General features: G+C 37.0%; 6 protein-coding genes across 7 annotated transcripts; 2 read left to right on the top strand and 4 right to left on the bottom strand.

The window, feature by feature from the left end:
* Positions 1–20,304: 20,304 nt before the first annotated feature.
* Positions 20,305–43,320, top strand: LOC132046989 (auxin transport protein BIG). 2 transcript variants are annotated; one of them, XM_059437851.1, is made up of 15 exons: positions 20,305–20,746; positions 22,312–22,418; positions 22,501–22,666; positions 22,763–28,827; positions 30,558–31,175; positions 31,279–31,459; positions 31,821–32,055; positions 32,154–32,286; positions 32,590–36,701; positions 36,795–37,017; positions 37,719–38,123; positions 38,308–38,451; positions 38,719–39,744; positions 40,603–41,109; positions 42,169–43,320. In XM_059437851.1, exons 1-15 carry the CDS (start codon positions 20,500–20,502, stop codon positions 42,988–42,990), a joined length of 14,991 nt encoding a protein of 4,996 aa, XP_059293834.1. In that variant the 5' UTR covers positions 20,305–20,499; the 3' UTR covers positions 42,991–43,320. The 2 variants fall into 2 exon arrangements, with proteins under 2 accessions (XP_059293834.1, XP_059293833.1); XM_059437850.1 differs by having other exon boundaries at positions 32,154–36,701.
* An 885-nt stretch (positions 43,321–44,205) lies between these two features.
* On the bottom strand, positions 44,206–46,274 carry LOC132046990 (uncharacterized). Its single transcript, XM_059437853.1, has 4 exons — positions 46,037–46,274; positions 45,838–45,945; positions 45,122–45,196; positions 44,206–44,740 (listed from the first exon to the last, which is right to left on the bottom strand). The coding sequence occupies exons 1-4, from the start codon at positions 46,168–46,170 to the stop codon at positions 44,509–44,511; spliced, it is 549 nt and encodes a 182-aa protein (XP_059293836.1). The 5' UTR covers positions 46,171–46,274; the 3' UTR covers positions 44,206–44,508.
* Positions 46,275–47,350: 1,076 nt separating this feature from the next.
* Positions 47,351–52,137, bottom strand: LOC132046988 (calcium/calmodulin-regulated receptor-like kinase 2). Its single transcript, XM_059437849.1, has 8 exons — positions 51,955–52,137; positions 50,601–50,988; positions 50,121–50,274; positions 49,106–49,232; positions 48,316–48,398; positions 48,162–48,233; positions 47,828–48,031; positions 47,351–47,727 (listed from the first exon to the last, which is right to left on the bottom strand). Exons 2-8 carry the CDS (start codon positions 50,924–50,926, stop codon positions 47,434–47,436), a joined length of 1,260 nt encoding a protein of 419 aa, XP_059293832.1. The 5' UTR covers positions 50,927–50,988; positions 51,955–52,137; the 3' UTR covers positions 47,351–47,433.
* Positions 52,138–53,936: 1,799 nt separating this feature from the next.
* Positions 53,937–56,437, bottom strand: LOC132047885 (uncharacterized). The gene is made up of 4 exons (XM_059438862.1): positions 55,378–56,437; positions 55,249–55,301; positions 55,018–55,152; positions 53,937–54,203 (listed from the first exon to the last, which is right to left on the bottom strand). The coding sequence occupies exons 1-4, from the start codon at positions 55,457–55,459 to the stop codon at positions 53,937–53,939; spliced, it is 537 nt and encodes a 178-aa protein (XP_059294845.1). The 5' UTR covers positions 55,460–56,437.
* Positions 56,438–60,266: 3,829 nt separating this feature from the next.
* On the top strand, positions 60,267–61,370 carry LOC132047884 (uncharacterized). The gene has a single exon (XM_059438860.1). The coding sequence runs from the start codon at positions 60,267–60,269 to the stop codon at positions 61,368–61,370; it is 1,104 nt and encodes a 367-aa protein (XP_059294843.1).
* A 5,846-nt stretch (positions 61,371–67,216) lies between these two features.
* LOC132046986 (F-box/kelch-repeat protein At5g15710) lies at positions 67,217–69,497 on the bottom strand. Its single transcript, XM_059437848.1, has one exon. The coding sequence runs from the start codon at positions 69,002–69,004 to the stop codon at positions 67,706–67,708; it is 1,299 nt and encodes a 432-aa protein (XP_059293831.1). The 5' UTR covers positions 69,005–69,497; the 3' UTR covers positions 67,217–67,705.
* Positions 69,498–71,532: the final 2,035 nt, after the last annotated feature.

Below are 71,532 nucleotides of genomic sequence, written 5' to 3'. Positions count from 1 at the left end.
GGTTTCACAGTTTACTTGGAGTAATGGTCAGTTGAGGAGAAAAGGAAGATTGGTGGTAGGTAAGGTGCATCAGTTAAGGCAAGACATCATAACTTTCTGGCATGCTTCTGCCAATGGGGGGCACTCAGGTGTTGAGGCTACTTTGAGAAGATTATTGACATTCTTCTATTGGAAAGGACTGAGGGACGACGTAAAAAAATTTGTGCAGTGTTGTGACATTTGTCAGAGGAATAAGTCTGACTTAGCTGCTTATCCAGGGCTACTTCAACCTCTCCCCATTCCTGATGTAGTCTGGTCCCAGATAAGCATGGATTTCATTGATGGCCTTCCAAAATCCAATGGTTATGAGGTTATACTTGTGGTGGTAGATAGATTGAGCAAATATGCTCATTTCATTCCTTTGAAGCATCCCTATACTGCTCAGTCAGTAGCTAAGGCAATGTTAAATGAGGTGGTTAAACTACATGGTCTGCCTGACAACATCACAAGTGACAGAGATGCAGTTTTTCTGAGTTCTTTTTGGCAGGAATTGTTTTCAATACAAGGAGTTCAGCTCAACACTTCCTCAGCTTACCACCCTCAATCTGATGGGCAAACTGAGGTTGTAAATAGGTGCTTGGAGACTTACTTAAGGTGCTTTTGCGCAGATGATGCCACAAATTGGGTTGAGTGTTTAGCACTGGCTGAATATTGGTATAATACTTCTTATCACAGTTCTATCAAGACTACTCCTTATGAGGCATTATATGGGAGGCCACCACCATTGCATCTCCCATATCTCCCCGGTGAATCTGCTTCAGTTGAGGTGGACAGTACCTTGGTGAGTAGAGAATTGAAGCTACAACTACTCAAACACCATCTAGCAAGAGCTCAACTTCGAATGAAGCAACAGGCTGATTCTCATAGGTCTGAGAGGAGTTTTGAAGTTGGAGATTGGGTGTACTTTAAGACTCAACCTTATAGACAAGTCACAGTTGCCAATCAACCATTTCACAAGCTAGCTGCTAAGTATTATGGTGTCACGCCCTCACCTGACGTAACACGGCACCCGGTGCCTGACTGTACGTGACCGGAGCGAACCAACTACATTCGAATCAACATGTGATATCCAAAACATAACTGAATGTGGAACCACTAAACACATGCTGATATACTAAAAGTCTGACTGAAATCATAATGCGGAAATACTTAGACAATCTGAAATATCTGAACGTAGCCAACATGGCTTAAACAAAACAAATATCTGACTGTCTGAACTGTGTCTATGAAGCCTCTAAGAATACTGAATAATAGAGCTGTCTATGAACTGAAATAACTAGATAGCTGACAACGCCCCGAAGGAATTTGGGGCTCACTATACGTGCACTCCTAAATAACCTCGTCAACCTGTATATCGTTGCCTGCATCGCGAGATGCAGGCCCCCAAGCAATAAAAGGGACATCAGCACATTTGAATTGTACTGGTATGTAAAGCAACTGAAGCAATAAAATACTAAAACTGAAACTGAAACTGAAACTGATAACTGTAACTGTAACTGTAATGGCAAGGAAGTAGAGCTATGAATACTCCCTGCTCTGTATCTGAATCATCTGTATTATCTGTGTTTGTATATGTGGGGCCTCGGCCCAATAATAAATACAAGGCCTCGGCCTAGTAGTGCGTCAGTCAATGGCCTCGGCCATGTATACGTATACACAAGACTGTACTGTGCCCTCGGGCAAAATCACATATGTATAATTATGGTTAATTAATAGGGACTGAGACCATAATAACAATGAACAATGCTGAACTGAAATAGACATGCTGGACTGAATTAAAACACTGACTGTTTCTGAGCATACTGAATTTCTAGACTGAGACTCATGTGGTAACAATACATAAGTCTATAAAGATTACGTGCTGAGTTCATGATATTCAAATTGACAACCATGAACGAATTCTGTAACTGCAACCCTAGAAGATAACAGTTCTACAACATATCATGAAACTAGGGCTAAACTGTATATTGAGTCAAATTACTGACAAGTATGAAGAATGAGGCGTAGGGAGAATCATGAACATTCCCTAACGTAGATAGTTAGCTCACATACCTTAGTCGCTCCAAAACTTGAATTAAAGACTTGGGCTTTGAAGAGGATTTTCAAAATCTTGAATTCTTTGAACCTTGATATGGGTTTTTCTTGAAAACCCTATGTTAAGAATGAGAGTTCTTGCTTAATGATCATGAATGTATGTTGGAATTGACTTGGAATGCATGGAATAGGCTTACCTTAAAGTATCTTGAAGGTTGGGAGAGAAGAGCTTCGTCCTTAGGGCTTGAGAGACTTCTTTAGGTTCTTTACCTCGGGAAAATTGGTTTAAAACGGGCGGGAATGAATAAATGAAATTTGGCTCTTAAAACGTCGTGGTCGGTGCGCGGTCGCTTAGCCGGAGGGTACTTCGCGGTGATCGCGCGCGGCGTAACATCGCTCGGTGCGCGATCGCGCAAAAAATGTACTTCGCGAAAGACTTCGCGCAGAGTAAAACGGTAATTAGCACGTGTACGTTTGAGCTCCATAATATATGGTTGGAAAGGTATTTCAAAGGCCTACAACTTTCATGTTTTGAGTTTATCTCAAATTCCTAACGTCACTACCCGAAAACTCGGCCATAAGTACAACCGTCTCGTACTTAGACGAATTTAGGCCTCGAGAACTTCACTTTTTGGTTTGACTTCAAAACGATCGTTTATCACCCGAATGGATTCATAGCTAAAATATGATCTTTATACTAGTTTCATACATTTACATCTAACTCGGATTTACGGGATATTACCGATATGGTTTAGTATGAAAGTACGAGGTGTTACAATATCTCCCCCTCGGGATCATTCGTCCTCGAATGACGGGTCGTGGTTAAGATTGACCGGGACGTACTTGAATACACGAACATGAAGGAACATATGAAACGTGAGACATGGAATGACGTGGTTACATGGAAATATGAATACCGAAACATGAGACATGAGCATGAAACATGAGTCATGCCATACGATACGGGCTATGGAAAGTTACCTTGGGAGTTCTCTTCAGCTTCTTCAAACAAAAATGGGTTCTTGGATTTCATGTCCTCCTAGTATTCCCATGTAGCTTCCTCAACTTTCGACTTCTCCATAACACTTTTACCGAGGCTACTTCCTTGGTTCTCAACTTGCGAACTTGACGATCAAGAATAGCCACCGGGATCTCTTTATAAGACAGGCTATCTTTAACCCCTATGACTTCGTAGACCAACTAGAGACGGTCTCCCATGAACTTCTTCAAGATAGAGATACATGAAATCCTGGTGTACAAAGAATTTTGTGGCAATTCTAACTCATAAGCCACTTGCCCGATCCTTTGCGGATTCTATATATCCAATATAGCGGGGGCTAAGCTTCCCCTTCTTTCCAAATCTCATAACGCCTTTCATCAGCGAAAATTTCAGAAACATCCAATCATCAACTTGGAACTCTAAGTCTCTACGCCACATGTCCGAATAAGACTATTGGCGACTCTGAGCCGTCTTCAAATGCTCTTGAATTAACTTGATTTTCTCATAGCCTCGATAGACCAAATCGTCCTAACAACTCGTTCCCAACTTTAAACTAATCAATCGGTGATCTACACCTTCGCTCAAAAAGGGTTTGTTCGGTGATTCCAATTACCTTGAAATCAAGTACACAAGCTTATTGAATTGAATGGACAAAAGATTACTAAACTGCTGAGATACTAAACTGAATGTCTATTGAACAAGGAAGGCCGACCGAATACCGAGTTAACCGAATACCGAATTAATAATAACATTAATCGAATACCGTTATTTGGATTAATCAATACGGTGGGCATGAATACATGGAAGGATTGATATAACCAGAGAATAAATATGATATTGAGCTAACATGAATATTATAAATACGAGATCCGAATGACGTATTCGTCCGAAGGCATTTGTATGAAAAGTCGTGCTAAGTTCGATGAATAAAGGATTTATAAAAGTCCGCTAGGGAAATCGAGCACCACGGTCAAATGATGGATTGGGTCCCATGAGAATAACAACTTGGCATATTCTCGGATAAATCTATCATCTTAATAGTATAAGTCTATAATCACCCATTTTGGTCGTGCCTTCTAACCGAATGAGGTAGAACCGTTATAAAGTCCATATTTATCATTTCTCATTCTCAAAGCAAGAATATTTATATTCCGAGACAAGTCGCAGACCTCTAGTGTTCGGCTTTCACTTGCAAAAAAATTTGGGCCACTTAGCCACAAACCCTAAAGGCCTTTTTCATATCATTTCACGAATAAATCTCCTTAAGATCATGATACATCTTCGTGGAATACGGCGAAATACAAATTGTGATCCTCGACATAATCATAAGAGCCATCTACATCCGGAACGCATAATCCGCCTAAGTATCTCAAGTTACCATTATCTCCCCTTTTTCAAAAAAAAAGGAGAGTTCGTGAATCCTCTTTCATCAGAAGTAGGAATCACCAAACCGCTTCTCTTCTAATCACATAACTACAGAGGAATAAGCCATGTTCTGGGCAACAACTCCACCCACTTCGGAGTCCGAAAGTCGAATTCCTAGCGATAAGTGGTGAACTTCTTTCACCATAGTTCTCTTGTTCCAAAATAGAAGGGTTTCCCATACTTGATTTCCTTTTTTTAGAGATACTTCCTAGAATACTCATAAGATCGTTGGCGCTAAGTCTTTCACTAGCACCCTAAATATGTCTCGTGCAATGGCACTACCTTGTAACACATAACCGGGCATGATCTTATAAGCTTTTACGTGATCGCCTAATCGATAATAATTGAACTTGACACGATTCGTTCGACAATCATTCTACTCATTTCGGGTTTCTCTAAGTTGAGGCATATTCCTTTATGGAGACTATCTCATTATGCCAATTTAACCGAACCGAGGTTCTTCATATGTCGTACTAACCTTCGGTCTTCAATTATCTCACCGGACTTAGCGATTTACGCATATACCAAGCGCTAACGTTTATACTTACAAATTCTTCTCTTACGGGATCCAATTAACATTCCTTATCTTCTGATAATTTTATACTCTACAACACCGACGACTCTTTTTTTTTCGACTCAATCCGAGCAATTTCTCACGGGGGAAAACTAAATTTACTTAAAAAAGTTACTACCGTATTCATAACTAGCATACTCCATCTTAACAACTTAACTCGCTACACCGTAAATCTTAGGACAACCTCTTTTGACAACTCTGTGAGGCTATTCTTTCCGTAGTTTGGTCAAAGAGCCGATTTCTTTTTCCACTAATTACTCTACCGAACTTAACTTAAGCCTTTGGTTTCTAACACAGAGATCGGATGTATCCGAACCGTCACCAAGATGTTCATCCGAATAAGGAAATCAAATCATATCTCTAATAGTTCTACTGAAATTGCTAATGCATTATATCTACTCAAAACTTACTTACTATTTTTCTGTTAATCACCCGCTAGCTTTACATTTTCTTATTCCATCGCTTCTGAATAACCTAAGTTATTTCTAACTCTCCCTCATCATCTGACGCTATTCCATGGTCGTATACTATCTTTGCTGAACTATGGATCATACTTAAGAAACTTTCATCTATCTTATATGAAAGATTGGAACAACTAAACCCAAACTTTCTATACACTTCAAAATCGTATCAGACTATACACATCGGGGATAAACACTTACTCGCATAGCGAGAGATCGTCACATCTCCTTATCTCATAATAATAATTACTTACATAGCAACTTACAACCATCGTACTTAACTCGATTATAAGACTAAACTTAACAAACTAAAACCATTCCCGAAAATTTAATATCGTCTGCCATTGTTCTTATTTCATACCCATCTCTTTATTAACAGCATAGTTCGTACGAAAATTTCATTTTGATGATAATGGGGGATGCCTCTTTATCCCGACGACTGAATCCAAGCATTTCACGAGAACCGAAATCCCAAAGCTTAAGTATTACCAACATTCGAGGACGAGAGGCTACGAAACACATATCAAGGCCCAAACGATACACCTCTTAGTGTCTCCTATAACACTTGTTGCACATAAGATTCTGAAAACTTCTGTGGCTCACATTGGTATGTCACTGAGAGGCGTGTCATAAAATCTGTTTCTAGTTGAACTGACCCTTTTGATCACATTTAGACCTCAAGACTAGTGCACTAGCTTGCACGGAGCGGGTCCCGATTTATGTAGAAAATCGTCCGCCACCTTCCCCGAGACCCTCCATGATTTACGTTTCCTGCAGACTTAGCTCCTTTTCTAGTTTCTCTGATATCCTCTTCCTGTTGTCTCTCATTCTCCTTTCTCAAGAATATCATTATCATTCAACTTACCATTCATTCTACTACACCCTTCCGCAACTTACATTGTATTCCACTTTCAACAATAGCTGGCTCCCACCACGTTACATGAGAAGTATGCACAATTGATCCCCCGGGTAAACATCCTTACTGGACCTTGAATTATCCGTGTCGCCTACGTATTTGAAACGTACGTATATATATATATATATATATATATATATATATCATGGCACATCTGATGAAAGAAACGAGACAAATCTCGAATGTCTTCAATTGTTTATATGTACGGGGCCCTCACACATATAAAAGAGACCCCATTGGACACGCTTCATAGAGAAAAAGAGAACCTAGTGCTCGATACCAAGCTTTGTCACGCCCCGAACTCGGGCTCCAAACGTAACACCTGTCGATCGAAACCGAGCGAACCAATATGGGTCGAATCAACATGTGATATCAAAACATAACCGAATGTGGAACCACTAAACATATGTCGATATACTAAAAAGTCTGATCGAAATCATAATGCGGAAATACTTAGACATCCATATTCGAACGTAGCCAAGTTTAAACAAAACAAATATCCCAAGTTGAAGCCTTAAGAATAAAAGGTAAAATTTAATCTCCTAACTTTACAACGTTAAGGAATTTGGGGCTCACCATTTTCGATACGTGCACTCCTAAATAATCGAGTCGTCAACCTCGATATCGTTGCATGCATCGCGTATTTGCCCCCTGCTAATAAAAGGGACATCAAGACATTTTAATTGTACTGCATGTAAAGAGAAAGCAATAAAATACTAAACCAAACAAACCGATTTAAATGTAATCGTAATGGCGCGTTGTTGTCGAGCTATGAATACTCCCCATGTTGCATAATCATCCGTATTATCCGTGTTTGTATATGTGGGGCCCGCTCCATAACAATACGCTATGGCCTCGGCCCATATAAGGTCACCAATGGCCCCCGCCCATGATACGTATGCACACAGATTCTATACCGTGCCCTCGGGCAAAATCACATATGTATAATTATGGTTAATTAATAAGACCGAGACCATAATAACAATGAACAATGCTAAACCGAAATAGACATGATCGAATTAAAACACCGAGACGTTTCGAGCATACCGACATTCTATTTGGTAACAATACATAAGTCTATAAAGATTACGTGCCGAGTTCATGATATTCAAATTGTCAACCATGAACGAATTCTCAGAATCGCAACCCTGAAGATAACGTTCTACAACATATCATGAAACTAGGGCTAAACTATATATTGAGTCAAATTACTAAATGAAGAATGATTAGGAGAATCGGCCGTAGGAGAATCATGAACATTCCCTAACGTAGATAGTTAGCCTCACATACCTTAGTCGCTCCAAAACTTCGAATTAAAGACTTGGGCTTTCAAGAGGATTTCCAAAATCTTGAATTCTTTGAATTTGATACGGGTTTTCTTGAAAACCCTATGTTAAGAATGATGAGTTTTTGCTTAACGATCATGAACGTATGTTGGAATCGACTTGGAATATATAAAGTATTCGAAGGTTGGGAGAGAAGAGCTTCGTCCTTAGGGCTTCGAGAGACTTCTTGTCTTTACCTCGGAAAAAATCGGGTTTAAAACGAGGAATGAATAAAATGAAATTTGGCTCTTAAAACGTCGTGGTCGGCGCGCGGTCGCGTACCGAGGGTACTTCGCGTGTGATCGCGCGTCGAAGGTAGTAACACCACCGAGTGCGCGATCGCGTAGGGTACGAATGTACACGCGTTAACCGCGCGAGTAAAACGGGTATAACTGGCACGAGCCCGTTTGATATATATATATGGTTGAAAGGTATTTCAAAGGCCTACAACTTTCATGTTTCTTTATCTCAAATTCCTAACGTCACTACCCGAAAACCGGCCATAAGACACGTTATATAGACAATTTAGAAGGCCTTGAGAACTTCACTTTTTGGTTTGACTTCAAAACGAGTTTATCACCCGAATGGATTCATAGCTAAAATATGATCTTTATACTAGTTTATACGTTCACATCTAACTCGGATTTACTGGATATTACCGATATGGTTTAGTATGAAAGTACGAGGTGTTACATATGGTCCTTTCCAAATTGCAAAAAAAAGTAGACGATTCTGCTTACACTCTTCTCATGCTTCATTCCAAGATACATTCTACCATGTTTCCTTACTCAAAAGGTGTTATCGATTCCCGATCCTTTCCTACCCTCGGATCGATATCGCTAGCCTCATCGCCCTAATCCTGAATGTGTGTTGCAAAGGCGGATGGTAAAGAAAGGAAATAAAGCTGTAGCTCAACTCTTGATTAAATGGGACACTTTCCTCGCGGATTGTGCCGCCGGGAGTTTGCAAATACTTTGAAGTTCGTTCCCAACTTTTGATCCTTAGGTTAGAGATCTTTTCAGCGTACAATAATTAGATTAGTGGAATATTGGCATTAATTGTAATATCCACATCAGCTGATGAGTTGGCTAGTAGTTAAGGAGTTAGTTACCAAGTTAGTTACACTTAGCTGTCAAGAATTCTGTTAGGATACCACAGTTGATTAGGCTAAGCAGTTACCTTTCTCATTACATATAACCATGTACTTGTATTGATTGGATGCATTCATTGATTACTGAATATACAACTTACTTCTTCTTCTACATTTCTCATCTCTTCCATAATTACATCTGACTGTTTCACTCGAAAGTATTAATCTTTCCTGTCCAGTCTAAGAAATTCTCGAATTCATTTGTGATTCCTGGATTTCATCTATCACTATCTTTAAGATATTTCATCTAGTGTAGGTGTATATCAGGATTCAACAAACTCTTTCAGTATAAAAGTATAGAAGCAACCCAAGAAATATATTACAAGGGAGGAAGAATTTATCTGGATCTACCATTCCAAAAGAACTGGACTTGAATATATGTAGGTAACAAAACCATCTCATAAAATGGCATAAAGATATCCCGCGTTTATAGAGCATCAATGATCATATTAAAGAGGCTAATGAAGAGCAAATTAACGGCCATACAAAGAAGTAAATGTCAAGGCTAAATGTGGTCTGGTTGCTGTGGTAATTAAAGGAATTAATGGGTTAATAAAATAGGATAATAATGGTAATGACAATAGAGAATCAGTTTCAACGCCAAAGGTTTAACGGCTTGAAACTTATCAATATTATTTCAGAATTAGCCATCAAGGCTATTCAAGGTTAACATCAAAGATGATATATTTTTGATATATTAATATTAATTTTTCGACAGATACGCATCTGACTACCATTATTGGCCATTATCACTATTGATTATCATATTATTTTTAAAAACTATTAGATTGTTATTTTTAAAAACTTTTATATTGATATCGTATTAGATTAATTAGTATTTTATTTGAATTTTATATTTATTAATTTTTAAGTAAAAACAAATTTTATATATTAAAATGTTGAAAAAATAAATAATCGTAATTATTTATTACTTAAATTTTAATACATATTTTAATATTCAGTTTTCACATAAATCAAATATCTTAATTTAAATTCCGGTAATAAAAACAAATGAAGTCCGTTTAAACCAAAGAAAATCAATTCTAATGTTGAATTATTAGATAACAAATAGCACTTTCACACCTTGGCAGCACGCTTTCCAAAAGGTGACAAAAAAGTTCCAAAGAATGACTTGGAGACTACTCTAGACTCATTTTTTCTAATACAAAAAAGTTGTCATCGCTCATCTTTTGATCTCTTGTTTTAAACCGCCTTTGACAAGTAATTTCCCTTTTTCACGACTTCACCAGGAATTTTACACGTATAAAACTTTCTTCGTAGGTGCTTGGCAACCAAATATTTTTCACTTTGTTTGAAATTTTTAAATTCAGAATTGTGTTTGATTATAGTTTTTACAGAAAATATTTGGTTGTTTGAATGTATTGAAAATGAAAATGTGAAAGAAAAAATGAAAGTAGAGTTTAGGTATTTTTCAAATTCCAAATAAAACTTTAAATTATAAAGTTCCTTCGGGTACAAAGCTCAATACATGACCTGGCGGGCGGTCTTTGGAGAAGAAAACTTTAAAAGTTTGTTTTTCCCGAAAGTGTTACCGTTTTATATCAATATGCCATTTTCAATCTGTTGTATTTTGGATGCTTGAAGGCCCTTCTAAGGTTCCTCTTTATCACTGGTTATTGGCCATGGTATCCATAGCCTTGGTTTTTTTTTTCCCGAATAAATCCTAATTTTGTTTTGCTTCCTCCGATCGTCGAGCTTGATCGACTTGATAACTCTATTTGGTAGACCATATAAATGTCCCAACACATTTAAACCAAGCTTATAACTCGAGAGTATAGATCGGGAAAGGATTAGAAGTTTCTCATATATTTTCGTGCATGTAAGAATAGGATATTGCACTGAACACTTCCAGAATAAAACCTCAGGCAACATATGAAATGACCATCATTTTATAACATCTAAGCAGGGAAAAAAACCATAAAATAAACAAACCTGAATTTTGCCCCTCGCGTTCTCTTCTGTATACTATCGACATATTCAAATGTTTTTAACAAAAATTTTGAAACCTTAATATAGTTGTAAGGATACGGCGTAAAATAAAAACACAGGTATCCAACTTCATTACAATGCATCCTTTTCTCTTATGATATATATCGAACGATTATTATTATATACGTCTATCACATTACAAAATACATTGTTGACTAATTAAGTGAAAAGCCACATGATTAGAACTCTATATTGCGGTGATTCAATCCGCATCTCGCATCTTTTTAAGAAATTGAAAGAACATAAGATTCCGATATCATCGTCCATATTGGAGGATTTAACCCGTATTCGATTTTTTTTTTTTTAACAGTCTTAGCAACATAAAATCTGATATCATCATCCATATTGCAAAAGTCATTGAAACCCAAATAAAGTATTTCTATAATAAGTAATACTTTAATGGATAAGATATAAGTTGAAATAATCGATCAGTCCTTTTGCAGCATGCTCTAAAGCTTAGAATCTATTTATGGCTTCATGACTCAATGCTAACAAACATGACTGGCATCTTTGGTTTTATGTCAATATTGCGACGTTGTGGGAACAGCTGATGTAATTTCGAAATTTTGCATTGCAATCACCCTCTAACGCGTATGTTCTTCGAGGTCTTGGATCTCTTCTCATTTTTCTTTATATCTATATAAATCTATAACTGAAAGAATTTGAGCAACATAATGTCATAAACAATAAATCGGTACCCAAAAGAATAATCAATGTTATAACTGAAGCTCTATTTAAATGCTAATTACTCCATTATAATCAGTATTGCAGCACCTGGATTATTACTTGTAGAAAGGAGACTCGATTAATGATTTTTTAACATGAAAAAAATTAGAAGAAAAGTCAAAAAAATAAGATAAAAGATAAATAAATGGTTTATTTTAGTTCACCTCGCCTTACATATTTATAATATATATATATATATATATATATATATACATACATATATATATATATATATATATACATATATATATATATATATACATACATATATATATATATATATATATATATATATATACATATATATATATATATATATATATATATATATAGAGAGAGAGAGAGAGAGAGAGAGAGAGAGAGAGAGAGATTAATGAAGTTTGGATATGAATTTGTATTTGACCGTATTTTTTGCGAAGGAGAGAGTAAATTATTTTGATTGGAATTTTTGAAGATGGAATTGGAAAATAGGTTTGAATACTTTTTCAAATTTGAAGTTCAACTTCAAATTGAATTTGAAAATTTTATAACCAAACATTGATTTAAAAATAAAAAAATTAATCCGCAAAAAACTCAACTTTAAGTGTGCGTGAATTTCCTATTTTAAAACAACTTAAGGGTGATGGTCTAACTAGATCTAAATTATTAAGATTTATAACAAAATCTTAATATCCACCGCTAACCACCTCCAATGACATCAACTATGATTATCAATTACCATTACCCACAACTACCACTATCATCAAACACCATCACTAGCCACCATTTACAAACATCAACACCGACCATCATTAGCACACAGTCATTAATCACTACCGAAGATCACCACACCACCATCGGCCACGATTATATATCGCCAATCACCGTATCAGTTACTAGAATGATTAGCTACCACTTTTGTCCACTACAATTTTTAGTTGACATCACCAACTACCGCCGCCAGTTAATATGTTACTAGTCACTATCATTACATTTACCCACAACCATCACCGTCAACCAACATTAACACTAATCAATCGTAGATTTTAAACTCTATGGGTTCAATCTCAAGATTCTTAAGACCGGACTTATTATATTTTAAAAGTTATGGGTTCATATCTACTATTTATCACAATTTTAATAATTTTTTTCACATAAATCTGCGTCAAAAGTTAAGGGTTCAATTAGAGTGCTAGATACGCCTCTGACTATCACTGTCAGCCATCATCACTATTGACTATCATATTTATTTAAAAAATATTATGTTGATATTGAACTAGATTAATTAGTATTTTGTTTGAGTTTTATATTTATCAATTTTAAATAAAAATAATTTTATATATTCAAATGTTGAAAAATTGAATAATCGTAATATTTAGTACTCAAATTTTAATACACATCTAATATTTAAATATTCACATAAATCAAATATCTTTATTTTAATTCAGCCGTCTTAATTTATTTATAATAATAAAAACAAATTAAATTCATCCTCTCTATTTTTTCAGTTTGAGATAACTTCGTTCGAGTGGTTTAAACCAAAGAATTGTTGAATTAAAAGTTCCAAGGAATGACTTGGAGCCTACTCTAGAGTCCCACTTTTTCTAGTACTCCCTCCGTCCAAAAAGATTATCATCTTTTAATTTGACACAAAAAAAAAAAATTTAAAAAAACTTTTAAAATATGTAATTCAAAATAAATTTAGATATTTATGTAGTTATAAATTATTTTATAAAGTTAAATTATTTTTAAATATAGAAAAATGATAATTTTTTAGAACAAAGTAAAAAAAAAAAGACAATTTTTTTGAAACAGTGGGAGTACAAAAAAGTCGGTCATCACTCATCTTTAATCTTTTGATTCCTGGCTTTAAACCGCCTTTGACAAGTAATTTCCTTTTTTCATGATTTCACTAGCAATTTTACACGTATAAAACTTTCTTTTTCATAAGCGATTGACAACCAAATATTTTCGCTTTATTTGAAATATTTAAAATCAAAATTGTATTTGGTTATAATTTTTACAATTTAATTATTTAAATATACTGATAGTGAAAAAGTGAAAGAAAAAAATTAAGAAAAATAGGATTTTAGATATTTTGAAATCCTAAAGCGAAAAAAGTGAAAGAAAAAAAAAATTTAAGTATTTTTTAAATTTCAAATATAACTTTACATTATATTCATAGCCAGAGCTGATTCTTTAAATAATAAAGCGAAAAAGTTATTCCTACGGCCAAACAGGTCCTTCATTTTACCCCCCAAGAAATTGCCTGACAAGTTCTAAACCTTCACATTTCAATCTAACTAAATACCGATATGTGTTAATTATTTTATTTTTATTTTTATGCAATAAGAAGACTCCTTCAACATATTTTATGATGTTTTTGGAAAGTTACATGTGGAAAAATAAAAGTTTTAGGAGCAAGAGTTCAATAATTTGTGTTATAGTATATTTTCTTTGTTTCAAGTTATGTGAGCTTATTTTTTATTTTGATGTTTTATAATTAGAAACTTAATACATTGGAAAATGCCTACTTATATTAGTTTATTTTCGGAATATTAAACATTGCAATAAGAACAGAGTAATTTATTTCGTAAACATATTTAATTAGTTTTATTACAATATTACAGTTAGTCCTGTTACCTAATTATACTTGTTTCTTCAAATATTATTCCTTATTCATCACAACTTTTAACCAGTTGTAACTTTTAAAAATTAAGTCTGTTAATAAAATATTTATTTCAAACTAAAAATTAATTTTATAAAATAATTCTAACTGGTGTTTTTCTACCTATTTTACATATTAACTATAGGTAGGATATATACTCACTGAAAAAGCTATGGAGAAAGAAAGAAGTAAAAGATGCAAATCCAGATTGTCACTTAAATGTTTAAATGGTGCAGAGGAGTCATTTGAGAAGTGTGCAAATAAAGCGCGTGGCTTCGAAATCCAAGGCGGACCCACACTTTCACTAAAGTCACCTAGTAGGCACTTAATTGTCCAAGATAGAAAAAGTACATACATAAAACAATTGGGTACAATATCTCTAAAATAAAAAAACAAAATACGATATATCAAAACTGCCCCTCTGTGCAAGTAGGCATGTCAACGATCCACTTCTGAAACTCATGTTTCTAGTTATAATAAAATCTCATGTTATGCATAGGCCCAAACACATGTAAAAATATTGATAAATCAATGATTAAATTTTTAACGAATTTTGAATTGATAATATAAGATAATTCTTATTTAGTAAAAGAAGTATAAATTTCGAGTGTGTGGTTTTTGAATATTTTTAGAACTTGCAATTGTAAATATGTCACTATATTTGTATGCGTATAAAACTTTTTATCCTTCTTTTTATCGAATTTCTCACTCAGTTAAATAAATACTAGTAATAATAAATTGAACAAAAAGCTTATTAAGCAAAACCATGACATATTGATACTTAAATAGACCTCCTACTTTAAAAATTAACAAAAAGCTATGGAGAGAGGGGAGGGGGGGGGGGGAGCAGAACTTTTCTCACTCAGTTAAATAAATACTATTAATAATAAATTGAATAAAAAGCTTTTTAAGCAAAACCATGACATATTGATATTTAAATAAATTTAGCTGGCCCACATTTTTACAAAAGTAAACTGGTTAGTTCAAAAAGCTTGCATAGGAAATTGAGGTCGGACCTACACCCAATGTTGTAGCAGGGACGGACGACGATCCTTGCTCCAACCGACTCTTCTATTAAAGTAGTAATAGTAAAATCTCTCACTGCAAGTGCACATTTCAATCTCAAAATACTTTTCTTCTATCCCACTACTTCAAACCCTACTATTTTGATTGGAGAGAATAAATTATTTTGATTGGAATTTGTGAAGATGGAATTGGAAAATAGGTTTGAATACTTTTCAAATTTGATGTTCAACTTCAAATTGAATTTGAAAATTTTATAACCAAACACTGATTTAAAAATAAAGTGAAAATTAATCCAGAAAAAACTGAATAATTCAACTTTAAGTGTGCTTGAATTTCCTATTTTAAAACAACTTAAGGGTGATGGTCTAACTAGATCTAAATTATTAAGATTTATAACAAAATCTTAATATCCACCGCTAACCGCCTCCAATGACATCAACTATGATTATCAATTACCATTACCCACAACTATCACTATTATCAAACACCATCACTAGCCACCATTTACAAACATCAACACCGACTATCATTGCCACACATTCATTAATCACTACCAAAGATCACCACCATCAGCCACCATTATATATCGCCAATCACCGTTATCAGTTACCAGAATGATTAGCTACCACTTTTGTCCACTAAAATTTTTAGTTGACATCACCAACTACCGCCGCCAGGTTAATCCTTTATGTTACTAGTCACTATCATTACAAGCTACTACCCACAACCATCACCATCAACCAACATTAACACTAATCACCATCAGAGACGAATTCAAGATTTAAACTCTATGGGTTCAATCTCAAGATTCTTAGCACTGGACTTACTATATTTTTAAAGTTATAAGTTCATATCTACCCACAACCATCACCATCAACCAACATTAACACTAATCACCATCAGAGACGAATTCAAGATTTAAACTCTATGGGTTCGATCTCAAGATTCTTAGCACTGGACTTACTATATTTTTAAAGTTATAAGTTTATATCTACTATTTATCACAATTTTAGTAATTTTTTCACATAAATCTGCTTCAAAAGTTAAGGGTTCAATTAGAGTGCTAGATACGCCTCTGACTATCACTGTCAGCCATCATCACTATCGACTATCATATTTATTTAAAAAATATTATGTTGATATCGAACTAGATTAATTAGTACTCCCTCTGTCTCAAAAAAATTGTCCTCATTTCCTTTTTAGTCTATCCCAAAAAGATTGTCCCCTTTCTATATTTAGAAACAATTTAATTTTATGAGATGATTTACAGCCACACAAATATCTCAAAAACATTTGTTTTGACCACACATTTCAAAAGTCTTCCTTTATTTCTTAAACTTTGCGTCAAGTCAAATAGAACAATCTTTTTGGAACGGAGGGAGTATTTTGTTTGAGTTTTATATTTATCAATTTTAAATAAAAATAATTTTATATATTCAAATGTTGAAAAATTGAATAATCGTAATATTTAGTACTCAAATTTTAATACACATCTAATATTTAAATATTCACATAAATCAAATATCTTTATTTTAATTCAAATTTCTTAATTTTTCTATTATATATAAGTGGGATGGAGGTACGAACACTGCATACAAAATTGTACAATTTGCTATCTTAACTCTTAAGCATACTTTCCAATTCATCATTGCCTTTTTGGTACACGTGTCCCCTTGTGGAGGGCCTATTTGCTTCACTTCATTTTTCCTTTGCTTTGTTATTAGGTTTTCTTTTCTTCTATTATACTCTCTCTGTTTCAATTTATGTGAACCCATTTGACTAAATACGAAGTTTAAAAAAGAAAAGAAAACTTTTAAATTTGTGGTCCTAAATGAGTCACATATATTTTGTGTGGCCATAAATCATTGCATAAAATAAAGTGCTTCCAAATATAGAAAGAGATGATTATTTTTGACACGGATTAATAAGAAAATAGGTTCACATAAATTGAAACAGAGGGAGTATATAACTGTCCAAGAAGGACTAACACAAAGAATGAATACTTATACCAAAAGTTATATAAATTGTACACTTTAATCAATTATTTTATTATCTCACGTGACATATGTCATATTACCGAATATTTATTCCTTCTCATGTATACACATATGCACTTCAATTTTAATTCTCCGACATATTTATTTCCTTCGTGCACTTTTATTTGTTCACCTTTACTTTTCAAGTTCTTTAAGAATATATAAATGAAGTACTCCATCCGTCCCATATTACTTTGGCCACATTACTAAAATATTTTTTTATTTCACGTGGACATATGTCACAAAGATTGAATATTTATTCTCTTCTCATGTATACACGTATGCACTTCAATTTTAATTCTCCGACATATTTATTTCCTCCGTGTATTTTTACTTGTTCACTTTTAAATTTTGACTTTTCACATTCTTTAAGAATTAATAAATGAAGTACTCCCTCCGTCCCATATTACTTGGCCACATTACTAAAAATATATGTCCAAATTACTTGTTCATTTACAAAATCAAGATAAAATTAATTAAATATTTCCTATCTTACCCTCTCCGTCCCATATTACTTGGCCACATTACTAAAAATATATGTCCAAATTATTTGTTCATTTACAAAACCAAGATAACATTAATTAAATCTTTTCCATTTTACCCTTAGTAATAAGTGTTCTTGAAAATAGTCAATTTTGATTAGAATGTATTTATTAGAGAGAGATAAGCGTAAAATAGCAAAATGCATCTTTTATTTATGATTCCTTAAGAGGCGTCCAAAAGGGAAAGGGGCAAGTAATATGGGACGGAGAGAGTATATATTTTACCATAATATTCATATTTTATTGGTATAAGTCTCAATAGCCTTGGAAAATGATTTGAAAATGAGTAATTAATGTGAAGGGTAAAATTAATAATAAAAACAAAGATTTCTTTCTCTCGATATATTAACATGGACAACTAAAAGTGAACGGAAGGAGTGACTTTTATTCCCTTTTTTCTTCTTTATCAATACTTTAAACACGAGGAGAGGACGAACAATACCAATGGAAATTGTACTAACAGTTATATACATTGTACACTTTAACCACCTACTTTTTAATCCCACTTGGACATATGTCATAGTACAGAGTATTTATTCTCTTCTCATGTATACACATATGCACTTCAATTTTAATTCTCCTACATATATGTATTCCCTCCGTGCACTTTTACTTGTCCACTTTTGACTTTTCACATTCTGTAAGAATTAATAAATAAAGTATATATTTTATCATAATATCCATATTCATTGATGTATAGTCTCAATATCCTTAGAAAATGATTTGAAAATGAGTAATCAATGTGAAGGGTAAAATAATAAGAAGAAAAAATTCTTTCTCCTGATATGTCAATGTGGACAAGTAAAAGTAAAGGTAGGGAGTGACTTTTATCCCCGTTTTTCTTTTTTGTCAATACTTTACTTATTTTACTCTCCTTTGCAATCTCTCATTATTGTTTCTTTACATTTATAAAATGTATTACTTTATATTTTTATTTCGGAATTAAAATTTAGTGATTTACGATATAACATATATCTTTCTAATTTTGATTTCTTTGTAACAATTCTTTTTATCTATAATTGTTAATATAAAAAATTATAATATATTTTTTAATTAATTTAATAAAAATATTTTATTCTTTGCTTTTAAAAAATTCAATATATACAACAATGATTTTTATGTTTAGATCTGAACAATTAGTTAATTGAGCTGGATATCAATCTGTCGGTATACATATAATATATTAAAGAATTTAAAAGAAAAAATCTAGAATCAAAATATTAATTTTCCCTCATATTCTTACTAATTTTATTTTTCACATCGATGAACAACTTTCATTGTCATGACAATGAGAAAAAATCTGACTCTTTTCATCTCAAAGACTTAATTTCATCATATGTTTTTAATTTTTAAACTCCATTTTCTAATTATAATTAAAGTGAATGTACATAAAATACATTTTATATATGTTGCTATATATAATAACAATTAGAATGTTTTTAAATGTTATTTTTCAAAATACAAACTTTAAAGACTGGCTAATTAAAGTGAATAAACATATATGGCTCGTGCATCGCACATACATATATTCCTAGTATTTATAATAATAAAAACAAATTAAATTCGTCCTCTCTATTTTTTCAGTTTGAGATAACTTCGTTCGAGTGGTTTAAACCAAAGAATTGTTGAATTATTAGACAACAAATGGCACTTTCACACCTTGGCAGCACACTTTCCAAAAGGTGACAAAAAAGTTCCAAGGAATGACTTGGAACCTACTCTTGAGTCCCATTTTTTCTAATACTCCCTCCGTCCAAAAAAAATTATCATCCTTTAATTTGACACAAAATTTTAAAAATAAAAAATAACTTTTAAACTATATGATCCAAAATAAATTTTAAATATTTATATCGCTGTAAATTATCTCATGAAATTAAATTATTTTTAAATATAGAAAAATAATAAATTTTTTGGAACAAATTAAAAAGAAAAGGAGACAATTTTTTTAAAATAGAGGGAGTACAAAAAAGTCGGTCTATCACTCATCTTTTGATTCCTGGCTTTAAACCGCCTTTGACAAGTAATTTCCTATTTTCATGATTTCACCCGTAATTTTACACGTATAAAACTTGTGATTGACAACCAAATATTTTCGCTTTATTTGAAATATTTAAAATCAAAATTATATTTGGTTATAATTTTTACAATTTAATTATTTAAATATACTGATAGTGAAAAAATGAAAGAAAAAAATTAAGAAAAATAGGATTTTAGATATTTTGAAATTCTAAAGCAAAAAAAGTGAAAGAAAAAAATAAAATTTTAAGTATTTTTAAATTTCAAATACAACTTTAAATTATATTCAAAGCCAGGGCTGATTTCTTTAAATAAAGCGAGAAAGTTATTCCTATGGCCAAACAGGTCCTTCATTTTACCCCCCAAGAAATTGCCTGATAAGTTCTAAACCTTCACATTTCAATCTAAAATCTTTCACTCCAATCTAAAGTCTCTCACTGCAAGTGCACATTTCAATCTCAAAATACTTTTCTTCTTTCCCACTACTTCAAACCCTACTATTTCTTCTTCTTCGAGAGCTCTGTTGCTCTCCAATCGATCATTACTGTAATGCACTGTTAGAATTTGTCGGCATGGATGATGAGATCGCCAAGCTCGTTGATGTTCTCTCATCAGGCGGCGATGATCTTTCTAGAAGACTTCGCTCTGATTCATCACTCAATTTAGGGTTCCACAAATTCTCTTCAATTCTCAAACAAGCCGTACAACCCGTCCCTAATGATGACAACAAGTTAGGGCTTCAACTTTGGGATCAATCGCAGATTCAAGCAGTAGCTTCACTTGCGCTTGCGGTTGTCAACTCCACTCGATCTTTATCAGGTACTCTTACCACTAGTTTCTGGTAATTTAATTCATGTTTTGTATGTTTATTGTAATTTAGTTGTTACAAGTTTTATGCGCGCGACTTATTTAATATTATCACAGTTGAACCTGTAATTGTGGTGGCTATTCAGCTTTCTGTAGAGTTTGCCTTGTGTTATCTGGAAAAATGGATTTGCAACAGTGATGTTATTTTCCGGCACTTTATTCATATTTTGTATGTTTAGTAATTTAGTTGCTAGAAGTTTTATGCGCGCGACTTATTTAATATTGTCACAGTTGAACGAGTTGAACCTGCCTCTATTAGGTGCTGTTAGCACTATGTTCTGTTATTTTCCGGTAATTTATTCATATTTTGTATGTTTATTAGTTTAGTTGCTAGAAGTTTTATGCGCGTGCCACTTATTTAATATTGTCACAGTTGAGCAAGTTGAACCTGTAACTATGTTTTGTTATTTTCCGGCACTTTATTTATGTTTTGTATGTTTATTAGTTTAGTAGCTAGAAGTTTTATGAGTCCGACTTAATAATGTTACAACAGTTGAGCGAGTTGAACCTGTAATTGTGGCGGCTATTCAGCTTTCTGTAGAGTTTGCCTTGTGTTGACTGGAAAAATGGATCTGCAACACTGTTAGCACTATGTTCTGTTATTTTCCGGCACTTTATTTGTATTTCATATGTTTATTAATATAGTTGCTTGAAGTTTTATGCGTGCGACTTATTCAATATTATCACAGTTGAGCGAGTTAACCTGTAATTATGTTCTGTTATTTTTCTGGCACTTTATTCATATTTTGTATGTTTGTTAATTTAATTGCTAGAAGTTTTATGCTTATTTAATATTATGACAGTTGAGCGAGTTGAACCTGTAACTATGTTCTGTTATTTTTCCGGCACTTTATTCATATTGTGTATGTTTGTTAATTTAATTGCTAGAAGTTTTATGCTTATTTAATATTATGGCAGTTGAGCGAGTTGAACCTGTAACTATGGTCTGTTATTTTCCGGGAGTTTATTCATATTTTGTTAGCAACTATTAATTTAGTTGCTAGAAGTTTTATGCGCGCGACTTATTTGATATTATCACAGTTGAGCGAGTTAACCTGTAACTATGTTCTGTTATATTACGGCACTTCATTCATATTTTGTATGTTTATTTAATTTAATTGCTAGAGGTTTTATTCGCACGACTTGTTTAATATTATGACAGTTGAGTGAGTTAATCCTGTAACTATGTTCTGTTATTTTGCGGCAGTTTATTCATATTTTGTATGTTTATTGTAATTTAATTGCTCTAAGTTTTATGCGCGCGACTTATTTAATATTATCACAATTCAGCTAGTTGAACCTGTAACTATGTCCTGTTATTTTCCGGCACTTTATTCGTGTTTTGTATGTTTATTAATTTAATTGCTTAGAAGTATTATGCGCGCGACTTATTTAATATTATCACAGTTGAGCGAGTTGAACCTGTAACTATTTTCTGACACTTTATTCATATTTTGAATGTTCATTTATTAATTGCCAGAAGTTTTACGCGCCCCACTTATTTAATATTATTGCAGTTGAGCGAGTTGAACCTGTAATTGTGGCGGCTATTCAGCTTTGTGTAGAGTTTGCCTTGTGTTATCTGGAAAAATGGATTTGCAACAGTGATGATTCAGTGCTTCAGGTATTTTGAATTTAGTATACCGTTTGTTGTTTATGCACCATATTTGTGATATATTTAATGTAACTATTCTCTGTACTTTCAGAGTTATATTCTGCAGCTACTGGAAATAGCACTAGTTGATGAAACGGATAAAGAGTTTGATCTGTCACAGTCTTGCTCGCCTAATGTTAGCATGGATTTGTTGCCAATAGCTGTAATTGAAGATGGTGTTAGCAAATGGCAGGATGATACAAGATGCATGCTTCAAGGTACTCGTGGATCCATTTGAAGTTGCCTCATATGTTGAAATCGCATGGTATAGTGTGTATTTAACTTTTTGTTTATTTGTTTATTTGCTTCTGCAGGGGGGAGGTGTTCAAAGGAAGAGAAAACAGCTGATAGCCTTCTAATGACATTAGCTTCTGAGTGGATGCACCCTGACAATGTGAATTCTGCCACTATTGGGCAGTCTGTTCCATATGATCGTAATAAATTGATCAATCTGTCACAGCACTGGGCAGTTGTACATTTGGAGTGTGTTCATCGTCTTGTGACTATTTGCAAAGACCTTCTAAGACTTCCAGTTCCACTTGATGAGAAATTTCCTTTTCCAAATTTGAGGAAGAGATTTTCATTTTGTGTGAAAGTATTCAAGTTACTGGGCAGTCTTACTAAAAATAGCTCATACACTCACTTTGACCCCAAGTTACTCCAATCTGTTGCTTCATTCACTGAGGTATTGCCCACCCTGTTCAGGCTGGGTGTTGATTTTTTAAGTGGAAATCCTGCAGAGAGTGGCTTAGAAAGTCAAGTAATGCTGTTGCTCGAAGAGTTTATTCAGCTTGTCCCGGCAATTTTCTGCAATACCTATGTGTTTCAAAACATCCAAACATGCATTGCAGCTGCAATTTTGGATCATTTGGATCCTAACCTGTGGAAGTACAGCAAAGGTGCTGCTAACCCGAAGCCTCCTTTGGCCTACTGCCCCCGTGTGGTTGTTTATGTTCTCAAGCTAATTTTAGATGTCAGGAATAGAACATATCAGCTATTTGAGTACAAGGGCCTTGATGGTGAAGGTGCGAGTATCAGCCAACTGGTGGAGCCTCCTTCATGTCAGGTTCACTCAGCTAAGGTCAACCTGCTGAAGAAGTACTCAACGGAGGAACTCTTGAGAATTATATTCTCACCATCAGTTCAATGGGTGGATAATCTGATGCATCTGCTATTGTTCCTTCACTCTGAGGGTGTCAAAATGAAGCCTAAATTGGAGAGGTCATGTTCCAGTGTCACCAAAACATCTGTTACTTCTGAGTCTGAAAGCACCGCTTGTCATGAAGATGAAGCCCTCTTTGGCGACCTTTTTTCTGAGGGTGGTCGTTCAGCAGGATCTGTGGATGGATATGATCAACCCGCTGTTGCACCTAGTTCAAGTATAAGCAACATGCCCATTCAAGCTGCAACGGAATTGCTCAGCTTTTTGAATGATTGCATTTTTTCACATGAATGGTGTAGTCCTGTATTTGAAGATGGGTGCAGAAAATTTACGAGCTACCACATTGATATTGTGCTTTCTATACTCAGCTCCGAAGGATGTGATGCTGAAGAAAGAGGCCACGATGAAGGGATAGCTCTAAATGAAATGAAAGTTAGTCATAGACAGCTCAGTGAAATTTGCCTTGATCTGTTCCATAACCTCCTGTCGCGTCATGCTTTGTCTGATTTAGTTGGAGAATCACTTGTTGAGAAAATCCTGGTTATCGAAAATGGTGCTTTTGTTTACAACAATCTAACTCTTGGTTTACTTGCACATGCTGTTGTCTCTCTGGTAGATTCTGCTGGCAGCAGCTTGAGGACCAAAATTTACAATATATTTACTGATTTTGTGCTTGAAAAGGCAGAGATTATATGTTCAACGTGTCCTAATCTGAAGGAGTTTCTGGAGATTCTTCCCTCGGTGTTTCATATTGAGATACTGCTAATGGCGTTTCACCTGTCTTCAGAAGATGAAAAGGCTGTTCAGGTTAATGTGGTATTCTCTACTCTTAAAGCCGTTGCTGTTCCCTCCGGTGGTTTTGATAGTACGCAATTGTCATGTTGGGCACTAGTAATTTCACGACTGATAGTAATGCTTCGTCACATGATATTTTATCCCCGTGTTTGTCCGTCATCCCTGCTTTTGGAGTTCAGGACCAAGCTGAGGGAAGCTGCCTCTTTAAGATTGGGGCCTCGTGTCAGTGGCAATCATGCTTCATCTTGGGTCTCTATTTTGTTTGAAGGTGTGCTAGGTGGCTTTATTAAAGAAACACCTTTTTACTGTGCATTGCTAAGTCATCTGGTTGATATCACACCCCTTCCCCCATCTGCATGTAGAGATGATCCATCAATAGCTTGCCTAGGCTTATCCTGGAATGACATCCATGCCACTTTTTCCAGGATACTGATGTTCTGGGAAGGTAAAAAATCTGAAAAGGTGGAGGACTTGATACTTGAAAGATATATTTTTGTGCTCTGTTGTGATCTACCTGTATTGAAATCCACATCGGAACATCTGCATCTTTGGCTAACTAGTGCTGAAGTTCCTGAACTCTCAAATGCTGAGCATTTTGTTTACTTTAGCCAATCACTTGCGGGTGAAATGGGGCAAATAAACTACAGACCTTTTTCTGTTGTGTTGTTGAATTTGATTTATCGGTTGCATGATTTACACATATCAGAGGATGTGAGAGAACTTGGATGGGATTTTCTAAGGGCTGGATCTTGGCTATCTCTGTCACTGTCGTTGCTTACTGCTGGTACCACTGGACACTGCATGAAGAAACCACTAGCTTCTGCTGTTCCAATGTCACCAGAGCAGACATCAAGAGATGGTAAATTTTGTGCCTTCACTGAAGGTGTTATTTCTACTTTAGTTGGTGCCAATCAAGTTGAACAGCTGATTCGAATACTGTCATCTTTGCTGAAGAGATACCTAGAAGTTTATCAGAAAGCTTTAATTGTGACGATTGACAGTGATCAGCTTTTGGCCAACCGACTTTCACCTGCAATGTCATTTGTGCATACTGGTTTTGACAAATGCAAGCAGGATGAACTCCTTGAGAAGATGGGTTCTGATCCGTGCCAATATAAGCCTCTCTATGGAACTTTGTCAAGGCTGGATACAACTCTTGACAAGTTATCTTTAGGAGGTCATTCTAAAGTTCTATGGGAATCTCTGTTGCATGGATTCCCCTGTCTTCCTCAACCTCCAAGTGGAATTCTGCTTTCATCTATCCTTAATGTTGCAGCTGTTGTGAATTGTATAGATGGGCTATTGAAGGTCATTGATGGTGGAGGAGTTATTTGCTTGGAGACGCAGGTCATCTCGCAGATTCTTGAATTGGTCTGCAGGATTAAGTGTGACAGAATATTTGAAGATCTTCATGGAAAGTGTAATGCTATTTACCACCGGTTGACTGAAGGCTCTGGAGGAGTTGACTACAGTAGCTTATTCATGTTAAAACACATGGAGGAGTTTTTAAGGTGTGTCAACGAGAGAGATGGTGGCGATGCTAGCGATATTTATGAAGTTCTTGTTGTCAAGGTAATTGATATTGTTGATAGCTTAAAAAGAGAGCCTTCCGGGATGGGGGTTTTGAAATATTTCCTCTCTCTTGAGGACGTTTCTGAACAGATTAAGGATCTTTATGGTTCACAACGTGGTGATTTGTTGGTTCTGGTTGATGCTCTAGACAGATGCAACTCTGAGCAGGTCAATACAAGGGTTCTCAACTTTTTTGTTGATCTTTTATCTGGAGATTTGTATGCTCATGTCAAAGAGAAGTTGCAGAAGAAGTTTCTTGACATGGACATGGTCTACCTGTCGAAGTGGCTTGAAACCAGGCTTTTAGGATCTGAATCTAGTGGAGTTGCAAAAGGAGCTTCAGCTTCTCTAAGAGAATCAACAATGAATTTCATCACATGCCTGCTGTCTCCGTCTTCTGAAATCCTTCCCCAGGAACTACATAAGCATTTGTTGAAATCCATGCTGATTTCACTTGATAAGGCTTTTCTGCTATTTGACTTTACTGTAGCCAAATGTTATTTCAATTTTCTCATTCAGCTTTCTGGGGGTGAAAATTTAATCAAGCAACTTATGCGGCAGACAATGTTGCTGACTGAGAAGCTGGCCGGTGATGAGAATATGCTTCAAGGGCTGAAATATCTCTTTGGTTTCCTGGCAGGTGTCTTGAGCGATTGCTGCTCTGCTAAGAGTGCCACTGAACGATCTTTTGTAAAGTCTATTTCTAACAGTAGTTCTGGGATGGGGTCTGCACCTACTAGATCTGTAGGCTCCAGGAAGAATGCTGATGCTGTGGTCCTTTCTGCCAGTCAAGGTGGGTCCGGGCCAATTGAGTGTGATGCAACATCTGTTGATGAAGATGAGGATGATGGAACATCTGATGGTGAGAATGGTAGCCTGGACAAGGATGATGAGGAAGATAATAACAGTGAAAAGGCCCTCGCCTCTAAAGTTTGTACATTTACATCTAGTGGTAGCAATTTTATGGAACAACACTGGTACTTCTGCTACACATGTGATCTGACTGTGTCCAAAGGCTGTTGCTCTGTTTGTGCAAAAGTTTGTCACCGAGGTCATCGTGTGGTTTATTCTAGGTCCAGTCGCTTCTTCTGTGACTGTGGTGCAGGAGGTGTTCGTGGTACCAGTTGTCAATGTTTGAAACCTCGAAAATTTGCTGGAAGCAACAATACAGCCAGTCGTGGTGCTAGTAACTTCCAGTCGTTTCTGCCTTTCACAGAAAATGGAGATCAACTTCCTGACAGTGATTCAGATAATGATGAGGATGTTTTGGTGGAAACAGACAACTCAATCAAGATGTCTATTCCAAAGGACCTTCAAGATGGGATGCCAATTTTATTAAATGAGCTTGATCTTGAAAGCTGTGTTGTGAGACTTTGTTCTTCATTTTTGCCTTCTATTACAAGCCGGAGAGATTCTAGCCTTTCCAGAGAGAGGAAAATTTTCCTGGGTGATGAGAAAGTGCTTTGTAACAGTGTTGATCTTTTGCAATTGAAGAAGGCATATAAAAGTGGATCATTAGATTTGAAGATAAAGGCTGATTATTCAAATGCCAAAGAACTTAAATCCCACTTGGCTAGCGGTTCTCTTGTTAAATCTTTACTCAGTGTTAGCACCAGAGGCCGGCTTGCTGTTGGAGAAGGTGACAAGGTAGCCATATTTGATGTTGGGCAGCTTATTGGACAAGCTACTGTTGCTCCTGTGACTGCAGACAAGACCAATGTGAAGCCTCTTTCTAAGAATGTTGTCCGTTTTGAAATTGTAAATCTCATCTTCAATCCTCTTGTAGAAAATTACCTTGCGGTGGCTGGCTATGAAGATTGCCAGGTTCTCACGGTAAATCATCGAGGCGAGGTGAGTGATCGTTTAGCCATTGAACTCGCTCTACAAGGTGCTTATATCAAACATGTAGACTGGGTCCCTGGATCTCAAGTTCAGCTAATGGTGGTCACCAACAAATTTGTTAAAATATATGATTTATCCCTTGACAACATTAGTCCTGTGCACTATGTCACTTTGCCTGGCGAAATGATTATGGATGCTGCACTCAGTATGGCTTCACAGGGAAGGATGTTTCTGATTGTCCTTTCAGAACATGGTAGCTTGTACAGGTTGGAGTTGTCAACAAAAGGGAATGTTGGGGCCAAGCCTTTGAAGGAAATCCTGCAAATCGAGGGTAAAGAGAGTCATGCAAAAGGTTCCTCCTTATATTTTTCACCAATGCACCGGTTACTCTTTCCGTCCTTTCAAGATGGGACCACCTTGGTTGGCCGATTAAATCCAGATGCAACTTCCCTAACAGAGGTCTCTGCCATATTGGAGAATGAAACAGATGGTAAACTTCGGCCAGCAGGATTGCACCGCTGGAGAGATTTATTTGGTGGCAGTGCCTTATTTGGTTGCTTTTCAAGTTTGAACTCAAATACCGCATGTGCTGTCTCATTTGGTGAACATGAAGTACTTGTACAGAACTTGCGACATTCAGTGGGTTCAACATCTCCTGTTGTAGGGGTTGCTGCTTATAAGCCTTTGTCAAAAGACAAAATCCACTGTCTTGTTTTACATGAAGATGGAAGCCTTCAGATATACTCACATGTTCCAGCTGGTGTCGACTCTGGTGTTAGTGCTATCAGTGATAAGGTTAAGAAGCTTGGCCCTGGGATCCTCAACAATAAGGCTTATGGAGGTGCAAAGCCAGAATTTCCACTTGATTTTTTTGAGAGAGCTGCGTGTATAACACAAGATGTGAAGCTGAGTAGTGATGCTATAAGGAATGGTGATTCTGAAGTAGCTAAACAAACCCTGGCTTCTGAAGATGGATTTTTAGAGAGTCCTAGCCCTGGAGGATTCAAGGTAATTCTATATTTCTCCCCTAATTCATTGAATTTGCCTGTCTAGATATAGTTTTTGGAGATTCATCATCTTAAGTGGAAAATGTTTCACATTTGAAAAGGTTGAACTCGGAGTTAAGTGATGATTTGCCAGTTTCAATCTCAACTTTTTTGTTTGGTGGTCTGACTACACAATCTAGGAGTTTTGGGTAGAGATTAGAGCATGATTATAGGAGGTTGTTATCCCCGCTTTTGCCTGTTGAATCTTAAATGAGCCAAGTGTTTTTGTTTTGATGGGAAATTAGCTGAAGTAGTTATTTACTGGAAAGAGAGTGCAATTTTGGTTCATCATCCTATATCTCTTGGTACATACAATTACGTTTATCTTAGTAAAAGGTGCTTTAGATGCACGTGGTTCTAAGTTAATGCCAGATAAAAAGGACTGGAGTTTGGATGAAACCAAGTCTCCAAAAAAAAAAAAAAAAAAAAAAAGGAGTAACACCTTACGTGCGAAATCATATAAGATCCCTTTTAAGATCAGCCAAATCCATTTAATTGAATATGGTTGTATGCGTAATAGCATCTACCCTTTTTTTCCGGGTAAGATAAAATGATTTCATTAATATGGAGAATTTTCGATATACAACGATGTATACCAAAAAGTAGAGAGCCTATACATAGGCATGGCGCTATACGAGTGCAATCAATCTTCTATACAGTCTGAACCCCTTATGGGTGCACCTAAGGAGACTAGAAACAAGAGGTTATTCCTTATTTGTACAAAGTCATTCTATAACCATTACAGGCTCTTCTTTAATTCTTCCCATTTTCTCACAAGGTTATTATTTTATAAACAATTGGGAGAAACCCTGCGCACAAGCCGTATACCAAAAAGTTGTTCTCCTCTTCCCATATGACCCACATAGAGCTAGTGAGGCAACATCCCATACTCAGGTCTCTTTCTTCCTCTGTAGTCCAAACCAATTCAACAGTACTGATTTTAACCGAGTTGACATCTATAATACCAGGAATAGCAATGAAACCAATTATTGCAATTGCTTAGGGTAACCTTTTTTAGCTTGTAGGATCAATTTCTTAGGGAACAGTATGAGTTTTCTTAGCAGTTGGTGGCTTCAAAATTGTTTTCCACAGTGTAACTGCGCAAGATCTGTTTGTGAAGAAGCAGAGTGCAAACTTATCTGTATTTTATCAACTAGGATAACAAAGAAAGTAAGAATGATGGGGAGAGCTGAATCAACGTATTGACTGTATTAGCTAAGATTACCTGGTGATTGTAATACAACCTTTCTGATCCTGCTGATGATGCCGATCCAATCTCATCTCCCATAGTGAACTTCAGTTTTAAGAACTTATCGTTTCCTTTTGGAAAATATGATAAACTTGGGGCTAAGTAGAGTAGGACTGTTTTCTTCAGTTTTTCCTCTTCTGGCTATGTAGATAACGTAATGGGGATCACTTTTCAGCCTTCTCTATCTTCTTGTGTGAGGACTTATTATCCTCCAAGAGGGGAGAAATACTAACATTTTAATAGTCTAGTTCTGTTTGTTATTTGTACAGTTTGATATTCCTGTGAGCTCTCTGGTTTTGATTTATTGCCCCAATCTTTCCATTGTTTGTTGTCGTTGTCATTATTCTCATTAAATTAGCATGCTAACTTTTGACGCACTCCATTTTGGAATCTGGATCATAGATCTGTATATTTCGGCTTTCTAATTTGTGCCATTTTACCAGATAACTGTTTCCAATTCAAATCCTGACCTTGTTATGGTCGGCCTGCGATTGCATGTGGGTAACACATCAGCGAATCACATACCTTCTGAGATTACTGTATTTCAGAGAGGGATAAAATTAGATGAGGGAATGCGTTCTTGGTATGATGTCCCATTTACAGTCGCTGAGTCACTCCTTGCTGATGAAGAATTTACAATATCTGTTGGGCCAACATTCAGTGGATCTACTTTACCCCGCATAGATTCCTTAGAAATTTATGGTCGAGCTAAGGATGAATTTGGGTGGAAAGAGAAGATGGATGCTGTTCTTGATATGGAGGCTCGTGTACTTGGTTGTAATTCGTGGCCTGCTGGATCTAGGAGGAAGTGTCGTGCAACACAGTCTGCATCACTGCAGGAGCAGGTTGTGGCCGCTGGACTGAAGCTCTTGTCAAGAATCTACTTGTTGTGCAAATCCCAAGGATGCTCAAAAGTTGAGGAAGCTAAGGGGGAGCTGAGCAAATTGAAGTGCAAGCCATTGTTAGAAATTGTATTTGAAAGTGACAGAGAGCCTTTGTTGCAGGCAGCTGCCAATCGTGTCCTGCAGGCTGTCTTCCCAAAGAGGGAGATATATTACCAAGTAACTTCCTGGACTATATGTCTGAAATGAGTTAATTAATGTTGATTTTTATTTATTTTTGTGTGTAATATTTTAACATGGTGGGAAATGTCTGTCTGAATAGGTTAAGGATGCCATCCGACTTGCTGGAGTTGTGAAATCCACTGGCATGCTCTCATTAAAACTTGGCATGGATGCGACCACTGCTGGGTGGATTATTGAGGAGTTTACTGCACAGATGCGGGTGGTCTCCAAGATTGCACTGCATCGTCGCTCAAACCTTGCCTCTTTTCTTGAGATGAATGGTAATTTTTCTTGTTCTTTTAGTTTGCTGGTAACTCTTTGTTTTAGCGTCAAGTGTTCCTAAGCCCTTGCATGTGGTGCGATTTGATAGGGTCAAAATAGTGAAGTTAGGGTGTTGTTTCTTTCACTATTTTGAACCCCCCCAAAAAACAAACTCTCTCGCTCTCTTCCCTTCTCTGTTCGTTTACGTGTCTCTCGTCACTGTTCTATCTGACGAGCGATTATTATGTTTGTTCTGCATGGTTTACAGCTCTCGGGGACTTTTATGCTGCAATTCATTATAACATATCGGCTTTTACCTTCAGAAAACAATTTTTTGGCTTGCTTCCACGGGCAATTCCTTATTTAGTCTTTTGATTGTAGGTTCTGAAGTGGTTGATGGACTTATGCAAGTCCTTTGGGGAATTTTAGACATACAGCAACCTGACACACAGACCATGAACAATATTGTTGTGTCGTCAGTCGAACTTATCTACTGCTATGCGGAGTGTCTAGCTTTGCATGGCAAAGATGGTGGCAGGTCTTCTGTTGCACCCGCTGTGTCATTGTTTAAAAAGCTGCTGTTCTCTACCAATGAGGCTGTTCAGACTTCCAGCAGGTTGTTATGGCTAGCCTATTTCTCTGAAAGCAGCATAACTGTGAAATTCTCATTTTTCATTCGCTTACGTCTCCAAATCTTTGTTTCTTTGGTTCCAGCTTGGCTATATCGTCAAGATTGCTTCAGGTTCCATTCCCAAAGCAAACAATGATAGGTTCTGATGACGTGGAGAACCCATCCTCTGTTCCTACGCGAGTTGATGCATCTGCCGGAGCTAGTGGAAGTACTCAGGTAATGGTTGAAGAAGACTCCATTACATCATCTGTTCAATATTGTTGCGATGGTTGCTCTACTGTTCCTATCCTAAGGCGAAGATGGCACTGCACTGTGTGCCCAGATTTCGATTTGTGTGAGGCATGTTATGAAGTGTTAGATGCAGACCGTCTCCCGCCACCACATTCTAGAGATCATCCTATGACAGCTATTCCAATTGAAGTGGAAACATTTGGTGGGGAGGGAAGTGAAATTCATTTCACTACTGATGATTTAAGTGATTCAGGTTTGTTAACAGTTGCATCTGATGTTGGCGTGCAGAATTCTGCTCCATCAATCCACGAGTTGGAGTCAAATGAATCAGAAGAGTTTTCAGCTTCGATAGCTGATCCTGTATCTATTTCTGCTTCCAAAAGAGCTGTTAACTCTCTTCTTCTTTCTGAACTACTTGAGCAACTGAAAGGATGGATGGAAACTACTTCAGGAACTGGGGCTATTCCAGTCATGCAGCTCTTCTACAGGCTGTCTTCTGCTGTTGGTGGACCCTTCGCTGACAGTTCAGAACCTGAAAGCATAGGATTGGAGGATTTGATAAAATGGTTCTTGGATGAGATAAATCTAAATAAACCTTTCGTATCCAGAAGCCGCACCCCTTTTGGGGAAGTCACAATCCTGGTATTTATGTTCTTTACCTTAATGCTGCGGAACTGGCACCAACCTGGAACCGATACTTCTGCAACTAAATCTGGTGGTGCGACTGAAGTGCATGACAAAACTGCCTTGCATATCTCAACTCCCACTTGTGTTGCTACTTCGTCTACCTTAGATGGTCAAGAGAAAATAGACTTCATCTCCCATTTACTTCGTTCTTGTGGCTATCTTAGGCAGCAAGCATTTGTCAATTATCTGATGAACATTCTGCAGGAGCTAACTCAAGTTTTTAAATCTCCATCTGTTAGCACAGATCCATCTTCTGGGTTGAACACCACTTCTGGTTGTGGTGCTTTGTTGACAATCCGCAGGGAAGTGCCTGCAGGTAACTTCTCTCCATTCTTTTCAGACTCGTATGCAAAATCACACCGTGCAGACATATTTGTGGACTACCATCGGCTGTTGTTGGAGAACACTTTCCGTCTACTCTACAGCTTGATACGACCAGAGAAACATGACAAGGCTGGAGAGAAAGAGAAGCTCCACAAGATGCCTTCTGGTAAAGATTTGAAGCTAGATGGATATCAGGATGTTCTTTGCAGCTATATCAACAATCCTAACACCAGTTATGTTAGAAGGTATGCCAGGAGACTTTTTCTGCATCTCTGTGGTAGTAAGACACATTACTACAGTGTTCGAGACTCTTGGCAGTTCTCAACTGAAGTGAAAAAGCTCTACAAACACATAAATAAATCTGGTGGATTTCAAAGTTATATCTCGTACGAGAGAAGTGTGAAGATAGTAAGGTGCCTAACAACCATGGCTGAAGTGGCTGCAGCTCGTCCTCGAAATTGGCAAAAGTATTGTTTAAGGCATGGTGAAATTCTTCCTTTCCTTTTGAATGGAATATTTTATTTTGGAGAGGAGTGTGTTATTCAGACATTGAAGCTTCTGAATCTGGCCTTCTATACTGGGAAGGATAGCACCCACTCATCACAGAAAGCTGAGGCAGCGGAAGCTGGAACAACTGCAATTAAGTTAGGGTCACAAGCCCCTGAATCTAAAAAGAAGAAGAAGGGAGAAGAAAGTGAATCTGGTGTTGAGAAAACTCAGTTGGATATGGAAGCAGCGGTTGATGTTTTCAGTGGAAAAGGTGATGTGTTGAGACAATTTATTGACTGCTTTTTATTGGAATGGAATTCAAGCTCCGTACGCTCAGAATCCAAATCAGTCCTCCTTGGTGTCTGGTACCATGGGAATCTGGCATTCAAAGAAACATTGTTAACTGCACTTTTACAGAAGGTAAAGTTTTTGCCGATGTATGGGCAGAACATCGTTGAATATACAGAACTTGTTACGTTCTTGTTAGGGAAGGTCCCCGATCATGGTGCAAAGCTACAGAGTGCTGAAGTTGTTGACAAATGCTTGACCACTGATGTGATTAGTTGCATATTTGACACACTCCATTCACAAAATGAGCTTTTGGCTAACCATCCAAATTCTCGAATATACAACACTTTGAGTGGTTTGGTGGAATTTGATGGTTACTACCTTGAGAGTGAGCCTTGTGTAGCCTGCAGCTCCCCTGAGGTTCCCTATAGTAGGATGAAGCTTGAGAGTTTGAAGTCAGAAACAAAGTTCACAGACAACCGCATCATAGTGAAATGTACTGGTAGCTACACCATTCAGAGTGTGGCCATGACTGTTCATGATGCTCGGAAATCCAAGTCAGTGAAAGTTCTGAACCTTTATTACAATAACAGGCCTGTGGCTGATTTGTCAGAGTTGAAAAACAATTGGTCCCTTTGGAAGCGTGCAAAAAGCTGCCATCTTGCTTTTAATCAGACTGAGCTGAAAGTTGACTTTGCCATCCCAATTACAGCGTGTAATTTCATGATTGAATTGGATTCTTTTTATGAAAATCTTCAAGCTTTGTCCCTCGAGCCACTGCAGTGTCCCCGTTGCAGTCGTGCTGTGACTGATAAGCACGGTATTTGCGGTAATTGTCATGAGAATGCCTATCAATGCAGGCAGTGCCGGAACATCAATTATGAAAATCTTGATTCCTTCTTATGCAATGAGTGTGGATACAGCAAATATGGTCGGTTTGAATTTAATTTTATGGCAAAGCCAAGTTTCACTTTTGATAGCATGGAAAATGAAGAAGACATGAAGAGGGGATTGGCTGCAATAGAGGCAGAGTCGGAAAATGCTCATCGCAGATATCAGCAGCTTTTAGGATTCAAAAAACCTTTGCTGAAGATTGTGTCTAGTGTTGGTGAAAATGAGATGGACTCTCAGCAGAAGGATTCAGTTCAACAAATGATGGTCTCTTTGCCTGGACCTTCATGCAAGATAAACCGTAAAATTGCTCTTCTTGGTGTCCTTTATGGTGAGAAATGCAAAGCAGCATTTGATTCTGTCAGTAAGAGTGTGCAGACCCTCCAAGGTCTGCGGCGAGTTTTGATGAATTACCTGCATCAGAAACAGTCAGATAATGCTAGTCCAGCCTCTAGATTTGTTGTTTCGAGGGTACCGAATAGTTGCTACGGCTGTGCTTCAACTTTTGTCACCCAATGCTTGGAGATATTACAGGTGCTATCAAAACATCCAGCATCCAAGAAGCAATTAGTTGCTGCTGGTGTTCTGTCTGAGCTGTTCGAAAATAACATCCATCAGGGCCCTAAAACAGCTCGTGTCCAAGCTAGAGGAGCTCTTTGTGCCTTCTCTGAGGGTGACACTGGTGCAGTAGCTGAGCTGAACTGTCTAATACAGAAGAAGGTAACGTATTGCCTTGAACATCATCGCTCCATGGACATTGCGTTGGCTACACGTGAAGAGTTGTCACTGCTTTCTGATGCGTGTTCATTGTCGGATGAATTCTGGGAATCAAGATTAAGAATCGTTTTCCAGTTGTTATTTGCATCTATCAAGGTGGGAGCTAAACATCCTGCAATATCTGAGCATGTGATTCTTCCTTGCTTGAGGATCATATCTCAGGCTTGTACTCCTCCAAAGCCTGAAGTTGTTGACAAAGAGCAAGGGGCAGGAAAATCTTCTCATGTCACGCAAGTGAAAGATGACAGTTCAAATGTCTCTGGATCTAATAGCCTTGTTAGTGGGAGTAAGTCTATGTCAGGTTCGTCAGAGAAAAGTTGGAATGGTTCTCAGAAGGCTCAAGATATACAACTTTTGAGCTATTCAGAGTGGGAAAAGGGAGCCTCCTATCTGGATTTTGTGAGGCGACAGTATAAGGTTTCTCCAGCTGGGAAAAGTGGTCAAAGATCTCGTCTTCAGAGACATGACTATCTTGCGCTAAAATATCTTCTCAAGTGGAAGCGACGTGCTTCAAAAACAGCTAGAAATGAGATATCATCATTTGAACTGGGTTCATGGGTTACAGAACTCATACTGAGTGCTTGTTCACAGTCTATTAGGTCGGAGATGTGTATGCTGATTAGTTTACTCTGTGGCCAGAGTTCATCACGACGGTTTCGCTTGCTAAACTTGCTCATGTCTTTGTTATCGGCAACTCTTGCTACCGGAGAAAATGCCGCTGAGTACTTTGAACTGCTGTTTAAAATGATAGACTCGGAAGATGCTCGTCTTTTCTTGACCGTGCGTGGTTGCTTGACAACGATATGTAAATTGATCACTCAGGAACTGGTTAATGTTGAAAAATTGGAGAGGAGCCTGCATGTTGACATATCTCAGGGCTTTATTCTTCATAAACTCATTGAGCTCCTTGGCAAGTTTTTGGAGGTTCCAAACATCAGATCCAGGCAAGTGCTCTTCACATTCTTAATATATTGAATATATAATTGTTCACTGCTGACATATTTGCTGATCAATATTTCTCGACTGTTTTCTTGTAGATTCATGAGGGAGCATTTGCTTTCAGAGGTTCTTGAGGCTCTAATTGTGATTAGGGGGTTGGTTGTGCAGAAGACAAAACTTATAAGTGACTGTAATAGACTTCTCAAAGATCTTCTTGATAGTCTTCTGCTAGAGAGCAATGAAAATAAGCGTCAGTTCATCCAAGCATGCATCTCTGGTCTACAAATTCACGGAGATGAGAATAGAGGGCGAACTTCTTTGGTACGTAATGAATTTCTTGATTTTCCCAAAAGAAAAAAGATGCAATATTAGTGATGTGTTCTGGTCTTTGAATTCCTTTTGTGGAGAAAATGTTCTGGTCTGTGAATTGATTTCCTACTTTTGCCTTTTCTTTTTCTTCTTTAGTTAATTTTTAGGCACACCAATCGGAATCAGGTAGGAGATCTGATTTCCTCTTTTGCTGGAGTATCAGATTGCACCTGCCAAACTACTTATTAGGGATAGTAATTTCAATTCCAATGGAACAGTTTGTCCATGATCTCATGAATTTCTTTTTCCACAAGGTTCTTCATCAGATATTCCCAAGTCCAAATGAGATATGGTTTACATGCTTTATTATTATTAGTAATGCTGGAATGTTTGTTCTTTAGTTGATATTGAGGAAGACCGTTTATAAAGCAGAGTGAAGGCTTTACTTTTCCTTTTGCTGTATACTTGATCATTGCCTGGATTTCTATTTCAACAACAATAACAACAACAATAACAACAAAGAACCCAGTGTAATGCTACAAGTGGGGCTTGGGGAGGGTAGAGTGTACACAGACCTTACCCCTACCTTGAGAGAGTCCTGGATCCTATTTATTTTGGTTATATAGGGAGTCATTTCGATTTCTTCCTCTGCTCTCCTATTTGGTGCATAGTATATTAATTGGTGAATTTACATTCTTCTGTTTGTCATGCAGTTCATCCTGGAGCAGCTCTGCAATCTGATTAGCCCTTCAAAACCAGATCCGGTGTATCTCTTGATCTTGAACAAGGCTCATACACAGGAAGAATTTATCAGGGGATCAATGACGAAGAATCCATATTCAAGTGCCGAAATTGGTCCCTTGATGCGCGATGTTAAAAATAAAATCTGCCAGCAACTTGATCTCTTGGGTCTTATTGAAGATGATTATGGCATGGAATTGCTAGTCGCTGGGAATATTATCTCTCTAGATTTGAGTATTGCTCAAGTCTTTGAGCAAGTGTGGAAGAAATCCAATAGTCAGTCTGCAAGTGTAGTTGCCTCAACAACTTCACTTTCTTCTAGTGCTGCTGTATCAGTTAGAGATTGTCCTCCAATGACAGTGACCTACCGACTGCAGGTTCTCTTGTTTCTTTTAGCTGCCATTATATTGTAAAATTTTGTTGATGCAAACCTTAAAGGAAAAATTGCTCTTTATATGTCTGTTTTGTTTTTGTCCTTTAAAAATCTGTTTAACTTCTATGCTTTATTGGTAGTTTTATAGCTTCTTTGGTACACTAACATTTGCCTGATCCTCTATTCAGGGCTTAGATGGTGAAGCTACTGAGCCAATGATTAAAGAAATTGATGAGGATAGAGAGGAGACCCAAGATCCAGAAGTGGAATTTGCGATAGCTGGTGCAGTGCGGGATTGTGGTGGACTGGAAATTCTTTTAGGGATGGTTCAGGTATATACGTATTGATTCAAACTTTAGTGGGTTATTCTTTTTGTACATGTAACTCATTTCCCTCCTCGTAGTCCTTTTGTTGTCTGGTGTTTCCTGCTTTCCTTCGGTTTTTATTTCCTGTTGTTGGAACTCTGGGTGTAAATGAGATGTTGAATTGAAGGGACTGCCAGAAGGGTTATTCATTGCTGTAGCTTAAACAAATTACATACTGGTGATAAATAGATCATGACATATTCCGTTTGTGACCTTATACTGTTAATTTTGCAGCGTTTGCAAGATGATTTTAAGTCCAATCAGGAGCAGTTGGTTGCAGTGCTTAATTTGCTCATGCTTTGTTGCAAGATAAGAGAAAACAGAAAGGCATTGCTAAAGCTGGGAGCCTTAGGCTTACTTCTTGAGACTGCTAGGCGTGCTTTCTTTGTAGATGCCATGGAACCAGCTGAGGGTATTCTTTTGATTGTGGAGAGCTTAACGCTAGAAGCAAATGAGAGTGATAACATCAGCATTACTCCTGGTGTTAATGTAGTCTCCAGTGATGAAGCGGGTGCTGGTGAACAGGCCAAGAAAATTGTACTACTTTTCCTTGAAAGATTGTCTCAACCTTCTGGACTTAGAAAGTCAAATAAGCAGCAGAGGAACACTGAGATGGTTGCAAGAATATTGCCATACTTGACTTATGGGGAGCCTGCAGCAATGGAAGCTCTTGTACAGCATTTTGAACCGTGCTTACAGAATTGGCCCGAATTTGATAGGCTACAAAAACTGTATGAAGACAATATGAAAGATGAAACAATTGTGGAGCAAGCCTCAAAGCAAAAGTACACCCTAGAGAATTTTGTTAGGGTTTCAGAATCCCTCAAGACAAGTTCCTGTGGAGAGAGGTTGAAAGATATTATATTGGAAAAGGGAATTACTGATGCTGCAGTCAGCCATCTAAAAGAGAGTTTTGCATTCACTGGACAGGCTGGTTTCAAATTAACTGTGGAGTGCGCGTTGGGGTTAAAGCTTCCATCTATTCCTCTTATTTTATCTATGCTGAGGGGTTTGTCAATGGGCCATTTGGCGACTCAAAAGTGCATTGATGAAGGAGGAATCCTGCCATTGCTTCATGCTTTAGAGGGTGTGGCAGGTGAAAATGAGATTGGAGCCAGGGCTGAAAACTTATTGGACACACTGTCTGATAAGGAGGGAAAAGGTGATGGGTTCTTAGCACAGAAAGTTCACCAACTACGTCATGCAACACGGGATGAGATGAGGCGACGCGCATTGAGGAGGAGAACAGAATTGCTGCAGGTTCCTTCTCATACTACTTTACACTTGGCTCCTACCTTACCATTCTTAATGTCCATTGTGTCTTCATTTTTGTCTTAGCTTGACTTTACACAACTAATGTGTGCCTTAGTAAACGACAAAGACCGCTTGTCCTCATTTGAAAGCATATCTTCCCAGCAAAATTGCATATCATAGTCTCCTGTTTGCTAACAAAGCATTTCCCAGCAGTAGAGATCCTGAGGCGAATAGACATAACAGGAGCACTACTTAAAAATATTTCCTAAGTAGTAGAAACATGTTACTGAATATAATTTTAAAATTGGAAGTTAGAGGCGTCTGTCTTGAATGTAAGAACTGAGATTGAGACACTGTGGGGATGGTACAGAAGCTTAGAAGCGGTATCTATCTCTTAGGAAATGATTGATGCTGAAGCTAGAACTCCTTCAACGTACGTAGGCAACTACATATTGTTATATGCAGATGCTATAGCAGAATAGTTTTCTGTCAAGCATCTAATTATTTTCTGGCAAAAATATCTTTTAATCTAGTGGCATGATATGCTTCTTTCTATTCCATGTGCTTTTTTGGGATATTTTCTCCAGATGCAACATCTAATATCTAACAATGGAGGTCATGAGGTTCCAATTTGTATCTCTTTTGTTGAGAACCATATTTTGGTGTGGGTTCTCTTCTTTTGGTATATGGGGTTTTCCCCAACTGTTAATAAAATTATTTACTTTATTAAAAAAAAACAATGGAGGTTATAGATGTTGTTTCGTTTAACTTAGCTGATTTTCCTTGTCCAAAAAAAAAAATAAAAAAATTTTCGATTGCCAATATCATAAATGTGGAGAATTTTCTCATTTTTTATGGTACCAGGGACTTGGTATGCGGCAAGAACTGTCCTCAGATGGTGGTGAACGTATTGTTGTTGCTCGACCAGTCTTGGAAGGTTTGGATGATGTTGAGGACGAGGAAGAGGAAGGATTGGCTTGCATGGTTTGTCGTGAAGGCTACCGCTTGCGCCCTACAGACTTGCTTGGTGTTTACACTTATAGTAAACGGGTTAATCTTGGTGTTGGAAGCCCTGGAAATGCTCGAGGAGATTGTGTTTACACAACGGTCAGCCATTTCAACATCATACATTTTCAGTGCCATCAGGAGGCTAAACGAGCAGATGCAGCCTTAAAGACTCCTAAAAAAGAATGGGATGGAGCGGCCCTAAGAAACAACGAGACACTATGCAATAATCTATTCCCATTGAGAGGTCCATCAGTACCAATAGGCCAATATATACGCTATGTTGACCAATATTGGGATTACCTGAATGCTCTTGGGCGTGCTGATGGAAGCCGGCTCCGGTTGTTGACTTACGACATTGTTCTGGTGAGCTGCCATCTTTTATTATACCTTTCTACCATGTTTACATCTCTCCTCTCCTGATTTTTTTGTTTATTCTAATCCCTCCCTTTCCTTGTGGATGGGGTTGAGGGAGGAGTGGTTTTGTTCTACGATGAGGTAGGTTAGTGGTGCCAAATGGTCGGCTTGGCTTAATTTAGGCGGGTCAAAATGGGTTAACTCATATAACCCCCCCCCCCCCCCCCCCCCCCACAAAAAAAACCCCCCAACAAACACACACAAAAATATAACCCAACCTGACCCGGCTATTTTCTTGCTCAACCATACTTAACAAATACATGTTCTACAGTAATTTATCGTAATTTAATCTTACAGAATGCCCTTCTGAACTACCAAAGCACGGTCTTTCTAAACTTTATTTTTTATTCTCTGTTATTCTACCAGTCAAAAAGTTTTCTTGTTGGATTACTACTTAATTTTCACATGAGATTTTGTCTACTTCCTCTTTTGTTGATTTGAAAGGTTAAATTGATTCCCAAAATTTACGAAGAGTTTTTGCACCTTTTGAGACCACGATTTTGTTCATAAATTCATTCTTGAAATTTGAGTTTGGAGTAAAAGAGCCAAAAACTTGGCCAAAATTTTTTAGTTCTCTCATGGCTAATGGACTTTACTTATGATGGAAAAACAGGACTTTTTTTTTTCTTTTCTAAACCTTTTCCAATTTATTCAATTTTTTCTACTGTTTCTCATAGTATTTTGATACAGTAGAATGTTTGTAGAAAAGGTTGGTAAGAAAACGTGTTGAACATAATTTCAAATCAGACTTTATCTAATGTTTAAAATAAAAATCTATCATTCCTGCTGAGACCGCTTGTTTGTTTTCACCAGCTTGGGTAATTAATTTATTATTACCTGTTTGGTCACACTTGCTACCCATCCCGACCCAATTTTTTGATGGCTCGACCCATCTTGACCCACTAGCTCTCTTTGTTAGTGACCCAACCCATTCAAGTTTGTTTTTTTTATTTTTTGGGCTAGACAGACTGCTGTTGCTAATGCAAATCTTTTTTGGGTGACTTGCAGATGCTTGCTCGGTTTGCCACAGGTGCTTTATTTAATGCAGATTGCAGGGGTGGTGGAAAAGAGAGTAATGCTCGATTTTTGCCTTTCATGATGCAAATGGCTCGTCACTTTCTTGATCATGATTCTTCTCAGCGGCATATCATGATCAAGTCTATTTCAACTTATTTAAGTTCTCCCGCATCAGAAGCGAGACCCTCCGCTACTGCTGGAACTCAGAATTCTGCTGGTACAGAGGAGACCGTCCAATTCATGATGGTTACCTCACTTCTTTCAGAATCCTATGAGTCGTGGTTGCAGCATCGGTCTTCCTTTTTACAACGAGGTATATACCATGCATATATCCAGCGGACCCATGGTAGGCCAGTGCCTCGCTCTTCACATAATCTGTCTGGGGCTTTGAAACCGGAGTCGGGAAGTACAAGTTCATCTACTTCTGAGGCTGGGGGATCGATTGAGTTATTCTCAACTATTCAACCAATGCTTGTCTACACTGGTTTGATAGAACAGCTGCAGCGCTTCTTCAAGGTCAAAAAATCATCTAGTACGACTACTTTGCGAACCCAAGGGACTTCCAAGAATGTGGAAGAGGATGATGAGAGCAGAAAGTTAGAAGGCTGGGAGGTAGTCATGAAAGATAGACTATTAAACGTTCAGGAAATGGCAGATTTCTCCTCTGAACTGTTATCGTGGCTTGATGACATGACATCAGCAACGGATTTCCAGGAGGCATTTGATGTTCTTGGTGTTTTGAGCGATGTGCTTTCTGGGTTCAGTCGATGTGAAGATTATGTACATGCTGCAATCAGTGGTGGGAAAAACTGATCAGAGGTGTTTTTGTGATGTGCTTTCTGGGTTCAGTCAATGTGAGGATTATGTAAATGCTTTTTATTCAGTAGCAGGACAAACTGAGTATTTGTCGAAGGCTCACTTTGGTTTGATATTGATGATTCCCTAGTTTTCTTGGTTCAGTGTATGTGAAATATTATTTTGTAGGTGCATCTCTTGTTCCCTTGTTACACGAGTTGCTCGTATAGTGTTAAATTGGAATGATTTTGTGAGAACCATAGAAGAGCCTCCGAGTTTTGTTTCCTCCATTATTGATGCTATGGATGAATATCACATACGACCTTAATTGATACTTGTTTTTGTTTACCGCATCAGTGCACTAATTTATTGACGTCTGTGCCCAGTAATTTACCCGTCGGGAGGAGTTGCCTACCATCTCTATTAGTTCTTTAACATTATGCAGGCATTGGTATTTAGTACGTTGAAACATTTAAATTTAGCTAATTATCATGACAAAAACTTAATATGGAACTCTTAGCCTAGACTAAGTAACAAAAACTTGAAGCTTCGTAATATCACTCCACATGAGGATGATATTCATAGTCATGCAACTAAAGCGAATTAAGCTAATGAGGACAGGACTTCTCTGCTCCAAGTTTATGAAAAATCATTGAAACAGGTGGACCATACGCGTGGAAGTAGACGATCAAAATGATTTGTAATTTACTAGAACTCTCAAAATCCCTTGTGACGACCTTGGATTCCTCCTCAAAACCACTGAATTAGTCGCAGATCATTCCGTTTTCAGAAATTGCTTCCTGGATGATGGTACAACAGACATCAGCCACGCCAGCACATTAAATTCTGAGATGATAGCAAGGATTATGGGGTGAACTTAGACGTTTTGACTCTCAGAATCCCGGTCTGATACCCTCAGGGTAGGCGGAATCTACTCGAAAATACTGTGCAGCACCTGAATCTCATCCTTCCACTGTACGGACCTTACCTCTATACGTCCTTCAATCCAGTGGCGGAGCCAGAATCTTCACGAAGGGGATGTTATGCGAGCTAATTCATGTCATCTTAGATTTATAGCTTTAGTTTGACCACGTAGACTGGAATCAAAGGTGAATTAGCACTGACGGTACTTGTTAATAAATGAAGTCAGGTAAGTTTGATATTAGTGCTGCCAAATATACTGCACATCATAATGGAAAATCCCTAGCATCTGCCATCCATATCTACAATAGATTTAACTCCAAGTAACAAATCTGTGATAATCAACAAAATCATGATGCATATATTACAAATGGAGAGAGTGAACCAAGTTATTTCCATTCGCCAGAAATTGCAACGATACGTTATATTAAACTTTGCTGTTGAATATCATGTGTCTGTTACATAAATCTTCCAGAGTCTGCGGGAGCAAAAATGTAGAGGGGCGGTACAAGGCAACCTAGCATGAGGTAAACCTGCCGGGACCCGTAGTGCTGGACAACATAAATGTGTTCCGTTTCTGTCATTCTAATTGCCTCAAAAATCGCTCACTAGTCATCAATTCATTGCATCATAATCATCTAACTTGTCGTTGTACTCCAAGACCTTTCTCCTAATCTTGGATGTATCTACCCAAGTGATGAAGTCCTCCATATTTCTTGTCACAAGAAATGCTGGGTCAATAACTGTATCAGGTCCAACTCTAATATGACCTTGCTCTATATATGTCACTGCTTCCTTCATGTGTTCAGCAAACTTCAGCCTCACCAAGATAGTGGACAACCTACGCCTGTGAAAGAAGAATGCATACATGTCTTTATTACCAAGAACAATATCATGCAATAACACAATTCCATTTATGACCAACTAGTGGTGACTTGCAATGTTGTCTTAATTAACAACCCAAGAAGAGTTGCAAAATGATTGCTTGTGCTTGGAAAATAAGTAGGTGAGATAGTGTTTTTCGTATGCACATACAACTGCATAATATTGCCTTTCAGATAGAGATTTTTTTTCTTTCTGTATTTGCATAATATTGGCATGAGACTGAGTTTAAATGGAGTGATATCGTTGGTGATGATTCATATAACCAACCCCCCAACTTGTTTGGGATTGAGGCATAGTAGTAGTTGTATAGAACTGCATAATATCAAATATAGAGCTCACTGACCTGCAGAAGGATGACACAGATAAGTTGTCACACACAGCTAAGCTTTTCCTTGAAGTTATTACGCCCATGTTATACCTGAGTTAAGGAGACATCATCAGGATTTGTAATCCAGTGACATCTGTGGCAATATTAAAGAGAGACAAGGGGAATAACAGCGCACAGGGAAAATGATTTGAGGAAAGATTTTCAGCACAAGGAAAACCGGGACCAATAAAACCTTGTCCCTCAAACTAGAAAAGAGGACGAGGGGAAAAGTTTTGTGCACATATATTACGCTGCTAATCATCATCTATGCATTAAGTTCGTGGATGATATACTAGACGCATAGAAATCAAGCAAAAGGATATCAGAGGCAGAGATAGACTTAGTCATCAACCGTTTCAGAAGAAATCAGATGTTTGCCTAGTATCTAATGTTCATTAATTGACAACAAAAGCTTTGTAGTTGGAGTTATTCTATAGCTACGACAAATTAAGATCTATCACTGCTGCACCATTGTCTTCTTATCAGGCCATTGACTATATATCCTAAGCAAAATTGTAGGAATAAGCACACGAAGAAGCCAATGGAATTCAACATCTACTTTATATACATAAAAAAAATTTCATAATTTTTTGACCTTGTATATACAGCATAATTTTTTGCTTTGAAAAATAGCTCTCGAAACTTGATACATGAAATTAAAAGACCATAATAACATAAGCTAAAGAACTCACAGCTTTTCTAGAAGGGCATCAGTCATGTCTATTCTATAAGGATCTCTTGGGTCCATCTGCTTCAGTATATTCACTAGCTTCTGTGCCATTCTGCACAAACTCGAGTACCTAACATCCACCAAACAACTTACATAAACAAACAAAGAATTGGCTTTATACACCAATAAGACATACTTTTTTTGTAGAGAAAAAGGCATACTTTTTGTAGTCGTCTCTACCAGTAACGTGGTAACGGCGCATGACATTAGGTTCTCTATGACCGCCTTCTCTCTTCCAATCAAGGAAGTTGACCTTCTTCAGAAGCTTCTTTTCATGAAATTTGAGCTTCCTCATCTTGGCTACCGATTTCGAGCTATCTCAGGGAAAGGGAAAAAGCTTCGCGGTGACACTTAGGTTAACCTAACGAGGAGGAAGATAATTCAGTGGGTTGGTTTTGCGTTGGACCGATGGAAACCACATATAGAGGCCCATAACAACACTGATTGTCCTTCATTTGGTGTGCTCTTTAATTTTTGTTCCTTTAAATTTTGTCCTTCACCTCATACCCCAGGTTGTGGGTTCAAACCCCAACTCAATAAATCGCAGGGCAGAATTCTGCCTTAAGGCAGAAGTTTGCAAATTCTATCTATGTGCAAATTCTGCCAGAAGGCCAAAAGTTAAAGACCACTATTTTGAGGGACAAAAATTAAAGACCACCCCCAGTGAAGGGAAATCCTGCAAATTGCCCGTAAAAATTGGGTGGGCTTGCCTCTTTTTAGACTGTTATTTAAAGTTTAGCCACTACGTGAAATGTAACTAAAAGGTAGCTACTTTTTAATGTGAACGATAAAATATAGATAAAAATATCTCTAACTAAACACGGTAAGCTTCAGGAAATTTGAGAATCTTAGTAGCTCAGTTGGTTGACTATTTGAATTTTTACCTTGTTGGTGAGGGCGCAATTTCCCGCCTTGTAATCCCCTTTTCCATTTTCCATTCCCCTTCCTCCTATATAATAATAATATATTTTTTTTTTTATACCAAACTCCATGAAAAACAGTTTTTTCGTGATTTAATTAGGAAATTTTTATCCAAACTTGTGATTTAATTAGGAAATTTTTATCCAGACTTTATTTTTGCATTAAAATGCAGTTAAACGTTGAGTAATTTTGAAATAATAATTAACCATTAGTTAACGATTTGAATGGAACCAAATATAACCATCAAAATACCGACCCAAATATGACTTACGCAAAAACAAGAACGAAAGGAAGTAGCAGTCCACGTGCGGATAAATTATTGCTCGTGCTTTACACAGGGAAATAGCATGGTAGCCGCTACATGAACAACCTTTTTTACAATATCAGTTGCTCTGAATAAGGTGGAAAGATGAAAACATGTTACAATTTGTTAAATTAAATTAATCATATAAAAAAAACCTTTACATTGCTAGTGTATATAACTTAAACCATAAAAAAAAAATTAAAAAAAACACAATTCAATGCCAATTTTGTAGATCCGACACTCTGCATGATGCTTTGATGGCTTTCCTATATCTTTGATGCTGCAAAAATAAGCTCAAGCAATGAAAGACAAGGTGCTCAGGGTTGTAAATAGTCATTCAGCTTCTCTCTCAGTAATGCTGGCCATGTTTCTTAATTCAACCTCCTGATTTTCTATCCTACCTGCCATTCTTGAACTGGTAAAGGACATGGTATCTTCTTTGACAAGGCGCCTCTGTCTTATTTTCAGTATTGCATGCGAAATTTCGCCCATGGAAGGACGCTTTCTAGGAGTTCTGTGTATGCATTTATGAGCAATTGCAGCGAGACTTCTCACTTGCTCTAAACTGCATGTCCCAACAAGTTTCTTGTCCAGGATCTCGTCAACCCCATCAAAGCTCATAGCCGCCTTCGTAGATAAAAAATCAAGAACAATTTTTTAAAATTTAAAATTTGGATCCAAAAACATAAAAAAGAAGCATCTGTGTTGAGGTGATCTGAGAACTCACAAGATTTACATATTCCATTAAGTTCTGATGTGGATGAATAGCTGTAATCAGTTCAAAAAGGATAACGCCAAAGCTATATATGTCGCTTTTTGTTGTAAACTTGCTTGTGGATATATACATTGGATCTATGTAGCCATATGTACCTTTAAGGCCTGAGTTCCGTCCATCAAACACCTCTTCCTTTGACAGCCCAAAATCAGCAACCTAGTCATAAAGGAAGAGGTAAATACTCGGAAAGACAACTATATCGGCTTATATGCAATGGAAGTAAGTTATTAGTGATCCACTGGCAGCTAATTCGCTTATGCATGATATAAACACCTAATCCACAGACCTTAGCTCTAAGAGATTGATCTAGCAATATATTGGCAGACTTCAAATCACGATGTATCACTGGGGGAACTGCCTGTTGGAAGAAATGTGAAGCAACAATAAGTAACCAGTCTTGTGACCATGGAAAATGGAAGTAAATTGGTCAGTTAGCCTACCCCATCGTGGAGATACTCAACGCCATGTGAAACATCAAGGGCTATTTGCAACCGGTCTTCCCAACTCAAGGTGTATTCCTCGCCTGAAATGTGCAGAACAAAACAATTTCATCACCTCTTCATAGTCAACAAAATGGTAAAAAATAGAGAAATCACACAGAAGCTCCATTGAATGTATGACCATAGAGACAATTAACATTCAGATTCTTTTCTGTTTACTGACCATCCACTCCAGATTCCTTTTCTTTTAACCGATGATTCTACGGGAATTAGCAGTCCAATTGCAACAAAAAGAATTCTGAGTTTATATATTAGATATAGTGATAGATAAAACTGTTAATAGTTGCGGCAAAAATGATGGCAAATTGGAGGTTAAGTAATCTGAGAGCTAGAAAAAACAACCACTGGAAGCCCAGCTCCTTTTTATTTCGGTTAAGGAAATAGGATGATTTTTTACGGCAATGAGAATCTGTTGTCGCTGTTCAATGTTCTTTTTATATCTTTTGTTTACTTGACTTTTGGGATACTTGATTTAAATTTCAAAATCACACCTTTGCAAATCCCTTCTTGGTTCAGTGTAAGTGAATGCTTTAGATTTATCCAATAATATAAATATCTCTTATTCCGCAAATGATAATTACACCTCTAAATTTAGCTACCCAGAAAACAATCTTTTATGCCAATAAACACCTGCCTTAAAACTAGGAGGAGAAAGATGTCTAGAAATTTCTCATCAATAGTTGTCCCCGTTAGAAGTAATGTTATCAATAAAAAGGAGCAATACACTTACTGTATAAAAGGTTTGCCAAACTTCCATTACTCATGAATTCATAGATTAACATGCGATGTCCCTTATCCACACAATAGCCCACCAAATTTACCAAATTCCGATGATGAAGCCTACCTAGAAGTGTTACCTGCAAAAAGACCGATTTAAATCAAAACTTGATCGAGAACGTTCACCTTCACTAGAAGTACAAATAGAGGAGCATAAAGATGCATTATTATACTACTTGCGAGTTGGGAGCTAATATATTTCCAAGAACCTCTAAGACCTTCAGAACCTACGTGATAGTTTTTCTCTTTTTTGCTCTTTTGTTTTACCTTATTTGCATAGGCATTTCTCCCTAAAAACGTCACAAGTAAATCCATGTTTCACCGTCATCTTAAAGCCCCTAGCTTACAAGTCTCATCCAGTTACATAAAGTGAGGTAACATCATCTCCGCCTTATGAGATAAAAGGTTCATTTGAGATAACCCTTTTTATCCCTAAAATAAGGTGGCAGATGCTGAGCTAATTTCTTAGAGGGGCCAAGTTGATAAAATCATTTTCCAGGACCAACGTACAAATTTGATATAGTTCATTAACACTGGTGAAAGAAATTGAGTGTCTCATCCAAAACCTTGAGGCAACGAATATGTAATGAGTAGAGTAACCCAAAATCTTTATAACTTCACCCACGGTTACCTCTAATGCATGTAACAGAATCTTCTCATCCAACCAAAATTCTAAGACAATTAGTGGGGTAACCTGTGAGTTTCATAGACCACTTTTGGGTAACCTTATGCATCTAATGTGAAATATTGTATATCTCGAACAAAATTCATGATTTATGTAAACAACATTTGCATGGTAAAGGAAGGAAATATATCTCAATAAAAGGGATATACGGTTACAGTTTACAGCCACTTTAGTTTTCACAGTTGGATGAGGTCATGTCATACGGAAGCTGCAGCAGGATAATTCTTCATAAAAGTCACAACATTGCTATTTTCCTGGGAAAAAGTAAACAAGCAATCCACACCTCTGTAAAGAACTCCTTCTCTCCTTGTTTTGAGTTAGTACCAAGAACTTTCACGGCAACTACTCCACCAGCAGGCATTGTAGCTTTGTATACTGGGCCAAAAGAGCCCTCTCCCAGGATGGTTGTGAAGTTCTGGGTAGCTTTTTGAATGTCCCTGGGGTCCCACAAAAGATCAGCTCAAGCAGTTGGCAGTGTTAAGCAGTTTAATGTGGAATTCATAGAGACAAATGTATCCAATAAAAAGCTTATTTTCACAATGCGAAGAAAAACTGCTAATTACATCTCCAAGGCATTTTTCAAACCTGATTGTCTAACACATTATGTCTTTTTGAAGGACCACTACTTTCATTAGTTGGAAGAAAAAAAAAAAAAACAACACTGCATTCTGAAAAGATGCTGACTCCACAAGGTAAACCCCCCCCCCCCCCCCGCCAAAAGAAAAAAGATATTAATATCCCTTTAGAGCTATAGATTACATACTTGTAAGAGTATCTTGGTATTCCAGATGCTGAAGCAAATTGATCTTTACTAGGGTGACTCCACCAACTGTGCTGTGAATTTGTGGCAGGAAACCCTGATGTCTTAATAGCTACAGAATTCGACAGAGATGCACTAAAATCAATGCTTGTTTCATGTCCATTTGTCCGTATTGGAAGAGTTGCTACACTTCGCTCATTTGGATGGTGCTGAAGATGAACACGCCTTGTGTACCACCGAATTCCAAAAAACACAAGTGATGCAATGAGAATTCCAAAAGCCACACCGACACAGATGCCAATAATAACTAAATCAGCTTTATGAACCATTCTTCAATCTTTTCCCAAAAGCAAGAAATTTGACCATGGTGTAAGACCAGGATGGAGCTTAGCTGTCATAACAAAGGTAAATATACATTTGGAAGTGAAATAGTGTACCTTTCTCCAAATTAAATATTGAAATAAGAAAATCATTAAACTTAGCAGCACATATGGTTCTTGATGATATTGGCAGAAGGAAGAAATATTACGCGTTATCAATAAATTGGTAAGTGGAGAGCACAATTGAATCAGTAGGAATATGTGTTTTTGTTTAGCAAAAAGTATATACATTGTCAATTGAATCAGCAAGGAAATACCCTCCCCCCGGAGAATCATGTCAAAAGCAGCTAAAGACAAATTTCGGACAAACCTATTCCTTTTGGCGGTGACCTAAGAATTGTGAATGTGACTATTTGTTACTCTTTGTTTTGGGGAAAATCCCTAGAAGGATGAACAGTAGACTGATAGTATCATTCCTTTGGAACTAGTTGATTAAAAGCAAATTAATGTTTCACGGATAAGAAAAAGCATATCTATGAAAAGAAAGAACAAAAGAATATCAGGTAAGCAAAACCATAGATTTGGCTTTGCATAAGATACATTTATTGGTGCTGACAACACAGGGATCAAAATATACCATTGACTTTCAGTGTGGAAAACGCTCTTAAATCTAGTGAAAACAAAGATTCAAAACTACTACTTACCCTTACATACCACAATTTATTGTCTGCACAAGAGACAATTTGGATATATTTGCTTTATTTCATGAGACACAAACAAAGAAAAACAGTTTTCAAGAAAGCCTGCAGTCTGAAGATTATAGTAAACGACTAGATCAAACGATTCTTTTTAATTCTCCTCTTTCTACTAGTACCATCACAAAATCAAAATACTATTAAGACCCCATTTCACTGATCTAGCAAATACGCGAAAGTTAGGAATTTTCCCCTAACCCCATATAAAAATTCATAAGAAGAGTACATGTAACTGAATAAGCAGAGAATGAAAAATCAAGAATCTGGATGAAAAAGGCATACCTAAAGAGCAGGTACAAAAGGAGAAAATTGGGTTTCCATCAAAACCAACTACTGTATGACAAAGAAACTGTGCTACCAATAGTGGATTTAGATGCTTTTTGGTGCAAAGGAATAATGGAAAATGCAAATGCACGCGGTTTTTCACTTTAGAAGGAACAAATGTTAGTGAATGGGTTTAGGTGGCTAAAGGCCACATTAATGAGCCTACTAGATTTCGGTGGCTAAAGGACACATTAATGAGCGTATGTTAGGGGGTTGAGTCAACTTGGACGAGTCCGCCTTTGGAGTTGCCTAGTTTCCATGTTTGTCTTTCTTTGATTTTTCAATGTACCACTGCTCCCATTTTGGTCGCCTCCTTGTTTTTAGTTTCTTGCTTTCTTTCTCCTAATTAAATACGTAATTAACTTTAGAATTAATAAGTCAAAGCAAAAAATATATATTTCACTTTTACTTGTCACGTTTGATCAACATTTTAAGATGTATTTTTTTCATTATATTAATATGAGAAAAATTGCAATTTAATGTATTTTTTCGTATAATTTTTTAATATGTAATTTTAATTATAGGCTATTAATTAATCCAATTCAATTTACCAAGAAATTGAATCAATTATTTCTATAAGTAAAGCGTGAAAGTAAAGTGAACCGGGGGGAGGGGGTATTATTCAATCATGGTTAAGTGTTAAAAATTGTATAGGCAAGACATATCTCTTATATTTATTGGTTTGGTGTAAACATCCTGCACCAATAGACTTTAATCTTCATTTTTTTAACCGGGACTTGTTTGATGCAATTTGGGTGTAATTCTACTACATCTTTATCTACACTAATATATTTATGCGAGTTTTATTATCAAAACTTAAATTGATACTTGAATCTTGATAGGAAAAAATCGCCAACTAGAATATATTCTTAATTTGAACTTTGATCTCTCGTGGTTGTCAACTATAAGAAATCTAGTCACGATTGATACCTAAATACTACTCTTATCACATTTGGTTTGAATTTTGAAGCCTGCGTTGAGAGAATAATTTTTCTATCGACCTGATCATTAGCATCATAAAAGTATATTGGGCAATGTGGGTCCCAAAAGACCACTTCTCAAAGCTGATCAATGTTGATTAGGTTTGAAGTGACCTAGAAAGGGTCCTGCCAGATTGCAAATTGAAGTAAAATTTTAATATTCCTTTGGTTGGTTTTGGGAGAAGCTTTTGTGGTTGTGCCAAGAATTGGTCCCCAGAAATCAATTTCATAAATACTATTTTTGATGCCATCACGTGCGTATTGGCTTACGCTCCTCCTTTTTCTGAACTGGTCATCATCCAAATACTACAATACTAACATGTTAGAGAAACTTAATTTAGTTGTTGCTTGCTTGTGTCTGTTTGAAAAAAGAATAATTGTCTCCAACAGTTTATATCATGCATTAGATTAATTTTGACAATCGGTTGAACATTAATTAAAAGGAAATAATGCAATTCCCCTTGACCATAAAGAGAACCAATCATAAATTCTTAATTAAAATATTTAAATTAGAAAATGGAAGAGAAGAATGCCAGAAAATAATTTATTTGACTATCTATTCCTCAAACCCTCTTAATAAGTTACCAACATATACAAGTTAAACGGAATTTAATGGAGTGATATATATAAAGAAAGAAAGAAAACAAATGTACAATAACAAACATGATTCGGCCACCAGTGACATTCCAGTCAAGGTAGAATCACTAGAGACAATACTTCTATTTACTGTTCTCATGACCAAAAAAGAAAACCAAGAACAGTAATTTTATCACTATTTGATCCTAATTAAGGTATAATTTTTTGGGCCTTCACTTGTAGGGGGCAAAATTGTGAGGCCCAAATCTGAATACTGCTACAATACTACTATATCAAAATGTAATACTGCTACATAAGTTTTATTATATACTATATCAAGTTCTTTGGGGCAATATTATTACTTGTCGGATCCTTCAAAATGCACTATTTTGGGAGGATCCGACAGCACGTATCCGACATCATTATAAGAGTCGTTTTGTGATTAGATAGCTTGTGATTGTTGATGGGCGGCTTGCGGCGAGGTCCACTTCTTTCACTATAGTCTCTGCTCATAAGCTTTGCTACTTCATCTTCTGCATAAACATACTCCTTTGATTCTTCTTTTTTACTTCTTTCATGATTCTGTTGATCTAGAAAGTGGACTGTGCCCTGGGAATTTCGTGTGTTCTTCTCGAATATTTGGCTATCCACCTAGCGTAAATTCACTTTATTAGTAGACAAGTGGACGAAAAGGATGATGCTACATCCAAGGGTGTAGTGGTCGATGAATTGTGCAAATCTACGGAATCAGGTTCAAATCTCAACAGAGATAAAAATTACTAGTAGGTGATACCTTTCTACAAGTTTCTAGCATGTATAAATATTAAGTTATACTTCGTACTAAGTTACGTACAAACTCGAGCGTCTCTATCTACAATTATGTGCTTCATGTATAACATTAGAGTTTAAATTTTATCCACTAAAAATCACAATCAGCTGTTAAAAGTCAATTGAATATGTATAATTGCAAGGTAATAGGTTGATTTCCTGAAAAGGGATGAACGGCCTATTGGAATCGGTGAAATTACAATGAGCATGTTAATTTCTACGGTGATATAGAAAAGTTAGTTTAAACTTTAACTATTGTAAAAGAATTTCTACGCTATCAAACTACCTTAATATCCTGAAAGTAATGAAGGCATGTTACCTGCTAGTATTATATTATTCTTTATGTTTGCAGGTAATTTAAGTTAAATCCATTTAATAAACTGTGAGAGCAGACTGATCAGTACTTGTGTGTGCCCGTGAATTAGAGCGTGGATGCTAGCATCTTTTAAGCTATGTATGTCTGTTTGTTCCCCTGTGGCCGGAGCCAGGGGCGGAGCTAGGTAGGGTTCAATTCCGACACCTCCATTAGTATATAAGGTTAAAATTATTTTTTATATATAATACGTATGAACTCTCTTTTGTTTTTATATGTATTTACTTACAAGGGTTTGTAGTGATGTATGAACTAGATTAGAACCTGGTCTGCATTCATGTGAGAGGCTCTTCCATAAGCAATATGCTCTTGTTTCACAACCTTACCGGAAAATTGATACACCAGCATTTTTCTAATTCCTCCACTAGAGCCAATGATACCGTCCACAGAAACAGAATCCTACATAAATTTCAAAAGGAAATATGGTGGCACTACTTAGAATAACTACTATAAGTGGAAATCAATAGGAGATGAAACTTTCTTATATATACGTACATGATCTTTTCGAATAGTGGTAAACTCTAGCCACTCTTTCTTCCTTAGCTTTCCTAAAGAAAGGGGACAAAATAGGTAAATGATTTATCATTAGCTATTGAGAATATGTACGAATTGAAGACTATTTACCAAACAGATCATGAGCTGATGAGTGCTGATGTAGGACGAGCAAAGCAACGAGTACCAACCGAATGAAATTAAGTGACACCATTATTTCTTAAGAAGCATAGATTAATTTTCTCTTTTTCCTCATCAATAGAGAGGGAGTAATGAGTAGTATAGTGGAAGAAGCATAATGTGGGATGATATAGAATTCAAAAAATCAAACTTGAGTCAAAGTTAGGATTCCGACACCTGTCTTATTCTAATATCAACCCGGCCCGACTTCTGCGTTACTTGGGAAATCTCAACTCATCAAATATTTTAAACAAGTCATAGTTTTTTATTTTAAAACTTTACACACAATTTGTCAGTAATTTATATGACATGATGAGCTGTTATACTTCCACACCCTACCATGCAAATCATCAGTAGATAACGGAGAGTGAATTATTATCAGCAAATTTATTATGTACTTTAACATGAGTCACAGATTCTTTGCACCATCTTTGGCAAAGTAAAACAGTGTGTACAAGTTCTTCAGTAGAACCATAAACAATTACTAGTATTTACCTGCCTTGGATGCCATTTGGGCACCAGTGTTTTCTTCCATATTGGGCTAGTGATGTTAATATGAATGGAATTAATAAGTACAAGGTACCTAGTTTTACGCACTAACGATTAAAAAGCATTTACATAATCATAATCATGTCACTTAAGGATCATTGCAGGTGATTATATTTAGTAGTAAATGATAAGTAACGTATTATAACTGTTTAAATAGCACTGATGGTGTAAAAAATTATTACTCATAATTGTTACTATTTTATTTAACTCAAATCCAAAGATCAAATAGGAGCATCCTTGTCGGTTTCCCTTGAAAACTGTGTTTCTGCTCCTACTCGGCTTTCCTTGCCTTCTTCCCCGCTGGTTCCACTTGCTGTGTTTTGCGGGAACTGCAGGGTCTTAACGGAAATCAACACATTTTTTACTACTTAATTTATATACATTAAATCGAGCATACCTATTATAGATTAATTTAACTCTTGAAGTAGAAAATTTATACACTATTAATGTACAGACTTCAACTCCAACATTCACAAAACATTAGATAGACATATTTGACAGACCAGCATCAAGAAATGACAAATTAAGATACGATAAACTACATGAGGAGGTTTTGTATTTGCTCGTACGAAATTAGGCCAATTAGGAGATAATTATTCAGTACCAAAGCCCTTGTCTCCCTATTTATCTTAACCAATAGTCAGTTTTTTAACATGGCGAGTAAAATAGATTCTAAACAAACTAAACGAAAATAAATTTTGTAGAATGTGACAACCTGTCCAATTTACACCAAAAAAACAAAAACAAAAATCTTGGTAAATAAAGTTTTTTAATTACCAAAAAAAAAATTGACTGCTCGATGCTCTAGAGCAGAGGATTCCTAGGCAAAATATCTTCACAATTAAATGTAAACTATTCTTTTCCGGCAAGTTTGCCACAAGTTTTTTGAGTACTTTAATGAGGATACATCCATGTTCTCACTACTAAAAAGAACGGCTAATCGATGTTTGTATTCGATATGATCAAGAAATTATTGTTTCTACATCCCTAAAAAAGATTCTCTCTTGATAACATTGTACTAGCTCCTTACTTTTTCTTTAATAATGCTTCTTTACTGACAATGATTACTTTTAGTTGATAAATCACCACTTCACAAGTATCATCCGCTTTAATTGACAGGGAGCTGCGGATTTTAGAATTCGAAATCTTGCTACCAAAGGGACCTGCACATAACTGGTAAATTTTTGCTTCTGTAACCAGTGGCGGAGCCAAATTTTTCACAAAGATGACTTAAAGTACAAAGAACATTAAGAAAATTAACTATCAATACAGTGTATTTTTCCAAAGAAGAGGATAAATTGGCATTCCTTGGACAAGGGTGGCTCTGCCACTATCTCTAACCATATAAAAGTCCATATTAACACTATCTTTCTAGAGAATGTTAGTAGTAATAAACTCCAAAATCCATTTCAAAGTCCCACGAGCGACAGGCTCAGGACTTAAAACGGCGCGTAGAGATGGAAAGAAAGCTCAGATTGAGGCTCCCAAGCTATGCAAGAGAGAGAAAGGAACACATATCCCTTCTTAGCTATCTCGTAAAGCAGCCTTACGCCTAACTCCAGGAATTAAGCTGAAAACAATGCAACAGAGAAACAAGGAAATATCACGTTTAAACAGACTCCAACTATCATCTGCATCTTCACGAATCTAGTACATGATCGATCTTGCCTCTGTGATAGACAAGGGACTAGCCACGACATGGCAATCGATAACCAAGGCCAGGGACTACAGTGGACTATCTAAGGGACAGACTCATTTCTCCACTTTTCTACTGGCTAAAGGCAATTCAAGGTTCATCTAAACACGATCAGCTTTGTGCAGACAGAACATGCCTGTCAACAGACAACACAGAAGTCTCCCCAACAAATAGGAATGACATCATAGCTATGAAGCTAGCTATTCCTATCTCTATTTCTATTCCAGAGGTTTCTAGTAGAAACATTAGAACTGAAACAAGAAAAATTGCTTCTTTTGACTTTCACACACAATCAGCAACTTTTAGAACTCGTCTCCACAAAAGGCAGAAGCTTATAAGCAAACAATATGACAGATGAGACTGGTAGTTGCAAAGTACCGACTGCAATACTTGATAAGATAAGGATGATGGATGAGATTTAAGTGAGGAATAAAGTGGAATGTCGAATATACGGAGAAACTACCGTTATGGATCCAGAGATCCTGATTGGAAACTTGATGAACTTACTGTTGCTGATATTATTACTCTTACAGAATAGAAATTTTGATCAGATTAAAACTATTTCAATGTAACAGATTGACGAAAAATTCTTGGAACCCCCCTAGGCCCTAATTCCCAATCTTCTCATTATTTGACGTTCCTTTCTGTTACCCTTCAAGGAACCGTTACCCTTCAAGGAACCACCTTATGTAAATTTACTTAGACCTGGATTTGGAAAATTAATTGTCCTCAGAAGTTCAAGTTTTCTTATTTGGCCAGTAACAATTAGCAACTTCATACTAGTGCTTAAAACATGACTTGGCATGTTGATAGTTATGATCTATGTAAAAGATAATACAAAAAAATTAACTTTTCTCTTCTCTTCTAACTAAATCTTGTCTCCAGTCATGGGAGAGAAGATCTTCTTCATCTCAGGTGATAAATCTTTTGAAATTTATGAAGATTATGGGAGCTCGGACAGATGGTTGGTATGGGTAGAACGAGGCCGCAGATTTACTAGTCAGATCAAGATAGATGAGGAAAATCTTAGATGGGTATGCACTCAACTGCAGCAAGCCTCAAAAGGGCAGGGGAACCTTTATAGAAGGTGGGGAAGAAAGATTCAAACTTTTGTATACAGGGTCTACCAAAATTTCAACATCTATGGTAGATATCTCAGAGTCGAAACAATCACAGGGGAAAGAAGAAAAGGCATTATTATTCCAGAGAATTATGTACAATGGGGGCTGGGAGATATTTCAGGGAAGATTTTACATTAGTTGGGAGAAGCCTCTAATAAGAAATTCAAAGTGATCACTGATATGCATAAAAAATCTTTCCTCAACTCAGCCCGAATCTCTTCATGGCCTTTGCAACAAAAGAGCAAAACTTGCTACTCTGGAGAAGTGGATGAAAGCAGCCTCTTCCTCTCAAAATGCCTGGTGGGATGTTTCTGCTCCCTTTAATCGAAGTCCCAAAGCTGACACAATCCAAACTTGGTTCATCAAGAGATGGCCCGCTGGTCTTCGAGTTTCCCGATATCTAAACACCTTCCTCTTTGAGCTTCCATCTAGGCAAGAAGCAGCAAGAATCAAAGCAGGGGACTGGTTCTGGAATGGGAGACATCTGAAGCTTGACTGGTGGACTCGGAATCTTGAAGATGGATTCGGGTAAAAAATGGATCAAAGCCTTTGGGCTCCTCTAAACGGCTGGACTATGAGATCCTTTAAGTCTATTGGTGACGCTTGCGGCGGATTCATAGGGATAGATGAGGATAAAAGGACAGATCTCACTTTTTTTGGGCTCGAATTTGTGTGGAAAATAATCTGCAAGAAACACCGAAAGAGGTAGTTTGGAGATTGGGAAATTGAGGTTCAAAATCTCAATCTTGGAGGACCATCTCATTCAGATTATCTCCGACCACCGGAATGAAGAAAGAAGAAAGGAAGGAAACGCCGGAAAAGGGATCGAGGAAGCCTCTACAAGCCAAGCGGTGAATACTCTGGTTTATCCGCTGGTCAATAACCAGAAACCCAGTCACAATGGCAGCTTTAATTCAAAAATCTGGCAAGGGCACGTGCCACCTAAAGTTGGGCCTCAGATTCAGAATAAAAATGCAACAGCTAATTTGGGCCAACATCTTGGGCAATCTTATTACAAAAGAGGCCCAAACCCTAAGCCCAAGCCACAAAAGAAAGAAAAGCCTCTAAAACTAATTGGAGGGCCAGGGGACCACTTATCGATCCTTGTCAACAAAAGATTAGCCCTTTCAAACATACGAACTATTTTGACCCTCTGTCAGTGGGAAATTGAAGCCTCAGAAGCAACAATTATCCATCACTTGGATTCTACATGCGATTTCTCGAAGCTGATGATGAAGCAGAAATTCCACACATGTTAATCCCCGAGATACCTGCCTGAGTTTGAAGTAGAGCAAGTAAGTAGCACAGATATTGACCTCTCCTCATGTGATACTTTTCTCTTCCATGGCACAACGAACAATTAGGAGGTTCTTTCCAGATCAACAGTCCAGCAGTGATTGATACCTCAAGATGGGCTAAAGGAGTTTTAATGAGGGCATGCAAGGTCTTTGGGGTTAACGCAGTGGGTTTTGAACATGAATTACTGGGCATGGTTCTTCGAATGGATCAGAAACGGCAAGAACAGATTCAGGAAAAAGGGAAAAAGAAACCGGGGAAGACAAGGCAATCCTTGGAATTGGGTTCAAGTGGGACATGAACTCAGATGGGAAAAGAACAGAGGAGGGGGACAGGTACTACAAGTCCAACTCCAGATGAAGATCAAAGTTCTAAGTTGGAATGTACGGGGTCTCAACGAGACAAGTAGGAGAACCACTGTGAAATCTCTAATCCAAAAATGGAAAGCCGATATTGTTTGTCTTCAAGAAACAAAAAAAATTGAAGATTGGTCGATAAGCTGGATTAGGCAAATTTGGGGTAACAATTGGGTGGAATGGGTTGAACTACAATCTTCGGGCAGAAGTGGGGGAATTATAGTTATGTGGGACAAAAGGCAATGGTCAATTAGGGAGGTTCAGAGAGGATGTTATACTATTTCTTGCATGCTAGAAAGCACTCAAGAGGAATTTAGGTGGTGCTTTACAGGTGTGTATGGTCCCCATTCCAATATTGAAAGGGAATTATTATGGGATGAATTAGCTGCAATAAGAGGTTTGTGGGACGAACAGTGGGTTATAGGAGGTGATCTTAATGTATGTAGATTTGAAAGTGAAAGATTCAATTGCACAAGGAGATCAAGAGCAATGGACACCTTCAATTTCACTCTACAAGATTTGGGCATCATAGACTTACCTCTACAAGGTGCTAAATACACTTGGTTCAGAGGCGAAGATTCTCTTCAAGCTTCCAGAATAGATAGATTTCTAATTTCCCCTGAATGGAATGACAACTTTCGAGCTATAAAGCAGTTAGCCCTTCCAAGGGTTCTTTCAGATCATAGACCAATTATTCTGGAGTGTGGAGATTGGGACTCAAATCCATCTTACTTCAAATTTGAGAACATGTGGCTAAAAGTTGAAGGCTTTCTGGAGAAGATCAAAGAATGGTGGCAAGGTTACTCTATTAGAGGCAGCCCGGACTTCATTCTTATGCAGAAGCTCAGAAACCTGAAGAAAGATATTACTAGCTGGAACAAAGAAAATTTTGGGATGCTGGAAGTTCAAAATCAGACTTCGATTTAGCTCCTAGAGCAATCAGTAGAAGGCAGATCATGACACAAGTTGAAAAAGAGAGATCACTTCATCTCAAACTTAGGTTGCAGGAAATAGCAGGAGATCTCTTGGAGGCAAAGTCCAGATGTTTATGGCTTAAAGAAGGGGATAGGAATACCGAGATCACTTCATCTCAAACTTAGGTTGCAGGAAATAGCTAAAATTGAGGAGATCTCTTGGAGGCAAAAGTCCAGATGTTTATGGCTTAAAGAAGGGGATAGGAATACCAAATTCTTTCAAAGAGTAGCAAACTCTCAGAGAAGGATTAACCATATTGACAAGCTGCTGATTGGGGATGAAGATGTGATAATAAAGATGATATCAAAGCTGAAATTCTAAGGTTTTATCAAGATCTGAGAAGAAGAGCAATGGAGACCTGAAGTAAGATTTGATAGCCTTAACTTCTTAACACAAGCAGAGAAAATTTGGCTAGAGAGGAATTTTGAAGAAGAAGAGGTTAAAGCTGCTATCTTTTCTTGTGCCCCGGATAAAAGCCCAGGACCAGATGGTTACACAATGGCTTTTTACCATAGTACATGGGATTTCATTAAAGCAGATATTATGGGAGCTCTCAATCATTTTCATCAGCAGTGTCACATGGTCAAATCCAGCAATGCCTCATTCATCACTCTAATCCCTAAGAAGAAAGGAGCTCAGAATCTCAAAGACTTCAGGCCCATTAGTCTGATCGGCAGTGTCTACAAGATACTGGCTAAAGTATTAGCTGAAAGACTTAAAACAGTGATCTGGAAGCTTGTGTCAGGGGAACAAAATGCTTTCTTGAAAAATAGACAGATTACGATGCTTCCTTAATGGCCAATGAATTGCTTGATGGAAGGCTCAAAAGTGGACTCCCTGGGGTGATGTGCAAGCTGGATGTGGAGAAGGCATTTGATAAAGTTAACTGGTCCTATTTGTTGTCCTTATTGAGTCAAATGGGATTTGGGAGCAGGTGGATCAAATGGATTAAATTTAGCCTCACCACTATCAAGTACTCTATATTGGTTAACAGGGCACCAGTTGGTTTTTTTTCCCCTCAGAAAGGAATAAGACAAGGGGACCCTCTTTCCCCTTTCTTATTCTTACTAGCAATGGAAGGTCTGAGTAAGATGTTGGATAAAGCAATTCTCAATCACTGGATTGAAGGGTTCAAGGTGGAAAGCAGGCCAAATCAGTCTATCAGTGTCTCTCATCTGCTCTATGCAGATGACACTTTAATATTTTGTGGGGCAGAAAAGATCCAAGTGCAATATCTAAACTTAACTATCATGCTATTTGAAATCGTCTCGGGTCTCCATATCAATATGTTGAAGAGTAAGATTTATCCGGTGAATGCAGTGCCTAATCTGGATGAATTGGCAGATATAATGGCGTGTGAAATAGGCTCCTTTCCAACAACTTATCTAGGTCTGCCTCTAGGAGCAAAATTCAAAGCAGAAGAAGTATGGAATGGAGTTATAGAAAGATGGAGAAAAGGCTAGGGAACTGGAAAATGCAGTACTTATCCATGGGAGGAAGATTAACACTCATTAATAGTGTTTTAGACAGCATCCCTACATATATGATGTCCCTTATACCAATGCCTTCTGAGGTGTTGAGTAAACTGGATAAACTGAGGAGAAACTTTCTTTGGGAAGGGAACAGTGAGGAGCATAAATTTCATTTAGTTAAATGGGAAAAAGTGATACTGCCTAAGGATCAAGGAGGATTGGGCATAAGAGATTTAAGCAAACACAGCAAGAGTCTACTTTTGAAATGGTGGTGGAGATTCAACCAAGGAACATCAACTTTATGGAAAGAGGTGGTCAGTGCCAAATATGGGAGACAAGATAATTGGTGCACCAAGAAAACCAGAGCTCCACATGGAGTGGGGCCTTGGAAACACATTAACAATTTGAAGGATGAATTCTTCCTAGATGTGTCTTTCAGGATTGGGAATGGTAACAAGGTTAAATTCTGGAAAGACAGGTGGTTGCTCAATCTTCCATTGAAAGAGTCTCATCCTAGGCTTTTCTTAATAGCTACTGATCCGGATGCAACAGTCGCAAACAATAGAGAAGGCAACATTTGGGACTTAAACTTCAGAAGGAATTTGCAAGATTGGGAGTTAGGTGAGCTCACTAATTTGTACAGTCTGCTAGAAGGTTGCTCAGTAAATCCTCACATCCCAGACAGTCTCAAATGGAATGGTTCAAGCAAAGGATCCTACACAGTCAAGGAAGGCTACAGCAGACTTAACATGACAAATGCTTTAACTGACCATTGGCCTTGGAAACTGGTCTGGAAGACTAATCTCCTCCAAAAGTCAAATGTTTCATTTGGACAACTCTTCTAAATGGTACTCTCACTCAAGATAATCTCAAGAAGAGGGGTATTCAGATAGCTAGTAGATGCTTCATGTGCCACCTTACAGATGAGACAGTGAATCACTTGTTCTTACATTGCCCTGTGGCAACAAACATTTGGTCCATGTATTGTGCAGTTTTTGGTATTAGCTGGTCAACACCACTCACCCTAAAAGAAGCAGTTGCTAGTTGGAGCCTATGGAAAGTGGATAGATCCATCGAGAAAATCTGGCAAATGGTACCAGCCTGTATATTTTGGTGTATTTGGATGGAAAGAAACAGCAGGTGTCATGAAGGGATTTCAACTCCTAACTGCTCCCTGAGATCTAAAAGCTTACTGTATCTTTTTAGCTGGAGCAATCTTTCCCCTGTAAATGATGCAATTTCCCTTTTAGATTTCATTAGTTCCCTCTCAATGGCTTAACAGCCTTGATTTTTGCTATAGGTTTTAACTCCCAGATCTTACTTATTTTTTTTTTGTGTTCTGGAGTTATCACCTACGTTTTTCTCTGTAACTTTCTTGCATCTACTTGATGTTTTTCAATACAACCACTTACTTCATCAAAAAAAAAAAAAAAAAAAAAAAAGATAATACAAAAAGAATATTGACCATGTGCCCAGAAAGTGGCCTATTTCACTTGGTTGGTGGCTAAGCAAACTTGTGTTATTCAGGATAATTGAAGAAAAGGGGTATTTGTATGTTCTCCAGCACTTGTCAGAGTCAAGCTGAAACAGAGAGTAGCAGTCAACTATTTTTACACTGTAAGTGTAAGGTTTCTGATCAACTATGGCAGCTGTTTCTTAGCATGGTTTGACTCAAATGGTGTATGCCTAGGACTACAAAGGAGCTCTTGAGTTGCTGGGACAATGCAAGTGGCAGTGTGAGACAGAAGAAATGGTGAAAAATTATCCCAGCATGCATTTGGCGGACAGTATGGAAAGAGAGAAACACAAGGAGTTTTGAAGACAGACGCAGCTCATTACAGAAGATTAAGATGAAATATATTTTGTTATTTCACTTTTGGTGTAAAGAAAAGTATAAAAGTATGTTGATGAAGCTGAATCACTCACAGAAACCATAGGATCCCTGTAAGCTTAGCAGGATTAGTTTTTTTCTTCTATTTGTTCATCCTCTGTAACTTGCAAATATGGATTCCAGCAGAAGATTATGCATTTGACAGAGATTGACACAACTTTGCACCCTCTTAACTTATACTTGGCCTAGTTTCCAAGATACTACAAATGCATTGAAGGAAAAAGAAGGGAGGGAGAAAAGGCGGTTGGATAGTATTCCTACATATTTTATGTCTTTATTTCCTTTGCCAGGTTCAGTCCTGAAGCAGATAGACAGGTTAAGGAGAAAATTCTTGTGGGAAGGTAACAGCCAAACTCATAAGTTCTCTCTGGCGAAATGGCAGAAAGTTATTCTACCCAAGGCTCAAGGGGGGTTGGGAATTAGAGACCTAAAGCTGCATAGCAAAAGTTTGCTTATGAAGTGGCTTTGGAGATATGGGCAGAATGAGGCAGGGTATTGGAGGGACATCATCAAAGCAAAACATGGATCTCATGACCATTGGAGCCCAAAGAAGAGTACAGAACCTCATGGTGTAGGAGTCTGGAAACACATTAGCAGTTCTCAGGATGGTTTTTTCCAGAAAGTCTTTTTCAAAGCTGGTAATGGAATCAAGATAAGATTCTGGTTAGACAAATGGATTGGGGACACTACTCTGAAGGAATCCTTTCCCAGGCTGTTCCAGATAGCTACCAACAAGGAAGCAACAGTTGCACAATACAGAGTTGACAATGCTGGGAGCCCAATCTTCAGAAGGAATCTGAATGATTGGGAAATTAATGAACTTCTTCTTCTACTACAGACACTTGAAGAATGCAACTTAGATGCACAAATCTCAGATAGATTACTTTGGGGCAGCACCAAGCAAGGGGTCTACACTGTGAAAGAAAGTTACAAGTTTGGGTGTGCCCAGAATGGCATCCTTGAAGATTTTCCCTGGAAACATATTTGGAGGACAAGACAACCTCTTAGGGTCTCCTGTTTTACCTGGACAGCCCTTCATAAGGCTTGCCTTACTCAAGACAATCTCAGAAAAAGGGGCATCATTCTCATCAATAGATGTTTTTTCTGCAAACAAGACAATGAGAGTGTCAATCATCTTTTTTTGCATTGCCCCATAACAGCTAACATATGGCATTTCTTCTTCTCTTTGTTTGGCCTCCAATGGGTGATGCCCTTTTCCATCAAAGATGCTTATGTTAGCTGGATATGCTGAAGAGTTGACAAGACCATCAAAATGATCTGGAGGATGATCCCAGCAGCAATCTCTTGGAGTATTTGGAAAGAGAGAAACTGCAGATGTTTTGATGGAATATCAACTTCCATAAGTATCATTAAGGCTAGATGTTTAGTTACTCTTTTCAGTTGGCACTTTTTCTCCCCCGTAAACAGTGTGGATAATTTTTTGGATTTTGTTAGCTCCCTAACTCTAGCACAGTAGGGTCTTAGGGGATATCTTTTTGGATCTTTTGACTGATTTACAGATTTTTGCTGAGCTAGCTTCATGTTAATTCTTGTTTGAAGCAGCTCTATGCTTAGTTGTAACCTCTGCATCTTCTTGATGCCATTCTAATACATTTTAATTACTTCACCAAAAAAAAAAAAAAAAAAAGAAGCTATGAAGAGATGCTACTCCTGGCAAGTAGATTCAACAACATGCTTCGCCAAGAATGTTCAACTGAACATGAAATAGGAAGGATAATACATCAAAATACAAGAATACAGTTCATCAACTCACTAGGGTTATGCATTGGGACAAAACGATGTCTGAGTGGGACAAGTATTATTTCATATATACCCTCCAGTAAGTGTCTCAGCAAGTGCATGAAGTTAAGGATGAACATGGGGGAAAATGAAGCATCAATCACTAAAGAGCATAGCAACAAAGACAAAAGAGAGTTACCCATTTAAACTTCATGTTATACCGACAAAATGCTATCTAAGTGGGACAAATAATGTTTCATATATACCCTATAGTAAGCATCTTAGCAAGCGCAAGATGAAGCTAAGAATGAACATGGGGAAAAATGAAGTATCAACCACAGAAAGAGCAGAGCAACAAAGACAAGCACAAGAGAGTTACCCATTTAAACCTAGTGTGCTACTGATAATGACACACTAAGAAAGGCACAATTTCAAAATATAAGAAATACGTAACATAATTAAGACAGCAGCAAACCCTTATAAACATCATTCCTGCACAAAAGATAAGTGGATCTGAATAACTACCATGCAATGCTGTTACCTTTCTCAAAAAAGAAAAATAATAACTAGCATGCAATGTCTAACAATCCTATAGCTAAATCAACATGAAAGTGTAAAGTAAAGCAGTTTTTGATAGTTGTGAGATAAGGAAGAGCTGAGATATATCCTTTAAAAAAAAAAAAAAAGAGTTGAGATGTAAGATAAAGAGACATCTTTTGTTACTTCAGTTAAGAAACGCAACAAGAATGTGCTAATTACTTACAAAGAGAAAATCAATGTACATAAGCTGGAAACAAAACTTTATCTTACATCCATACTCCCGAATTGTCCATCCTCACGGTCATCTCACAAAGATTCCCGACGCTCAGGTCTGCATGAACCCTCGTCCAAGCAAGGAAATGTTTTTAACTTCTTCCTCCTTGAATGACACTCAGCCATTAATGTGCAGAAGGAAACCTTTATCCAAATCACTTCAGCTCATTAGGGGAATAAGCACACGAGTTCGAAACTTTTACCAGATAGATTAAGACAGATTAAATTTAAGCTTGAGAATCGATCCTAAGGAAAGTTCAGCGGTGAACAGCAGGCAGTATGGGAATTGAAGGAACCGAGATAGCTAAATCATCCAGATAGCTAATGTCCCCTGGTAAAAAGTATGTTGGAAATTCAAGCTAAGCACTAGTTTAGTATATTGAAGCATCAAATCTTGGCTCATAGAAGCAGACTTGGCTATTATATGATTGAAGAGCACACCCCGCAATCCAAGACCACACCTTCTTATCGACATCATAAAGAAGACCTTTTCCTTGGTTCCACGATGTGAAGCATATTAGATTATCCTGTCCAAAGCATTCAAATCTTTCAGCAGATAGTCTTAAAAGTGCACGAAAGTACCTTGGAGGCATCCTGCTTATCTCAACCCAGACAACTTTTTTGTGATCTAGTTCCCATATCCTCATACTTTGAAGAGTACTATAGAGCCCTATCCTTCCAACCAGAAATAGGCGTTTATGAGTGCCAGCAACTAGGTACCCATCCAACAATGAGCGTGGGAACTTAGCAGGGATGTGTTCCCACTGCCCTGTATCGAGCCGATACATCATCAAACCAAGAGGGGAGAGAGTTTCCAAATACAGCCTTGAATCACAAAATGCCATCTTGGAGGAGCAAAGATTTACAGCAGGCATTGTCTGGTGAAGCGACCATTTGTCGATCTTTGAATCATATACCTCCGTTGGCAAAGACCTGTCACCATATATATCACTGGTGGCAATAACTTTAAACGACCTATCCTTTCTATCAACAACCATAATCAACTGCCTCTGCTGATTATAATGCATACTAGGCAATGTCCTCCAAGTCTGTGTCAAGGGATTACAAACTAAAGTTTTGAATGTCAACCCATCTAATCCAGAGAAACAAACAAGACCACCTGAAGAACCAACTAGCCAAAATGCCCACTGCGGTAAGAAAGTGAATGGTATTCTAAACCACTGTTTCAGTGGCAAGCTAAATACCGAACACTGAGGGGTCTGTGAATTCTTCCAAAACGTGAGAAGGCAAGGTCCATGGGATGGCACTTGCGAGTGAAACTTCAAAAAGCTATGATCTTGCAAAATCGAATTCCACCTTTTACAAACAGATCGGAGACGAAATATCATGAACGGTGGAACTCTAGCTAAGATTTCATTCAACAAATCTTCTGGGAGCATCGCCCAGATATTATCTTCCATCTGAACATCTGGTTGAACAGCTTTAACAAAAGTGGTTACTGTCTCTTCATCCAAACCCCTCGGTTTCGTCTTAACCACTTTCTGCCTTGAAGGGCTCGTGTTTCTTGAGCATATACGCCCTAATGGGCTTGTATTCCTGGACCCACTACTTCCAAAGCTGCTAACTTGCCTGTGACAATTATCCTCTTCAGGCAAAGACCCAATTTTTAACCCCGACCCAGATTCCGAAGATTCCGCTATTTCAACCATTGAATCAAAATCCCAGTAATCCCACTTAACTACAGCCCATAAATGTAGTCCAATTAACCCCCACAAAACCCAATCCTAAATGAGTTAAACACAAATTAACTTCAATCAAGGCAAAACTCCCAAATTTCTCAACCCTAAACTCAATTCTTGTCCACTGTGATATGCATTTTTCTCAATTGAACTTAGAAATGTGCAATCTTGATTGATTATAACACTAACAACAAGGAACATGGAGCTATGGATCGAATCTTTTTCCAACTGGGTTTCACAGATCCGATTCGAACAATTCAAGATGCATAATGAGAACAAAATCAAATCTTATCATTTATATAATAAGAGTTGGGGTTACCTCAATCAGAATTTGATGTATAGATTATACAAAACCGTGAGTTGTTAGTCATGTCTCTCGTATTTTGGGTGTTTTTTCGCTAGTAGTGAACTCCAGAGCAGGTAGTACATTAATTTTTCAGAAATAGAAATACAGCTCGGTAAATTTTAGGAAAAAAGATACTCGTAAAGAGAGTAAAAAATATAATTCCGAAATGTTTGCTAATTTGACAAGAATAAAGGGCGTTTGGATTTACTCCCTCCGGATTAAAAAAAGAGTCTACTTAGTCATTTGTTTCTTAAGAAAATACTAACTCCTAGACAAAAATAAGTAATTTGACTAAACTACTCCTAATTAAATAGGCATTGAAATTTGATCATATAATACTTAATAAGGGCAAATATGGTAAAATAAGGTTAACTGTTTCTTGATTTGCTAAGTGAACTCTTTTTTTTATCCAAGAAAAAAAGGCTAAGTGGACTCTTTTTTTTTATCCGGAGGGAGTACTTTATTTTAAGTGTTATTGGTTTTTAAGCTCTTTTCTATATTTTGACTGAGGTGTTTAAGAAAGATAAAAAGTGTTCTTAAACACTTATTTTAGGCAAAAAAAATATAAAAATAAGTCAAAAGTCAAAAATTGGGTATTTTTAACTAATGATAGTTTTTGGCGTATACTCCTCCCGTTCACTTTTACTTATCCACTATTCTCTTTATAGATTTTTATTTTTACTTGTCAATTTTCACATATCAAAAATCTTATTTTACCCTTAGCATTTATTATTCATTTCAAATCATTGTCGCAACTCCAATACAATTATACACCATTTAATAGGGGTATTGTGGTAAAATACCTACCTTAATCATTATTTCTTAAACAACATGAAAAGTCAAAACGTAACAAGTAAAAATGAACGGAAAGAGTAAGTTACTTTTAAAAAGCCAATTCAAACACCCCGGTTAAGTTTATTTAGTTCTGTCTCAAAAGGGATTGTATAAAAATAAAATGTATGTTCCACCAAAAAAGAAAGAATATAAAATGGATAGGCAGTAACTTTCAAGAGAATTATTATCCAAACACATTTTCTTTTTTTTTTTAGGATACTTCATCAATAATTATTTCCAAAAGAAGCTTCTCAAGATATTTTTCCCAAAGCATTCTTGCAGGAATAATTGGAATTGTTAAAGAAGAGATTTTACTTTTTAAAATGGCTTTCCACCTCCAGTATCATTTGTAAAGACTATGTATAAACATAAAAAATGTTTTATTTTAGAATTTTTATATATTTATATTACATTTGCGCTACTATCACAAAATAGTAGTGGCTGCGATGGTATTTCGCATCCATTGTTTTAAAATCATAATTCCAATATTAAGATACATTTTTTTGTGCTGAATATTGAAACTTAAGTTTGAACAAAAAAAAAAATGTCCTAGAGGAGGACCTTTTGTGCGTGTTCTCCCTTCAAAATTTCAAATGGTGGAATGACAAAATTCATCTAAGTTTTGAACCCAAATGGTTTTCACTTAGTAGCTTAGTTGGTTAGCTACCTGAACTTTCACCTTGTTGGTGAGTGTTCGAATCCCCACGTTGTAATCTCCTCCCCAATTTTCTCTTCCTCTACCCCTATGGCCCTATGTAATACAAAAAATGAAAACGAAATGATTTTCACTTTGTTTATAGGTTAAATATGGTATAAAATGTTTTGACACTTAAGTCAATTAGGTCTAAATTGAAGAACGACTTCATAGTGTAAATCATAGAATAATTCCACTCTATATAAATATATTTTCTTTTATCTCAGTAAAACAATATAATTTGTCTTTTCAAGTATATTTTTCTCTAGTAAAAGAACATTAATTATCGAAGGAATCATAATCCCAAATATTCTATTTCTTCCATAATCCCAAAATATCCACGCACCAAAGATCCCATTTAAGATAGGTGATAGACTCGTTATAGGTTTTTTTTTTTTTAAATTTAGGTCGGTAGAAAAAGTGAAACCAAATTTAAATAATTTTTTTTTTCATTTTGAAATAACAAAATCATAACATTTAATCTGCCTAAACAATTTCCTCAAACACTAAACCTTAGTAGCTTAGCTGGTCGGCTACTTGAACTCGATTCCCCACCTTGTAACTACCTCCCCATTTCCCTACCAAAAAACTTAAATAATAAAAACAGCTTTAAGAAAATAATGA

The sequence above is a fragment of the Lycium ferocissimum genome, chromosome 2 (genome assembly GCF_029784015.1).
Source record: "Lycium ferocissimum isolate CSIRO_LF1 chromosome 2, AGI_CSIRO_Lferr_CH_V1, whole genome shotgun sequence".
In the NCBI taxonomy this organism is placed as follows: Eukaryota; Viridiplantae; Streptophyta; class Magnoliopsida; order Solanales; family Solanaceae; genus Lycium; species Lycium ferocissimum.
The sequence above is the reverse complement of the archived record's forward strand: the minus strand, read 5'-3'. Positions and strand labels throughout refer to the sequence as shown.

Coding starts and splice junctions, on each gene's coding strand:
- LOC132046989 (XM_059437850.1), top strand. CDS start 20,500: ATGGATGATGAGATCGCCAAGCTCGTTGATGTTCTCTCATCAGGCGGC. Junction 20,747..22,311: donor CTCCACTCGATCTTTATCAG/GTACTCTTACCA, acceptor ATATTATTGCAG/TTGAGCGAGTTGAACCTGTA. Junction 31,176..31,278: donor AGAGGGAGATATATTACCAA/GTAACTTCCTGG, acceptor CTGTCTGAATAG/GTTAAGGATGCCATCCGACT.
- LOC132046990 (XM_059437853.1), bottom strand. CDS start 46,170: ATGAGGAAGCTCAAATTTCATGAAAAGAAGCTTCTGAAGAAGGTCAAC. Junction 45,946..46,036: donor GGTAGAGACGACTACAAAAA/GTATGCCTTTTT, acceptor GGTGGATGTTAG/GTACTCGAGTTTGTGCAGAA. Junction 44,741..45,121: donor TCTGTGTCATCCTTCTGCAG/GTCAGTGAGCTC, acceptor CTTCTTTCACAG/GCGTAGGTTGTCCACTATCT.
- LOC132046988 (XM_059437849.1), bottom strand. CDS start 50,926: ATGGTTCATAAAGCTGATTTAGTTATTATTGGCATCTGTGTCGGTGTG. Junction 48,399..49,105: donor TTTGGCAAACCTTTTATACA/GTAAGTGTATTG, acceptor TGCACATTTCAG/GCGAGGAATACACCTTGAGT. Junction 48,032..48,161: donor ATCAATCTCTTAGAGCTAAG/GTCTGTGGATTA, acceptor CTTTATGACTAG/GTTGCTGATTTTGGGCTGTC.
- LOC132047885 (XM_059438862.1), bottom strand. CDS start 55,459: ATGGTGTCACTTAATTTCATTCGGTTGGTACTCGTTGCTTTGCTCGTC. Junction 55,302..55,377: donor ATCAGCTCATGATCTGTTTG/GTAAATAGTCTT, acceptor CCCTTTCTTTAG/GAAAGCTAAGGAAGAAAGAG. Junction 55,153..55,248: donor CCACTATTCGAAAAGATCAT/GTACGTATATAT, acceptor AAATTTATGTAG/GATTCTGTTTCTGTGGACGG.
- LOC132047884 (XM_059438860.1), top strand. CDS start 60,267: ATGAATTACTGGGCATGGTTCTTCGAATGGATCAGAAACGGCAAGAAC.
- LOC132046986 (XM_059437848.1), bottom strand. CDS start 69,004: ATGGTTGAAATAGCGGAATCTTCGGAATCTGGGTCGGGGTTAAAAATT.